The sequence below is a fragment of the Boleophthalmus pectinirostris genome, unplaced genomic scaffold (genome assembly GCF_026225935.1).
Source record: "Boleophthalmus pectinirostris isolate CB_2022bp ecotype Guang Dong unplaced genomic scaffold, ASM2622593v1 HiC_scaffold_8, whole genome shotgun sequence".
Classification (NCBI taxonomy): Eukaryota; Metazoa; Chordata; class Actinopteri; order Gobiiformes; family Gobiidae; genus Boleophthalmus; species Boleophthalmus pectinirostris.
Window position 1 is genome coordinate 5,302,859 of NW_026571515.1, and position 72,089 is coordinate 5,374,947.

The 72,089-nt window shown below is 41.0% G+C and overlaps 1 protein-coding gene across 1 annotated transcript; it reads left to right on the forward strand.

The window, feature by feature from the left end:
• The first annotated feature begins 19,286 nt into the window (after nucleotides 1-19,286).
• Nucleotides 19,287-59,587, forward strand: ptk6b (PTK6 protein tyrosine kinase 6b). Its single transcript, XM_020939737.2, has 8 exons — nucleotides 19,287-19,894; nucleotides 35,995-36,116; nucleotides 43,215-43,378; nucleotides 45,003-45,159; nucleotides 49,511-49,672; nucleotides 52,747-52,928; nucleotides 57,141-57,294; nucleotides 59,166-59,587. Exons 1-8 carry the CDS (start codon nucleotides 19,527-19,529, stop codon nucleotides 59,354-59,356), a joined length of 1,500 nt encoding a protein of 499 aa, XP_020795396.1. The 5' UTR covers nucleotides 19,287-19,526; the 3' UTR covers nucleotides 59,357-59,587.
• Nucleotides 59,588-72,089: the final 12,502 nt, after the last annotated feature.

Genomic DNA, 72,089 nt, shown 5'->3' on the forward strand with positions numbered 1-72,089 from the left:
ATCCAGACGTATCCAGATCATAAAGCGGTTTGAACGGGGTTTAAACCACTTTTACTTACAACTTGAGCACAGTGGCAGCGCCTGTAGCTGTTACTTTTGTACCTTTTGTGTTTTTATAATGTTTGAATTCTAAACGAAATGTGCCATGATACGGGTCAGGAGCGGCCAGTGCAAAACAAAGAGTGCAATAATGTGCAATAATAATAATAATGAAAATGTACAGTGTTTAAAGGGTTAAAAGCCAAACTGCATTCTTAAACTTTGGAGATGAAAATATGAGCTTTTGAGTTTTGAGGTTGGTCGAAAAATGTGCTCACGTGCGTCAAGAAGGAAAAAACTCGTCACACTTTTTAGTTTTTTAAAGGTTCATATTGCGTAAATCCACGTGTCATTCGTTCATTCGTTTTTTCAAAATAAAACTGAAAATGAGAAAACGAAAAAGCAACTGTTTTCTTTGTTATTTGTCTCCAAAACCAAAATGAAAAAAACAGATAATGATTTGTTTTTTCAGTTTTCGATTTTGTGTTTAAATGAAAATTGGAAAAAAACAAACAAAAACTGGACTGGAACTGAGATCAGGACCAGACCGAGACTGAGACCGGGACCTGGTTTAGACCTGGTTTAGTCCTGGTGTAGTTTTTTTTTTAGTCCTGGTTTGGTCCCGGTCTCAGTCCTGGTCTCAGTCCTGGTCTCCTGGTCTGGTCCCGGTCTCGGTCCTGGTCTCAGTCCCGGTCCCAGTCTGGTCCTGGTTTCATTCCTGATCTCGGCCCTGGTCTCAGTCCTGGTCTCAGTCCCGGTCTTATTCCTGGTCTGGTCCCGGTCTCGGTCCTGGTCTCAGTCCCGGTCCCAGTCTGGTCCTGGTTTCATTCCTGGTCTCGGTCCTGGTCTCGGTCCTGGTCTCAGTCCTGGTCTCAGTTCTGGTCTCAGTTCTGGTTTGGTCCCGGTCTGGTCCCAGTCTCAGTTCCGGTCTCATTCCTGGTCTGGTCCCGGTCTCGGTCCTGGTCTCAGTCCCGGTCCCAGTCTGGTCCTGGTTTCATTCCTGGTCTCGGTCCTGGTCTCGGTCCTGGTCTCAGTCCCGGTCTTATTCCTGGTCTGGTCCCGGTCTCGGTCCTGGTCTCAGTTCTGGTCTCAGTTCTGGTTTGGTCCCGGTCTGGTCCCAGTCTCAGTCCCGGTCTCATTCCTGGTCTGGTCCCGGTTTCGGTCCTGATCTGGGCCTGATCCCAACACTACTGGTTTAGTCCTGGTTCGTTTTTTTTTTTTCCCATTATTCATTTAAACACAAAATTGAAAAAAACAAACAAACAAAAAAAAACAAAAAACGAATTGTTATCTGTTTTTTTCATTTTGGTTTTGGAGACAAATAATGAAGAAAATTTGGATTTACGGATTTACACACATTTTTTGGATCTGTTATAAAGTTGTTTCCTCGTCACAAACAAAAACAGACCTGGAGTTTTAACATTAAACACACAAACTCTCCACTGTGTTTTTAAACTCCACACACCTTCAGTAGAATCTTAAGAGCTGCAGTTTCAGCCTCACTGAAACGTCCTTGTTTCTTAGTGCATCCACACTTTCTCAATCGAACAGTAAATCAGTTCAGTGGAGCCTGAAAATAGCTGAGGCACGGATCTGAGCCGGAGAAAAGAAATGATTTGAGAGGAGAGATAAAGAGTCTGTTTTTGTTACGAAAGACAATTCATCTTTGAACAGAAATGGAAGCCTCAGACATAATTTGTCTCTAATTTACAACTCCATCCTCAGACCCAAAACAAAGAAAACAATAGGCGAGTAAAAGCCCGCGTTGCTGCTGGGAAATATTTTGGTCGGAGGCAAGAAACAGGATCGCGGTCAAACACAGTGCGTAACCTCGAGTATTTATCCCCGTAATTTCCTGCTGCATTATCGGATGCACAAATAGAAGCACGGAAGAAGGAAAATGTCTTTTTCATATTCTGAGTGAAAAGAACCACTAACGGTGAATTAAACGACTTTCAAACATCCGCAGAGCAAACGTAGAAGATCCTAACAAACCGTGGACTCCAACAAGTTCAACAACACATCGAGACTCTTGGAGGTTTTCATCTTTTCTGCTGTGAATGGCCCAGGAGTTTCCACCAAGTCATTGTGGATATCACCCAAGTGAATATTTGTCCAGGTAGTTGGCGATTCTGACCAGAAATTTGGTTTGGTCCACCTTTTGTCGGGGTTGAAAAGGGTGATTTGTCGTCCGTCGATGCTTATGACCAATTTCTGGTCAAATGGTCTTGGGTCCTCTGCCGTTAGAGTGGATAAATAACCGGGATCAATACCCTTTACGTGCTTTCTCGCTCCGTCCGTCATGTTGAATTAGTGTTTCTTGCCGCCGACCAAAATAATTCCCAGCATGCAACGCGCGCTTTTGTCAACAATGAAACTCGCCAATAGTGAGAGTCAGGTCAGGTCCAGAGGTGTGAAAGCTCCTTTATGGCCCTGGAAGATTCTGCTAATATGACTCCACACTCATATCAATGATGTCATATCAATAGGCCTAATGAACTAACACAAACTGTAAACAAGTGTGTGTGTTAGTTTCAGAGTAGTTTCAGTGTAGTTAGCTCCTCCCTGCAGACAGATATAAGGAAGTGTCCACCAGCGTCTGACCAGAACTGAAGAAGCAGCTTGGATGAGCTGAACGTTTTCGACCTAAGACGTGTGTAAAATCCCTCAGTCGTCCAGGGAGAATCAGTGAAAAAAGGAGAAATTAAATTTGTCAACTGGACAAAAGTTTATTTGGTCAAATACGTTTCTCAGTTCATCCACGCTGCTTCTTCAGTTCTGGTCAGACTCTGGTTGACACTTCCGTATATCTGCCTGAAGTGAGGAGCTAACTACACTGAAACTACTCTGAAACTAACCAGTGTTGGGAGTGTCACTTTTAAAATGTATTCCCCTACAGATTACAGATTACATACACCAAAATGTAGTTTGTAACGTAATCCATTAAATTACTTCAAGTGAGTAATGTAATCTGAATACTTTGGATTACTTGATTTGCTGTAGAGAAACAAAGACGAGGAAATCTTCACATGAGAAGTTTTGTCTGATAAAAGAAAATAAAAAGTCCAGATTTTACTGAACCAAATTAAAAATATTATTGATAGAAGACGAGGAAACACGGTCCACACAGCAGGATTTAGTCCTGTTAAATCCTGGTTTAGACTTGGTTTAGACCTGGTTTTAGTCCTGGTTTTAGACCTGGTTTTAGTCCTGGTTTAGTTTTAGTCCTGGTTTAGACCTGGTTTAGACCTGGTTTAGACCTGGTTTGGACCTGGTTTGGACCTGGTTTTAGTCCTGGTTTAGTCCTGGTTTAGTCCTGGTTTTAGACCTGGTTTAGACCTGGTTTAGACCTGGTTTAGACCTGGTTTTAGTTTCCTGGTTTTAGTCCTGGTTTTAGTCCCTGGTTTGGACCTGGTTTGGACCTTGGTTTGGACCTGGTTTAATCCTGGTTTAGACCTGGTTTAGTCTTGGTTTTAGTCCCTGGTTTAGACCTGGTTTAGTCCTGGTTTGGACCTGGTTTAGTCCTGGTGTTTAGACCTGGTTTAGTCCTGGTTTTAGTCCTGGTTTAGAGGTTTAGACCTGGTTTAGTCCTGGTTTAGACCTGGTTTAGACCTGGTTTGGACCTGGTTTAGACCTGGTTTTAGACCTGGTTTAGCGTCCGGCAATGAGTGGAATTACCGGAAAAAAAGAAAGGGATTTAGCCCCAAATGTGAAAACAGGAAAATACCGCCGTGTAATCCATTTACTTCAACAAAGTAACTGTAATCCAATTACCACTCACTGAAACAGTAACTGTAACTAAGCAAAAGATGTTCATTAATATATACTTTAACTTCTTGGGTTCTTTTTAAAGACAATGCAGTAAAGTGTGTTTACCTTGTTGACATGTTTCGGCTGCTGCATCTTCAGAACTGTCACCGGTGTTGGTGGTGACGTGTCGTATATCAGCTGTTGTTACTTCCTGTAGGTGTGGTCAGACCTGATGGACCTGGCAGGTCGCTCAGACTGACCCATGTAAAAAGGAACAACCACATTATGGATTGGGACGGGGCTCGGGTCATTGGATCGGAAAACAACAAGTTCAAACGCTGGATCAAGGAGGACAGTGAAATCAGAAAACGAGGCACGGACAGCGTTAACCGTGATGACGGGCGTTCCTCCTTTCACACACCTGGACACCCTCCTCCAGAGACACCGGGCGACGGGAGGCGTGGTCAGTCTGAGCGACCTGCAGGTCCATCAGGTCTGACCACGCCCACAGGAAGTAACAACAGCTGAATATACGACACGTCACCACCAACACGGTGTGACAGTTCTGAAGATGCAGCAGCAGCAGCCGAAACATGTCAACAAGGTCAACACACTTTACTGCATTGTCTTTAAAAAGAACCCAAGAAAGTTAAAGTAACTGTAACTGAATACAGTTACTCATAATTTGTACTCTGATTACATAACTCCAGTACATGTAATCTGTTACTCCCAAACACTGAAACTAACACACACTTGTTTACAGTTTGTGTTTGTCGCTGGGTTTATTGATCTTGCTCTGAGTCTGGGGTCGTATTAGCAGAATCATTCAGGGTCATAATGGAGCTTTAACACCTCTGGTCCTGACCTGACTCACTGTTCTGCCCGATAAAACCAAAGAGTGTGAAACTGAGAAAAATGATTTCAAAGTTTCTGTTTTGTCCAGACAAAAGTATAACTCGCAGGACTCCCAAAATCTGACAAATAATTACTATAATGGAAAAATATTGAGCTCTGTTTTTTTTTTTTAATCATGAGCCAAAAATAAAGAGTCGTGCAAAGACAAAAGGCAGTAACAGTGTCAGTTTCTGCCTTTTGTCTTTGCAATTTCTCCTTTTCCATAAAAATAGCTGTAAACTTTGAAATCAGTTCATGACATCACAAGGTGGAGCAGACTAAAAATAAAAACTTACTCAAACATGTGTGAAGAAAAAAAAAACACAACTCCAGGTCTTTTTATTTTTTTTTTTGAGGAAATAACAACTTTATAACAAGACTTAAAGCTCACAAGAGTCCATTTGGTGTCATATAGGACCTTTAAAGTTGCACTGTGTAACTTTTCTGGTTCGTTTGTTTCCATAGAGCGATTATACCTTTGTCCGGAATGTTCCGCACTATGGCATTAAACGTATTTGTAGCATTTATTCAATTCCGAGTGTTTTAAGGACTGTTGGACTCCGCCAGGGCTGCCCTTTGTCACCGGTTCTGTTCATTGTATTTATGGACAGAATTTCTAGGTGCAGTCAGGGGCCGGAGGGTCCGGTTTGGGGACCACAGGATTTCATCTCTGCTGTTTGCAGATGATGTTGTCCTGTTGGCTTCATTCGAACCAGGACCTGCAATGTGCACTGGGGCAGTTTGCAGCCGAGTGTGAAGCGGCTGGGATGAAGATCAGCTCTTCTAAGTCCGAGGCCATGGTTCTCGACCGGAAAAAGGTGGCTTGCCCTCTCCGGGTGGGTGGGGAGTCTTTGCCTCAAGTGGAGGAGTTCAAGTATCTCGGGGTCTTGTTCACGAGTGAGGGAAGGACGGAACGTGAGATTGACAGGTGGATCGGTGCAGCGTTGGCAGTGATGCGGTCGCTGTATCGGACCGTTGTGGTGAAGAGGAGCTGAGTCGAAAGGCGAAGCTCTCGATTTACCGGTCAGTCTTCGTTCCTACTCTCACCTCTGGTCATGAGCTCTGGGTAGTGACCGAAAGGACGAGATCGCGGATACAAGCGCTAGAAATGAGTTTCCTCCGCAGGGTGGCTGGGCGCTCCCTTAGAGACAGGGTGAGGAGCTCAGTCACACGGGAGGAGCTCGGAGTAGAGCTGCTGCTCCTCCACGTCGAGAGGAGCCAGTTGAGGCTCGGGCATCTGTTCTGGATGCCTCCTGGGCGTCTCCCTCGGGAGGTGTTCCGGGCATGTCCCACCGGGAGGAGGCCCCGGGGAAGACCCAGGACACGCTGGAGGGACTATGTCTCTCGGCTGGCCTGGGAACACCTCGGGATTCCCCCGGAGGAGCTGGAGGACGTGTCTGGGGTGAAGGAAGTCTGGGAGTCCCTGCTTAGACTGCTGCCCCCGCGACCCGGCCCCGGATAAGCGGAAGAAAATGGATGGATGTTTTAAGGACTAAGAAAATGACTTGAAAACACACAATCTTCCTGTTTCTGTTTGTCTCCATGGAGATAGAAAAGTCTAAAGACAAACTGTGGAACATTCCAGGCGTCGCAGTAACATCTCCACGGAAACGAGAAGGTGGCATAAAGTTACATAATGCAACTTTAAGAATCGAAATGATAAAGAATCTGTGTATCATTCGTTCATTTGTTTTTCAATATAAAACCAAAAATAAGAAAACGAAAAAACAACAGTTTTCTTCATTATTTTTCTCCAAAACCAAAATGAAAAAAAACAGATAATGATTCGTTTTTTCTGTTTTCAATTTTGTGTTTAAATGAAAAATGGAAAAAATGGATAACGACCGTTTCCCGTTTACGTGACTTCCGTGACTCCGTGACTCCGATGCCGAACTTTTGGACCGTATACGGACTGAACCAGGACTGATCCAGGTCCGGGACCAGACTGGGACCAGAGCGGGACTGAGACCGGGACCAGGGTGGACTCCGAGCTTTGAGTACGAGCCTCCGCGGGGTTCGAGCCTCAGCTTTGAACTCTGGCCCTGCCATGGGCTCTGAGCCTCCGGTCTGGTCCCGGCCTGATCTCGGTCTCAGTCACGGCCTGGTCCCGGCCTGGTCTCTGTCTCAGTCCCAATCTGGTCCCGGCCTGGTCCCGGCCCGGTACCGCTTTGGTCTCAGTCTCGGTCTGGCCCCGGTCTGGTCCCCGGTCGGTCCCGGTCTGGTCCCGGTCTGGGTCCTCAGTCTGGTCATGGTCTGGTCACGGTCTGGTCCCGGTCTGGTCGGACCTGGATCAGTCCGGGTTCAGTTCGGCATCGCAGTCACGAAAGTCACGTAAACGGGAAACGGTCGTTATCCGTTTTTTTCCATTCTTCATTTAAACACAAAATTGAAAACTGAAAAAACAAATCATTATCTGTTTTTTTTTTTCATTTTGGTTTTGGAGACAAATAATGAAGAAAACAGTTGTTTCATCGTTTTCTTATTTTTGGTTTTATATTGAAAAACGAATGACACACGGATTATAAAGCGTTTCCAAACTGAATGCCAAAACAGAAAAGGTTGCTATACAAGTCGTCAAATCTAAAGTTTGTGGTTCTATCCCGTCCAACCAGCGCTGCACTGCTGTTGTGTCCTTGGGCAAGACGATATATACACAAATATTTTTCACCTTCTATACATTAAAACTGCTTTAAACTTTTACAATCCTTAAAAGAACAAAGTGTCTCTAATTTAACGTTTATTTAAGGACAAATTCTTCAACCTGTCTTTGTCGTTTTTATTTATTACTCTTCAGTTTGACGCGGACGGGGCCAGGTTACTGTTAAATAATATTATCAATGTTGTTCTGAAGTTATGCAAAATTTGAATATTGAGTGTTTGATGTTTATAATAAAACTGCTGCAAAAATATGATTAAAAACGAAAATGGAAAAAGCTTTGTAAAGAGTGTCAATGGGAGTGCTATTTCTGCATTTTTGTGATTAATTTTACAGTTATTTAATATTTATCTGATACTTAAAGGGGAAGTTAACACTAGATCAACCTTTTATGTTTCTGAACTGAGTAGGTGAGATTAAGGGCGCTTTCACACTAAACCAAAAGCGCTTAGTTCGGTTCGTTTGCGTTGGTGTGAAAGCGTCAATCGGACTCGGACCCGAACCAAATCAAGCGACCGAGACCTCAAAAAAGAGGTGGTCTCGGTTCGCTTGAATCCACCAAATGCCAAATTTTGGTGCGGTTCCTCTGGTGTGAACGCGAACCCGGGTCCAAACCACAGACGGCAGGTCCAAACTAACTACTCGAAATGCATCATGACTGAAATGACGCGCTGTACGACTCCAGCGCAGTAACAGATTGTTCTTTAGACGCAGCAGCGATTCATGTCAGAATTATTTTGCCAGCAATGGCCAATACAGAGAATGTAACACACGATGATCAGAGAAAGAACCAGTGTGCGAACGTGGGTGAGAACCTCTGTTCAGGACCTGCACAGAGACGTCCTGGTGTTCCCCATGTTCACGTAGCAACCAGCATTTGTTTTTTTAGGCTTATAATTAACCAAAGTAATTTTATGGCAATAGTCTATTCAATTGAGTCAACTTTAAAAATGTCCTGCTTTTAGCCTAGAATGAGAAATACAGTTGGACTAGATCCAAACCAGAGTCCTGAACCAGCGGGAGCAGCTCCGGTTCAGGCCGGGCTCAGAAGACGAGGAGCGGGGAGTGATGTCAGGAGCCTCGGCCTGAGAAGAACTTTTCCCAGGGAAGAACCAAATGCGCGGAGCATGGACGCTCAGATCAAAATATAACCAACCAAACTGGACTCACGCTTCTGTCCGGATGCTGCGTCACCTCGGAATCATCCGCGGTTCTTGAGTGCAGAGGACCGGAGCAGCCCGTCCGGACCTGTAGTCCACAGAGCATTCTTGCTTTTCCCGCACGGAACCAGCGCGCAGACGACAGCACGGAACCGCTCGGACCTAGACCATCAAGCACTGGCCTTGCTCGCCCCCGTCTGGAACCAGCACAAGGAGAACGGAGCCTCTGGATCATCTGACCAACGCGCTCAGAGGACCAGACCAAGGTCCAAACCCCAGCCCCGTCCTGAGAGTTTATGGTTTTCCTCTTTATCACTGTTGGCTGCTCCTGTTTCCTGAACTCAGAGCTTTTGCTCCGGGCTGATGTGCGGTGTGAAACTATGTCCGTTTGCAGCTTTCAGGTCAAAAACTATGATTTCAAGTACTACGTGACGTCACACAGGACTGCCCTGATTACAGCCAAGTGTTTCCGATACAAACTCTTGGCTGTAGCGGTGGAGTTTGAAGTGTGAACACCTGTTAAAACTAATCACACTGTTCCTTATACTTCCTTTTCATGTATTCAAGTTATTTTCACTTTTGTATTTGTTTTTACTATTTGCAGAGTAGAGGAAAGGCACTGAGTTGACTTTGCCAGTGTTTGCCGAACTGTACAAACAACCTGGTCCAGGAGTCTCCAACCTTTTTCCTCAGGTGAGCTCCTCTTTTTTTTTTCTCCTCTTCACAAGAAATTGAGTAAATTTAAGAGCCACGGCCTCAGGTGGGGTACAGTTAGATGTTTGTACGTTTATTCAGTGCACAACTTTATTCATCAGAATTATACATTTAAAATGGTAATAGTTTTTTAATCTGTCCAATTTTAGTTATTCAGCACAATACCTCTAATTCAGAAATCCCTTGGTGAGCTACTTGGAAGGGGGTGGAGATCTATCTGTAGCTCCGGAGCTACAGGTTGGAGACTCCTGGTCTAGTCTAATCCAGGTCAAGTACAATTTAATAACTAAAACACAACGGACTCCAGGCACTGCAAAGAAGTAGAAAAAGTTAAAAATCACATGAGGAAAAATGTAGTTAAAAGGCCTTTTATTTAAATGGCCAAAGCCGACATGTTTAACTGGTCTTCATCAGGGTTTAGTTAAAACAGAGCATGGGCGTGTTTTTCCCAAGAGCGCCCTCTACCTGCTCCCACTGATTGGAACAACTGCAGCAAACAGCCACAGTCTGTCAAACTGCGCCATCGATTGGCAGCCTCGCTTCCATCAGTCTGCCCCAGGGCAGTTGTGGCTACAATAATATTTTACCATCACTGGGTCTGTGAATGAATAATGAACTGTAAAGCACTTTGGGTGTCTTGAAAGGTGCTATATAAATTATTATAAATATATAAATTACATAAATTATTATTATTATAAATCATGATTAATTCATTGTTAGGTTTATCTAAACATTGTAAACAAGAAGAAAGACAAGAGATTAATTCAGTTTTACTCGCGAGGAGAACGGGCAGAGAGTGGGCATCAAAACCAACAGTCTCCACACGTTCTGATGACTCAAGGCCGTTCTCCTCTTTTATTTCATTAGGAGGCCCTAGTTACAGAATGATAATTCTCAAGGGGAAGGGGAAACAGCAAAGACATAATAAGAAACTGGTGCAGCTATGCATAGTACAAACACATAAAACATGATTAACAAACAGGAGGTGCCTTAGGTCAGACACCATCATAACTCTTGCATGTGTGACAGTGGGAGTTGGCTTCATGTGAGGAATCATCTCGAGGTTCACTAGAGCGATAGGACACTGCACACAGTTGTCAAACACACAGAGGTTATTCATTTCATACAAGTGATTGGTACATTATAAATCAAAGAATTGTAGTACATAAATGGTTAACTCATAGGCCTAGAATATCACACAAGTATTTAGCAAATATGGGATAATAAAATTATTCTGACATTCATTAATAAAAAAAATCTCATGATATGATGGTAAAAACTATAATAGTTATAAAAAGCAGTCGACCGCTCCTTTACCGTAACTTTTATCAGCGCTGTTTCTGTTACCGTAGACTTATCATAACACGGCCTGTTTATTTTTACAGTATCAAATATAGAAACACGGTAAACACGAGTTTAAACCGTGTATTGTGTCGTGTGTGAGGACAGGCATGTCGCTCAACCTGTACTCCGTCTGAACCAACCATTGTGTTTGAATTTATATCAGTACTACAGTTAACTTAAAGTACATATGACTTGATGGGATTGTACTTGTGGATAATATTTCTCATAGTTTTACATCAGTTCAGTTGCAGTTTGTGAAGAAAACAGAAAAGTTTTGGCTCTCGTTAATATTACAGTTGCTTTATAACAGTTGTGGAGTTACTAAGGATGTAAAAATATCTAAATCACAAGGTATGATACAATTACAATACTCATTTCACGATACGATATTTACGCTGAGATGCTAATAGAACTGAAGAAATGCTACTTTTTCCTTTTAAAAGGTCTTGACTTGGGGCTGTATTAGAGTCATAATGTCCAAGTCCAAAGAATTAAGATCGAAAAGTTCACCTGTGCTCATGAGCTCTGGGTAATGACCGTGAGGACGAGATCGCAGTGTGTCTGGGCGTCTCCCTTAGAGACAGAGTGAGGAGCTCGGAGTAGAGCCGCTGCTCCTCCACGTGCAGTGTTGGGAGTAACAGATTATATGTACCGGAGTTATGTAATCAGAGTACAAATAATGAGTAACTCTTTTCAGTTACAGTTACTGTTTCAGTGAGTGGTAATTGGATTACAGTTACTTTGTTGAAATAAATGGATTACACGGCGGGATTTTCCTGTTTTCACATTTTGGGCTAAATCCTGTTTGTTTTTGTTGTTGTTGTTTTTTCGGTAATTCCACTCATTGCTGGAAACTAAACCAGGTCTAAACCAGGTCTAAACCAGGACTAAACCAGGACTAAACCAGGTCTAAACCAGGACTAAACCAGGTCTAAACCAGGTCTAAACCAGGTCTAAACCAGGACTAAACCAGGTCTAAACAGGACTAAACCAGACTAAACCAGACTAAAACAGGACTAAAACAGGACTAAACCAGGTCTAAACCAGGTCTAAACAGGACTAAACCAGGACTAAACCAGGACTAAACCAGGACTAAAACAGGACTAAACCAGGACTAAAACCAGGTCTAAACCAGGACTAAACCAGGTCTAAACCAGGACTAAACCAGGTCTAAAACAGGACTAAACCAGGTCTAAAACAGGACTAAACCAGGACTAAACCAGGACTAAACCAGGACTAAACCAGGTCTAAAACAGGTCTAAAACAGGTCTAAAACCAGACTAAACCAGGACTAAACAGGACTAAAAAGGACTAAACCAGGTCTAACTAAACCAGGACTAAACCAGGACTAAACTGGACTAAAACTGGACTAAAACAGGATTTAACAGGACTAAATCATGCCGTGTGGACCGTGTTTCCTCGTCTTCTATCAATAATATTTTTAATTTGGTTCAGTAAAGTCTGGGCTTTTTATTTTCTTTTATCAGACAAAACTTCTCATGTGAAGATTTCCTCGTCTTTGCTTCTCTACAGCAAATCAAGTAATCCAAAGTATTCAGATTACATTACTCACTCTAAGTAATTTAATGGATTCCGTTACAAACTTTGGTGTATGTAATCTGTAATCTGTAGGGGAATACATTTTAAAAGTAACACTCCCAACACTGTCCACGTGGAGAGGAGCAGCTGAGGCTCGGGCATCTGTTCTGGACGCCCTCAGGAGGTGTTTCGGGCATGTCCCACCGGGAGGAGGCCCCGAGGAAGACCCAGAACACACTGGAGGAACTATGTCTCTGGGCTGGCCTGGAAATGCCTTGGGTCCCCCCGAAGGAGCTGGAGGAAGTGTCTGGGATGAAGGAAGTAGGAAGTTTAGGAGTCCTTGCTTAGACTGCTGCCCCCGCGACTCAGCCCCGGATAAAGCGGAAGAAAATAGATGTAAGTTCTTTATGACAGCTATTTCTTCATGTTTTCTGCATTGAAATGGAACAAAAGATCACAGTCTGTGCAGTTTCCTCCATTTTGTAGCTGCTGCTGCAATAAAACAACACAGTTAAGCAAAGAAGTGTATAATTCGATATACTGTGATGGCCTGCGATATTATTGTGACTAGGCCTGTAACCATCACAGATTTTGCTGGACGATTAATTGACCAAGAATTTATTGCGATAAACGATAATATTGACATTTTGAGACCAATTTCAACTATTATAATGACCATGGAATAAAAATGCAAATACAAACTTTCAAAGATCAATAAACTTGACTTTCTAAAGAACATTTAACACAGGAACTGTAAGACAAACAAAAACAACAGGCCTAAAAAATAAAACAGACTAAACACAGGACTAACCTAATGTGTCTGGTTTACAGCGAGGACTTGTTCACAAAAATGCCCTTGAATAAACCACTGTTGAACCAAATACGACCAAAGCAATAAATAAAATGGATTATTAAGTCTCTGTATCAAAATTGCCCTTAAAAGTGATTTTAGTCGTTGACTTAAATTGGAATATTGTGTCTCGTCTCTCTGTGGTCATTTTGGTCATTTAAATGTTCGTATGAACCCTCGACACAGGATCATATTTCCCTATGAGGAAATCTTTGTCCTGTCTGGTGTCGTGTCGGTGTTTTGTGGGATTTCAGTGGATTTCGGGTTCTCCCGGGGGCGAGTTGTGTCGCTCAGGTATAGATTTATGTTGGCTGTTGGGGTTTGAGACATTTCTTCTCGTCGTTTGCGCTCGCAGCATTTGACGCACGTGGCTGTTGAGACGTGTCCCGCTCACCAGTGTTGATTTGGCATCGTGACTTGTTTTGTCACTTGGCGATGAACTGTTTTGTCACTCTGACAGCGGCGCTTGTGTTGCCAGCGCACCGCACAGACAGCGGCGCATCCACAGCGCTGATAACACAGCGCACGTTGGTTCAAGCGTCATTACACTTGTTAAATGAGACGAGTCAGAGCGATAGAAGCTTCTGGGTCCGGTCAAGCAGAAGTAAACAACAAGGCCAAAAATTCAAGTTAATGCATCTGATATAAAAATGTATTGAACAGATACATATGTACTCTAGTTTATGAAACTGTTGACCTTTTTTCTGTACCATTTTTGGTTCTAAAGTTCCATACGTTTTAAACAGACCATGTATGAAACATGGAACAAAAATTATTTCCCAAATTTCAAAGACCTGAAAATCATGTCAATAAATGGATGTATTTCATCATATCTTGTGTTATTCCATCTTTGAACTGTTGATGAAGGTACATGATTTAAAAAAAAAAAATGTATTTAAAATGATAAAAATTTGCTTGGAAGGACTGACATATTTTATAGAAATAGTTTCCTTTCATTTTGAAGTAATATTAAAGTATTCAGAAGAAAAAAGCGACAAATGATGTAAAATCCTGCACCTTCTACTTGTTTGCACAATTTTCCCTCCGTTTACTTTTCCCTCCGTTACCATGAACTTTCTTAATAAAAAATCTCATGAGTCAAAAAGTCAGAGGTTTTTCAACCTAATCTTGTACCATATGGTAGAAAACTATATGAAGCAAATATTCAAACCAGTTTGTTAAGGATATGTAAGTGAGAACCAAGAGTTATCACTGTTTGGATTTATTGACCAAAAAGTGCTGCATATTTCATTCCCTCCGTTACCGACATGAATTTTTAAATTTTTTGTCAACAACTTGCAAGAATATCACAGGTTTAACTTGACCCTGTTGGAGTGTAACTCTTTCCTACATTCTGATACTTTACTTATTTCAATAGTTCCTCTAGTTTCTGAATAAGAGACATTTGAATGTCAAAAATCTGCCCCTGTTTCCCTCCGTTACCACTTGACTGGACCCTTCTAACATTCAGTCTCTTTGAGAGCGAGAGAGAGCGAGGAAAACAAAGGAGCTGCAAATAGAATTTATCGCGGCTGGAAAAGTTATCGAGCTGGTTAAAAGTTATCGTACCATTAATTGATTTATTGATTATCATTAAAGGCCTAATTGTGAGGACTTTAACGATCAGTGTTGGGAGTAATGCATTATAAAAGTAACAAGTTACTGTAATGTGTTGCTTTTTTCTGTAATGCAGTGATGTGTCATTACAGGGAAAAAAAATTATACTTGACTGTGTACAAATGTGAGTAAAACGTGTCACAATGCTTTTTTAACCTGGATTGAAGTGGTGGGTTTTTCGTTTTTCTTCATACAAATTCCTTAAAACCACGATATCAGCAGCAGTGAAATGCCTTTGTTACAGGACGACAACAACAACAACTGTGTGTGATTTTTCACTTTGGTTGTTCTGCTTGGTTGAATGTTTTTCTCACAAACGAGGAAGTGACTGCGCTCTTATCGGAATAAATGGGGAATTAGTTCAGAGTGAAATGTCATTTAAAGGTCCCGTATTGCCCAACGTTGACTTTCATTCACACGTTTGAGTAACTCTTTATTATTTAGTCTGTCTACGTCTGCAAAACTCAAAATGCTCTGTTCAACCTTGTGATCCAATCCAGTCCAATAATAAGATGATCAAATAAACTACTAAAACAATACTAGTCTTAAAATAATAAAACCAGTAATAAATAATACGTGAAAAGTAAAGGAACAGAGAAGTTGGAAACGTAAGTAAAAGTAATTTATTGTTTTATCATTATTCGTTTCACGTTGTAGTTCTTCTTCTTCACTTGCCGCTTGATCGGTCCGTCGGAAAATAGAGTCCCGCGGTCACTTCCGTTGTGGCTTTTTAATGTGTTGTGGCTTTTTTGGTGTGTTGTGGCTTTTTAATGTGTTGTGGCTTTTTAATGTGTTGTGGCTTTTTTGGTGTGTTGTGGCTTTTTGATGTGTTGTGGCTTTTTAATGTGTTGTGGCTTTTTAATGTGTTGTGGCTTTTTGATGTGTTGTGGCTTTTTTGATGTGTTGTGGCTTTTTAATGTGTTGTGGCTTTTTGATGTGTTGTGGCTTTTTGGTGTGTTGCGGCTTTTTAATGTGTTGTGGCTTTATGATGTGTTGTGGATTTTTGATGTGTTGTGGCTTTTTGGTGTGTTGCGGCTTTTTGGTGTGTTGCGGCTTTTTAATGTGTTGCGGCTTTATGATGTGTTGTGGCTTTTTGGTGTGTTGTGGCTTTTGCGTTTGTGTTGTGGCTTTTTAATATGTTGTGGCTTTTTAATGTGTTGTGGCTTTTGCGTTTGTGTTGTGGCTTTTTAATGTGTTGTGGGTTTTTAATGTGTTGTGGCTTTTGCGTTTGTGTTTTGGCGTTTGTATTTGTTGTGGCGTTTGCATTAAAATCGAGTCCCGTGGTCATTTCCGTTGTGGAGTCAATGTAAATAGAGTAAACGCTGCTAGAAAAGTAAAGTAAAGTTTCTCAAGTCCATTGTTGTTTATCTATATTGACTCTGTGTGACTGTGTTTAGGGCCTTTCCGTAAGTTTCATAAAAGTCTTATCACGTCAACAAACCAGCGCAAACCATAAAGATCAAAGGTTACGAAACCAGGTATCTGAAAATAACTCTTGGCTTTTACTTCAGCTGCTTGATCTTACACGCAGAGTCCATTTACTGTAATAGTTAAAGCTTCACTATGTCACTTTTCTGGTGTAGGGTCCACTCGCTTTTCCACACAGTCTTTGTTTTGCCTTGAATTTACATTTACTTGAGTAACTTTGGAAAGAAATTAAACTTTTAAGAGTAATTTTTGATCACAGAGCACTACACACACTTTATTGTTCACTGGTTTTACCATATTTAACAGACTGTGCAGAAATTTGGGGCAATAACTATAAAACTGCAATAGAACCATTGATAAAACTTCAAAAAAAAAAGCAATAAGAATTATTTATAATGTCAAATTTCATGACCACACTAATCCACTGTTTATTCATGCCAAATTACTCAAACTGAATGATTTGATTCTGTACCAAACTGCACAAGTCATGTATAAAGCTAAAAATAAGCACTTACCAAAAAACTTCAACTTCAACTACTTTTTTGTGAAAGGGAAACAAACTATAACTTAAGAGGCGTTTTGAATTTTAAATTGCCTCGTGCTCGAACGACAAGAAAAAGTTTTTGTGTCTCTGTTTGTGGTGTGAAATTATGGAACAACTTGAAAATAGAATTAAAACTTTGTTCGAATATACATGTATTCAAAAGGGCAATTAAAAAATTAATTATTTCAAAATACTGTGCGGAAGAAATGAGTGCTTAGGGTATATGTGTGCATGTATATGTATGTGTATGTATATATGTATATATATATATATATATATAGGTATGCATGGGTATGTGATGTGTATGTAGGTATGTATATATTATATCTGTGTATATGATGTGTACTATATCTGTGTACATAATATACATATATTTGTTGTTGTCTGTTAGATTGTAATGCAATGGAGGTACTGTGCAATTATTGCTTATAATGTACAGGAAATGAGAAGTCTGTATTTGTTCTTCGTTAATTTGGGACTGTAGAAAAAAGGGGTGGGGTTAAATAAATATTTACTTCCTCCCACTCCTTTTTCGGACACAAGGAAAATTCTGCGTAACATTTATTTTGCCTGTTATTATAGAATAGAAATAGTTACTTTTTGTGTTATATCTATGTATTTACGTTTTTGTCTTTTTTATTATTTAGTTTTGTTTTGTTTTTTTTAATTTATGTTCTATGTATTACTGTCCGAAATAAATAAACATAATAATAATAATAATAATAATTGTAAATTCACATCAGCGTACACGAATTGGTCTGAAGTGTCTTGCCCAATGACACAATAATAGCACAGACTGGAGGGAGGATCAAACCAGAAGTAGCCTTTTGTAGAGGTAAAAAAAAAAGAAAAAAGACTGAACTACTCAAATAAATAAATACAAACCAGGGACAGCAACTTTAATTGTGTAGATTAAATGTACATGTTCTAACCTTGTTTCCTCGTGACAAACAGACCCGTTTGTGTTTGTGTTTTGTTTCTTTCACACATGTTTAACACATAAACCTTGTGTATTTAGGTTGTGATTGTGTCTTAAACTGAAAACACTCTGTTCCACCTTGTGATGTTATGTGGTAATACAGGAAGTGCTTCACTTTGTTTTCACTGTGAAAAAGCTTGGCCAAAATTTAACATATAAACACTTAAATCTATCAGAAAATGACTTAAAAGTGGTGAAATGATCTGTCCATGCAGCAAGATCGTTTAAAATAAACGACCTCTAGAAGAGAATGAAGTATCTCAGAACTAATAGGCGAGTTTCATTGTTGACAAAAGCGTGCGTTGCATGCTGGGAATTATTTTGGTCAGTGGCAAGAAACACTAATTCAACATGACGGACGGAGCGAGAAAGCACGTAAAGGGTATTGATCCCGGTTATTTATCCACTCTAACGGCAGAGGACCCAAGACCATTTGACCAGAAATTGGTCATAAGCATCGATGGACGACAAATCACCCTTTTCAACCCCGACAAAAGGTGGAACCAAACCAAATTTCTGGTCAGAATCGCCAACTACCTGGACAAATATTCACTTGGGCGATATCCACAATGACTTGGTGGAAACTCCTGGGCCATTCACAGCAGAAAAGATGAAAACCTCCAAGAGTCTCGATGTGTTGTTGAACTTGTTGGAGTCCACGGTTTGTTAGGATCTTCTACGTTTGCTCTGCGGATGTTTGAAAGTCGTTTAATTCACCGTTAGCGGTTCTTTTCACTCAGAATACGAAAAAGACATTTTCCTTCTTCCGTGCTTCTATTTGTGCATCTGATAATGCAGCAAGAATTTACCATTATCGGGGATAAATACGCGAGGTTACGCACTGTGTTTGACGCTATCGTGTTTCTTGCCTCCGACCAAAATATTTCCCAGCAGCAACGCGGGCTTTTAATAACAATGACGTCAGCTGAAACTCGCCTATGAGAAGATAAATCAAAGACGATAATTTGTTGTACTTTAACTTCTTGGGTTCTTTTTTCAGAACTGTCACTGGTGCAGACTTGTCACCTTTTGGCTTCAATCGCCTTTTTCTTGGTCAATTGGGGCATTTACGTGAATCGCATAGAACCGGAAAGTTGTTTTTTTTGCCGCTCTACGTGAGCGTGCGTCGCATCTGTTGTTGTACTTGTGAGTTTACCATCAGCACATCGGGCTCCTGGGGCAGATCTGTGTCGTGTGAAAGAATGTGCTTTTGGTGCTAATTAGTGCTTTAAAATTAACTTTTGAAATCCTCACATTTGCCGTGGTCAGCCTGCAGCTCAGTTAGCCAAAAACTAAACAAAACAAAACAAAATGTTGCATTATAGTGAGGACCCCAAACTCAAGTTCACCTGGGGCCCCCAAATTTTTAACTCCGCCTCTGATAAAAGCTGTTAAAAAGAGTTGACAACTTCAAAACTACCACTTCATGACATCACAAGGTGGACTTTGGAGCTTTGGAGATGTATGCAGACTAACAATAAAGCATTCAGGATTTACTCAGACACGTGTGAATGCAACAAAACACGACTCCATATCTGTTTTTAATGACGTAACCCTTTTATAACGTGTCTTAAAGCTTAAAGAGTCAATTGTGCGTGATGTAGGAGCTTTAATAAACGTATTTGCAGTGTGGGATCAGCAGGAATGCAGAAAGAAAAGGTCTAAATAGCTGCTTCATCAAAACACAATGGTCTGAGGGTGGGACGCGGCGTAATCCGGCACGATCTGAACGGGCAGTAAAGCCGTTTATGGTTCCTTCCTCTAATCAGCCTCCACGGTCACGTATGCTCCCGCCTCTCGCGCGCTCTTTACGCTTCAGCCTCAAGAACTGGCGCATTCCCGTCATTCCTCGCGCTCAGCTGCTCGTTACGCCGCTCTCTACCCCGTCGGACAGGTGAAGCGAGCGCGCACAGCTCCGGGAAGGCACCGGTTTTTACGCGCGGCAGCTTTTACGCACGGCAGGTTTTACGCACGGCAGGTTTTACGCACGAAGCTTTACGCGCGGGTTTCCCATGGGCGACTGCATGCAACGCTTCTGCCCCTGTCTGGTCTCGCTATGGAAACGGATCCAGGGGGAGAAGCCCGCGGATGGAGCTGCGCCGCGCGGAGGAGGCGACGCCGGGGAGAAAGGCGAAGGGACACCGCCGCCGCCCCCGGGGGACAGGCCCTCCGAGCCCGGGTGCATGTACGTGGCTCTGTGGGCTTTCGAGGCGCGCAGCGTGGAGGAGATGTCGTTCCGGGAGGGGGACTTGTTCAACGTGGTGAGCCGTGACGGGGACTGGTGGAAGGCGCGGAGGATCGATACCAACGGTCGCGTGCTCGGTACCGGGATCGTACCGAGTAATTATCTGGAGCGGGCGGAGTCCATGAAAACGCAATCGTAAGTTTCATTTAAAAACTTTATTTTTGTTCACGTGAGGCTCGAGTTAAGATCAGACAAGTGCAAATATGAAGTTATAACCCTGCAGAGTTCTTCTTTCAAACCGTTGCACCTTGTGACGTCATATGGTCAGTGTTGGGGAGTAACAGATTACATGTACCGGAGTAACGTGATCAGAGTACAAAATTAACGTAATTTTTAAATTAATTAATTAATTAATTAATTTGGTAATTCCACTCATTGCTGGAAACTAAACCAGGTCTAAACTAGATCTAAACCAGGTCTAAACTAGATCTAAACCAGGTCAAAACTAGATCTAAACCAGGTCTAAACTAGATCTAAACCAGGACTAAACTAGATCTAAACCAGGTCTAAACAGGTCTAAACTAAACCAGGTCAAAACTAGATCTAAACCAGGTCTAAAACAGGACTAAACTAGATCTAAACCAGGACTAAACTAGATCTAAACCAGGACTAAACTAGATCTAAACCAAGGTCTAAACCAGGTCTAAACTAGATCTAAACCAGGACTAAACCAGGTCTAAAACCAGGTGTAAACCAGGATTAAAACAGGACTAAATCATGCTGTGTGGACGTGTTTCCTCGTCTTCTATCAATAATATTTTTAATACGGTTAAGTAAAGTCTGGGCTTTTTATTTTCTTTTAGCAAACAAAACATTTTATCAAGTAATCCAAAGTATTCAGATTACATTACTCACTTGAAGTAATTTAATGGATTATGTTACAAACTACATTTTGGGGTATGTAATCTGTAATCTGTAGGGGATTACATTTTAAAAGTAACACTCCCAACACTGGTGATGGTTATACAGAACAGAGCTGCTCGATTATGGAAAATATCATCATCACGATTGTTTTGGTCAATACTGAAATCACGATTTACACAATGCGTTTATTTAGCATTTCCCTCTTAAAAAAACACTTATTTATTTAACACTTGTTATTTAAAAAAAAAAAAAAAAAATGAATGTATGATTTATTGATGCTTTCTCAAAATGTAACAGACAAATTACATAAAGACGTATAATATTCAAGGCTGGTTTACAATGTAAATAGTTCTCAATTTAAACAACTTAAAAAAACAAAAAACAAAAAACGGGAAAAAGAAAAAAAACAAAACACTTTGTTATTGATAATTTACGCAAAACTTTCAAATTCAAAATAAATACAGGCTACAAATATGAACCTTAGAGCAGTTTTGTGATAGTCAGACTGGCGCCACCTAGTGCCTCCGCTCAATTTCATTTTCTTCCAGCAACTAGGTCAGGAACAAGAACCCCGGAGGTTGTAGATCACGAACCGGCCAATCAGCGAAGAGACAGACATTCTGTGTTGGCAACGATTCCAACGACGATGTTTAGATTAAAACATTCACGACGACCAAACTGTCCTGGTTACAGACAATGGGTTATATATGAGTTATAATGGGTTATATATGAGTTATAATGGGTTATATATGAGTTATAATGGGTTATATATGAGTTATAATGGGTTATATATGAGTTATAATGGGTTATATATGAGTTATAATGGGTTATATATGAGTTATAATGGGTTATATATGAGTTATAATGGGTTATATATGAGTTATAATGGGTTATATATGAGTTATAATGGTTATATATGAGTTATAATGGGTTATATATGAGTTATAATGGGTTATATATGAGTTATAATGGGTTATATATGAGTTATATTGGGTTATAACTGGGTCTGGTCAAGCAGTAACGGAGGGAAACAGGGTCAGATTTTTTGACATTCAAATGTCTCTTATTCAGAAACTAGAGGAACTATTGAAATAAGTAAAGTATCAGAATGTAGGAAAGAGTTACACTCCAACAGGGTCAAGTTAAACCTGTGATATTCTTTCAAGTTGTTGACAAAAAAACTCATGTCGGTAACGGAGGGAATGAAATATGCAGCACTTTTTGGGCAATAAATCCAAACAGTGATAACTCTTGGTTCTCACTTACATATCCTTAACAAACTGGTTTGAATATTTGCTTCATATAGTTTTCTACCATATGGTACAAGATTAGGTTGAAAAAAATGTACTTTTTGAGAAATGAGATTTTTTATTAAGAAAGTTCATGGTAACGGAGGGAAAAGTAACGGAGGGAAAATTGTGCAAACAAGTAGAAGGTGCAGGATTTTGCATAATTTGTCACTTTTTTCTTCCAAATACTTTAATATTACTTCAAAATGAAAGGAAACTATTTCTATAAAATATGTCAGTCCTTCCAAGCAAATTTTTATCAGTTTAAAAAAAAAAAAAAATCATGTACCTTCATCAACAGTTCAAAGATGGAATAACACAAGATATGATGAAATACATCCATTTATTTACATGATTTTTGGGTCTTTGAAATTTGGGAAATAATTTTTGTTCCATGTTTCATACATGGTCTGTTTAAAACGTATGGAACTTTAGAACCAAAAATGGTACAGAAAAAAGGTCAACAGTTTCATAAACTAGAGACATATGTATCTGTTCAATACATTTTTATATCAGATGAATTAACTTGAATTTTTGGCCTTGTTGTTTACTTCTGCTTGACCAGGCCCAACTAGGAAATCCATCCACAACACGGTGACGTTAAACTTACCGGTAAATACTGTAAACATACCAAGGTGTTGCCTGTAAACATGAACATTAATTGATGCTGGAAGCTGCATTAAACTGTAATGTGTAACATTTCATTGGCTGTGACGTCGTAACCAGGACAGTTTGGTCGTGTTTGGTGTAAACTGGGACATTTCAGCGTCCAGAGGAACTTTTGGTCACATGTCATGTGAGAAATGCAGCTGAGATGAAGGTTCAGACTGACTGATGCTCACTGTGGCTGTAGCCGTGAATGTTTTAATCTAAACATGCAGAGAACCTGATATTTACTAATTAGCCCTGGGATAATGTTACGTCTGATGTTGCCAACTGGCTCCACTCTGTTTCTACTAAGATATCGGTGCAGTTTCCTGTTCAGAGGAGGTATTTCTACACAATATTACACAGCAGCATTTGGTTCGCTGTTTCAGCTTCTTGTTGTGTCATTTCTCTGTTTTTACTCTGCTGCAAACTTAAACATGCACAGTCTTGATCTCGATCGATGTTTCTTCTGCTCGATAAATAATGTCTGTGAAGTGATGATGTATTTTTGACAGTAAAGTCGTGCCTGAATTCGTATTTGTACTGATGAAAGTGTAATCGTAAATTTTCATTTCGTGGTTGTAATTCTTGACGTCGTAACTTTTCAGTTCATATTCTGATGGATAAAATACACACAATATATTTTAATGTACGACTGGACTCATTTGAGAGTTTACAAATTATTTTATGCGAAACTACAGCCAAATATGCACGGATTTCTATTCTATGTGCACAAATATTTTTGAAACCTTTCTTACTCCATACAGAACAAAGAGAATGTTTGGTGAATTTTATCAAAGGGAAAGACTTTATTGTCCTTCTTCCTACGGGATTTGATGCATTACATACGTTACGACCAAATAGCAGCGATTGGTTAAGTAAAAAAAGTACCCGCCTACCGTCGAGCGAACGAATCCTAATGCTGCGAGGTCAAATGGTTTCCACGAAGTGAAACCGGCTGATGAATCAGGCTAGTATAAGTGTAGCCCTTTGTTCCGGCTTCAAATCCTCGATCTCGGGAATCGTTGCCAACACAGAATGTCTGTCTTCGTCTACGTCCATCTCGACGCTTTGTTTACTGTTGTGCTGTTCCACAAAAGGGACACAGACAGACGCAAAGAGTTTGACATCATAACTTCACCGCTCTTCACTACAATTTCCGGGAGTTTTGCAAACCGTCTAGTGTATTCTGATTCCTGACAAAGGCTGCGTTCAGACTGCAGCCTGAAGTGACCCAAGTCCGATTTTTTGGCCCCTATGTTCCTGTATCTGATCTTTTAATGTCAGTCTGAACAACACAGATCCAATTTTTTCAAATGTGACCCAGGACACTTGGATATGTGCTCCTGAAACTGATACATATCTGATCTTTTGACATGCGACTTCAGTCTGAACGGCCAAAGCGCATTCATCCACCTACACGTTATCAACAAGACACAAACGTCACTATTCTGCGCTGAAGTAGGCGAAAATTGAAACTCCGTGTCACTGAAGTGAAGCACATCACCACTCACCACTCTTGGCTCCGTCTCCACATCCACACGTTCCTTTCAACGGACGTCGCTGCCGCTGCCCCACAAAACACCACGGCCAAAAACCTCGTCCTTCTCCTTCTCAATCTCCTCCTTAAAACAAGTAAGTTGTTCATGTTCTGGCTCCGGTACGAGAGGAACTTTAAAATCTCCAGGTGCTCGATGCTGCGTCCATGTTTGGACAACTTCTGTAAACACAGAGACGCTCGCTGCGGTTGACGTCGTCGTGTCTCCAGTGTCACATGTGGGACACTTTTGGGCCATTTAATGTTCACACTGGAGTCACATACAAGTCGCATTTAATTGGAAATGTGAACGACCTCGAAAAAACATCGGATTTCACAAAAAAATCCGAATTGAGCGTTAATCCTTGCAGTCTGAACGTAGCCTTAGTCGCTGGAGAGAAATGAAACTGAGCGGAGGCACTAGGTGGTCTCTGTTGAACAATAAAAAGGTAAAAAGTAGCTTGAAAACTACCGCTTCATGACATCACAAGGTGGGACAGAGCATTTTGAGCTTTCGAAATGTAGACAGTCGAAAAATAAAGAGTTACTCAGACGTGTGAATGAAACAAAACACAACTCCAGCTCTGTTTTTGATGAGGTAACAACATTACAACACGACATAAACCTCACAAGAGTCAGTTTTGCGTAAGAAAGTTGCACTCTGTAGCTTTTCTCGTGGAGGGTACGTCACTTTTGTTTCCATGGAGATTTTATTGCTTTGTCTGGAATGTTACACAGTGATATTGAATAAAGATACACCAATATATGTGCAGTGTTGGGAGTAACAGATTACATGTACCGGAGTTACATAATCAGACTGCAAATGATGAGTAACTGTATTCAGTTACAGTTACTGTTTCAGTGAGTGGTAATTGGATTACAGTTACTTTGTTGAAATAAATGGATTACACAGAGGGATTTTCCTCTTTTTCACATTTTGGGCTAAATCCTCCTTTTTTTTTTTTTTTTCAGTAATTCCACTCATTGCTGGAAACTAAAAACCGTCTAAAAACTAAACCAGACTAAACCTAAACCAGGTCTAAAACCAGGACTAAACTAGATCTAAACTAAACCAGGAGGTCTAAACCAGGTCTAAACCAGGACTAAAACCAGGACTAAACCAGGACTAAACCAGGACTAAAACCAGGACTAAACCAGACTAAACCAGGACTAAAACCAGGACTAAACTAGATCTAAACTAGATCTAAACCAGGTCTAAACCAGGTCTAAACCAGGACTAAAACCAGGACTAAACCAGGTCTAAACCAGGTCTAAACCAGGACTAAACCAGGTCTAAACCAGGACTAAACCAGGTCTAAACCAGGACTAAACCAGGTCTAAACCAGGACTAAACCAGGTCTAAACCAGGTCTAAACTAGATCTAAACTAGGTCTAAACCCGGACTAAAACAGGATTTAACAGGTCTAAATCCTGCTGTGTGGACGTGTTTCCTCGTCTTCTTCTATCAATAATATTTTTAATACGGTTCAGTAAAGTCTGGACTTGTTATTTTCTTAAATAAATGTGAAAATATCCTCGTCTTTGTTTCTCTACAGCAAATCAAGTAATCCAAAGTATTCAGATTACATTACTCACCTTAAGTAATTTAATGGATTGCGTTACAAACTACATTTTGGGGTGTGTAATCTGTAATCTGTAGGGGATTACATTTTAAAAGTAACACTCCCAACACTGTAAATGTGTGAGTTTATCTGTGTTCAATCTCCAGCACAGAGGGATGTTTTGTTTTGGTCGATCGACTGCGTAAAAAATGCAACAAAGCTTTTTTTCAATACTTAATTATTATTATTTGTGTGTTTATTTATTCAGAGTCTGTTTGCCTCCTGGGTGTTAATAGTTCAAATCACTTTGAAATGACAGAAACATGTCATAAATAAATAACACATTACAGTTTTGAAGTGTTCACCGAGATCACACACGCCCCTATCTGAGAAGGACAGTTTTACACAAGTGTCATACACACTCAGTGTTGGGAGTAACAGATTACATGTACCAGACTGATGTAATCAGAGTACAAATTATGAGTAACTGTATTCAGTTAAAACCAGGTCTAAACTAGGTCTAAACCAAGACTAAAACCGGGACGAAAACAAGACTAAAACCAAGACTAAAACCAGAACTAAAACAGGACTAAAACCAGGGTCTAAACTAGGTCTAAACCAAGACTAAAACCGGGACTAAAACGAAAAAACAAGACTAAAACCAGGACAAAAAGACTAAAACCAGGACTAAAACAGGACTAAACCAGGACTAAAAACCAGGACTAAACCAGGACTAAACCAGGTCTAAAACCAGGACTAAAACCAGGTCTAAACTAGGACTAAACCAGGTCTAAAACCTAAACCAGGACTAAAACAGACTAAAACNTTGGATATGTGCTCCTGAAACTGATACATATCTGATCTTTTGACATGCGACTTCAGTCTGAACGGTCAAAGCGCATTCATCCACCTACACGTTATCAACAAGACACAAACGTCACTATTCTGCGCTGAAGTAGGAGAAAAATTGAAACTCCATGTCACTGAAGTGAAGCACATCACCATCACCACTCTTGGCTCCGTCTCCACATCCACACGTTCTTTCAACGGACGTCGCTGCCGCTGCCCACAAAACACCACGACCAAAAACCTCGTCCTTCTCCTTCTCAATCTCCTCCTTAAAACAAGTAAGTTGTTCATGTTCTGGCTCCGGTACGAGAGGGAACTTTAAAATCTCCAGGTGCTCGATGCTGCGTCCATGTTTGGACAACTTGTGTAAACACAGAGACGCTCGCTGCGGTTGACGTCGTCGTGTCTCCAGTGTCACATGTGGGACACTTTTGGGCCGTTTAACGTTCACACTGGAGTCACATACAAGTCGCATTTAATTGGAAATGTGAACGACCTCGAAAAAACATCGGATTTCACAAAAAAATCCGAATTGAGCGTTAATCCTTGCAGTCTGAATGTAGCCTTAGTCGCTGGAGAGAAATGAAACTGAGCGGAGGCACTAGGTGGTCTCTGTTGAACAATAAAAAGGTAAAAAGTAGCTTGAAAACTACCGCTTCATGACATCACAAGGTGGGACAGAGCATTTTGAGCTTTCGAAATGTAGACAGTCGAAAAATAAAGAGTTACTCAGACGTGTGAATGAAACAAAACACAACTCCAGCTCTGTTTTTGATGAGGTAACAACATTACAACACGACATAAACCTCACAAGAGTCAGTTTTGCGTAAGAAAGTTGCTGTACTCTTTTCTCGTGGAGGGTACGTCACTTTTGTTTCCATGGAGATTTTATTGCTTTGTCTGGAATGTTACACAGTGATATTGAATAAAGATACACCAATATATGTGCAGTGTTGGGAGTAACAGATTACATGTACCGGAGTTACATAATCAGACTGCAAATGATGAGTAACTGTATTCAGTTACAGTTACTGTTTCAGTGAGTGGTAATTGGATTACAGTTACTTTGTTGAAATAAATGGATTACACAGAGGGATTTTCCTCTTTTCACATTTTGGGCTAAATCCTCCTTTTTCTTTTTTTTTTTTTCAGTAATTCCACTCATTGCTGGAAACTAAACCACGTCTAAACTAGATCTAAACCAAGTCTAAACCAGGACTAAACCAGGTCTAAACCAGGTCTAAACCAGGTCTAAACCAGAAAACCAGGTCTAAACCAGGACTAAACCAGGACTAAACCAGGACTAAAACCAGGACTAAAACCAGGACTAAACCAGGACTAAACCAGGACTAAAACAGGAGTAAACCAGGACTAAAACCAGGACTAAACTAGATCTAAACTAGATCTAAACCAGGTCTAAACCAGGACTAAAACCAGGACTAAACCAGGTCTAAACCAGGTCTAAAACCAGGACTAAAAACCAGGTCTAAACCAGTCTAAACCAGGACTAAACCAGACTAAAACCAGACTAAACCAGGACTAAACCAGGACTAAAACAGGAGTAAACCAGGACTAAACTAGATCTAAACTAGATCTAAAACCAGGTCTAAACCAGGTCTAAACCAGGACTAAAACCAGGACTAAACCAGGTCTAAACCAGGTCTAAACCAGGACTAAACCAGGTCTAAACCAGGACTAAACCAGGTCTAAACCAGGTCTAAACCAGGACTAAAACCAGGTCTAAACTAGATCTAAACTAGGTCTAAACCCGGACTAAAACAGGATTTAACAGGTCTAAATCCTGCTGTGTGGACGTGTTTCCTCCTCTTCTTCTATCAATATTTTTAATACGGTTCAGTAAAGTCTGGACTTGTTATTTTCTTAAATAAATGTGAAAATATCCTCGTCTTTGTTTCTCTACAGCAAATCAAGTAATCCAAAGTATTCAGATTACATTACTCACCTTAAGTAATTTAATGGATTATGTTACAAACTACATTTTGGGGTGTGTAATCTGTAATCTGTAGGGGATTACATTTTAAAAGTAACACTCCCAACACTGTAAATGTGTGAGTTTATCTGTGTTCAATCTCCAGCACAGAGGGATGTTTTGTTTTGGTCGATCGACTGCGTAAAAAATGCAACAAAGCTTTTTTTCAATACTTAATTATTATTATTTGTGTGTTTATTTATTCAGAGTCTGTTTGCCTCCTGGGTGTTAATAGTTCAAATCACTTTGAAATGACAGAAACATGTCATAAATAAATAACACATTACAGTTTTGAAGTGAGTCGCCCAACAGTGTTCACCGAGATCACACACGCCCCTATTGAGAAGGACAGTTTTACACAAGTGTCATACACACTCAGTGTTGGGAGTAACAGATTACATGTACCAGACTGATGTAATCAGAGTACAAATTATGAGTAACTGTATTCAGTTACCAGAACTAAAACCAGGTCTAAACTAGGTCTAAACCAAGACTAAAACTAAAACAAGACTAAAACCAGGACTAAAACAGGACTAAAACCAGGGGTAAACTAGGTCTAAACCAAGACTAAAACCGGGACGAAAACAAGTCTAAAACCAGGACTAAAACCAAGACTAAAACCAAGACTAAAACCAGGACTAAAACAGGACTAAAACCAGATCTAAACTAGGACTAACCCAGGTCTAAAACCAGGACTAAACCAGGACTAAAACCAGGACTAAACTAGAACTAAAACCAGGTCTAAAACCAGGACTAAACCAGGACTAAAACCAGGACTAAACTAGGACTAAACCAGGACTAAAACCAGGTCTAAAACTAGGACTAAACCAGGTCTAAAACCAGGACTAAAACCAGGACTAAAACCAGGTCTAAACTAGGACTAAAACCAGGTCTAAAACCAGGACTAAACCAGGTCTAAACCAGGACTAAACAATATGACACTTAACAGTAGGTTGGACATAATTGAAGGCAGCAGTGATCTTATATAAAAATAATTTCTCTATCAATAATATTTTTAATATGTTTAAGGAAAGTCTGGACTTTTTATTTTCTTTTTAGTAGATAAAACATCTTATGTTCAGATCCTCGTCTTTGTTTCTCTACACACAAACCTGCTCATGGAGATTTGGGCTCAACAGACAATTTGAAGAACAAGAATTTTCAGGATGTGTTCGCTACATTCATGTAGTTTTAAAAAGCACGACAATATCAAGTAATCCAAAGTATTCAGATTACATTACTCACTTGAAGTATATTAATGGATTATGTTACAAACTACATTTTGGGGTGTGTAATCTGTAATCTGTAGGGGAATACATTTTTAAAGTCACCTTCCCAACACTGCACACACTTTAGGTGGATCACGTGATTTCCTCCTTGATTTCTGTCTCTTCTTGACCTCTGACCCCGTGTCTGCTGATGCGGCGGTCTGCGTTCCCGTCGTCCACACCGTCGATGGGAACAGCTTCGTTTTATGGTTTATCGGGAACTGAAGAGGCCGAGCTCACGTCGCAGGGCTGGAACTTGATCGTGTCAGACGTGGATCAAAGGTCAATAGAACACGGCACAAAGAAATAAAAACAAGGAAATAAATCTCCAAACTGAAAACAAATCGATCTACTAAAAACTGATGATAAGATATGGAGCGTGTTTACACCTGAGATGTAAAAAAAAAATTAAGAGAAAAACAATAACTAAATCTCAAAAGGCTCACCTAATTTCTTGCACTACTTTAAAAAAAAATCCTGTTAAATGGTTATGATTTCAAATAAGTAGTATGTAGTATGTCACTTTATAAAGGCGACACTTATCCAAGTAAGAGTCAGATCTGTGGAGATGCAAGCCGCTCACATTAAGGACACATGCACTGCAAAAACTGATTTTCTAGCATTGTTAAACTGACTTACATTAAGCAGATTCATCTTAAACGATACATTTTAAGATGTTTTTACTTGATAAGACGAGATTTATTTATGTGTTTCAAGATATTCCATCGTGTTGCTCATCTGCTGTTCAGTCTCATCTCTTGAGATCAATTTGAGCTTCTCATATGGTGCGGCGTCGGCAGTGATGCGGTCGCTGTATCGGACTGTTGTGAGTGAAGGAGGAGCTGCTTCTGAGAGCTCCTCGGACTCAGGAGGTGTTCTGGGCATGTCCCACCAGGAGGAGGCCCCGGGGAAGACCCAGGACACGCTGGAGGGACTATGTCTCTGGGCTGGCCTGGGAACACCTCGGGGTTCCCCCAGAGGAGCTGGAGGACGTGTCTGGGGAGAGGGAAGTCTGGGAGTCCCTGCTTAGACTACTGCCCCCGCGACTCGGCCCTGGATAAGCGGAAGAAAATGGATGGATATTTGTATCGTTCTGTGATCGTTTGTTTCTGGGTTCTGCTTCTTTCAGGAGCAAGAGATCAGCTAAAAAGAGACGAGACGTCACTAAGACGAAGGAGGCTGAGCTGAGATCATCAGCTGAGCAAACAGAGGATCTCATAATTGTTTGTCTTGGTTATTTTGAAGGAGAATTAAAGAGAATAACATGAGAAGAATCTGAGACTTTTATTATTATATGTTTATGTATTTAATGACACAGGGACAGTGCACAGATGTTTGTACCAGTTTGTACCAGTGCTCATTTCCACCTGTGGTCACTGGGCAGGTTCATTGATTGGTTGTATTTAACTGACCTTATCCTTCAGCTGTCAGCTCTTCTGGAGACCTGTGCAGCATGTTTTGGGTTGACCCAGTGATCTGTGAGACATAACTGAGACAGCGCTTCCAAGTCATGATCAAACTGAGACATATTTGAAAACAGCACAATATATCTCACTTTTCTCTTCACTGAGATCGAGAACAGAGACGCTGTGAGAGAATTTAGACAACTCCTACAGTGCTCACCCTGAGACTTATTTCTCAGGAGAGACATTTGAGAAGAATAAGAAAACCACTTTGGTCTCGATTTGTGCTCATTTATATCTAGGGGATGAAAATGTGACATAAATGAGATCTCATCTTCAGTTTTGCTTTGCTATGGGTATCATCTAGATCAAGGGTCTTCAATTTTTTTGCTCCTGTGAGCTACTTTTTATTAAACAAAAATACTAGTTTTAGCGGTTGCCAGAAATGTTGTAAATATAAGAGCCATGATAAGCTGAAAATGAGGTACAGTTAGATGTCTATAAAACATAACCCACAAAATTAGACAGCAAAATTATACATTTACAAAGGAAATAGGCATTTAATTAATTACTGGAAGTTACTGGAAGGGAGTGGAGAGCTGCTGGTATCTCCCGAGCTACAGGTTGAAGACCCCAGATCTAGATATATTCTAAGCACTTTTTATATTAAGCTAAAAACATGTTTTTCAGTGCAATTAACACAACCAAATGAAAACAAAACAAAAACAAAAACTGTCTGTTTGCCCGACGAAGACCTAGTGCCGAAACGTTGCACGGTTTGTCCTAATAAATCTCACAATTTGCAAGGAAGACAGTGTGTGGGATTTTTCTCCATGTTCTTGGGCTGCTCCCTCTCCTCCAACGCACCATCTCTAGTAATTAATGTGTGAAATTCTCATTCTTTTATATAGTAGATTTTTGGGTGCAAAAAAAGTTAAATAATGTGGCTTTAAATAATCATAAATAATTAAAATAATCATTAATTATCGTGTCAATAATTGCAGGTACATTAACCATGAACCTGGTCAAATTTGCATTCAATTAAAGATACATAAGCGTTAAATTCTAGGTGTTTTTATTGCTCGATATCCTGTACATTGGAAAACATGCATTTTCACAGTAAGTGGGGTCACCTCTCCACAGATCTGACTTATAATTTGACCTGTAGTTGAAATGTGCTTGGAGGATGTGTTTAACATATGCAATGCTCCAAATCCCGTAGGTCGAAGGACAATAACGTCTTTCCCCTTCACCAAACATTCTCTTTGTTCCGGCTTTAAATCCTCGATCTCGGGAATCGTTGCCAACACAGAATGTCTGTCTTCGTCTACATCAGGCATGTCCAAACTACGGCCCATGGGCTAAATGCGGCCCTCAGACACATTTTTCTCGGCCCTCAGGCTTCCAGGTGAATTGGTCCAAATTACTTTGCATCAAATAAAAATGAACTTCTTACTGCAAGTTTTTTTTTATTATTTTTTTATTTACCTTGATAAAGCGAATCGAAATATTGAGCCCCAGTCTACGGCCCTCGATCGGCCCTCTGCTTCGACTGTGTTTAAATATGTGGCTCTTGATTAAAAAAAGTTTGGACACCCCTGATCTACGTCCATCTCGACGCTTTGTTTACTGTTGTGCTGTTCCACAAAAGGGACGCAGACAGACGCCACGAGTTTGACGTCATGACTTCACAGCTCTTCTCTGATTGGTCGGTGCGCTCTACAAATCTTGCAAACCGTCTAGTGCAGGGGTGTCCAAACTTTTTTCATCAAGGGCCACATATCTAAACACAGACGAAGCAGGGGGCCGATCGAGGGCCGTAGACTGACGCTCAGTACAGGGAATAATCCAAATTTGTGCATGTTTAACACAAACATCAGACTTTATTCATAATAAGATCCTTAAAACCACAAACTAAATATTAAATATTGGCTTTATCAAGGTAGATTTAAAAAAAACTTGCAATAAAAAGTTTATTTTTCATTGATGCAAGGTCATTTGAGCCAATTCACCTGGAAGTGAGAGGGCCAAGAAAAATTTGTCTGAGGGTCGCATTTGGCCCACGGGCCGTAGTTTGGACATGCCTGGTCTAGTGTATTCTGATTTCTGACCTAGTCGCTGGAGAGAAATGAAACTGAGCGGAGGCAGTAAGTTGCCAAGCGTTTAATATCAAACTGTGAAAAGTTTTATTACACAAAATGGACACTTGTGAGTTTTAAATCATGTTATAATGCTGCTACCTCCTCAAAAACAGACCTGGAGTTGTGTTTTGTTTCATTCACACTCCATTTATTATTCATCTGTCTCCATCTCCAAAGCTCCAAAATGCTCTGCTCCACTTTGTGATGTCTTAAAGTGGTAGTTTTCAAGTGAACAGCTACGTTTTAATTTTAGTTCAGTAAGGCAAGGCAAGTTTATTTGTATAGCACAATTCGTACACAAAGTAATTCAAAGTGCTTTACAGAATAAGAAATACATTAAAATAATAAAAACAAATCAAAACATAAATAATCATGAAGATTAAAATTAAAAAAGAGAGACATAAATTGGAGAGAAGAGTGCGGAATGAAAACCTTTCAGTTATTTGCACAGTTAAACAGAAATGTTTTGAGTCTGGATTTAAACAGCGTCACAGAAGAGTCTGTCTCACATGTTCAGACTGTTCCAGGTTTTAGCTGCATGAACCTGAAACTCTGACTCCCTTGTTTAGTCGTGACTCTGGCACCAGCAGGAGTTGGTCCCTGAGCTCCTCAGAGTGTGAATGTTCATATGACACTAACATGTCACAGATGGACTTTGGTGCTCGGCCATGAGACACTTGTAAACAGAGCTGCTTTAAAGTCTCTGAGCCACAGGAGCCAGTGCAGAGACCTGAGACCAGGACTTATGTGCTTTGTACTTCCTAGTTCGAGTCAGGACCCGAGCTGCAGCGTTCTGGATGTTGTGGATGTTCTGGATGTTCTGGATGTTCTGCAGCGTCTCACAGCTCTCAGTGAGCAGAACATCACAGTATCTAACCTACTGAGACAAACGTATGATAAGTTTCTCCAAGTCTGATTTAGACAGTAAACCTTTGATTTTTGCTATGTTTTTAGATAAAAGGTCAGATGTTATTGATTTTATGTGACTGTTAAAGTTCAAGTGAGTCCATTATTACCCTGAGATTTCTTCTGATTTGAAGTTTTAGAGCGAGAGACTGGAGTGACTGCTGAACTGTCCCTTTGTTTCTGTGGACCAAACACTATGACTTCAGTCTTGTCAGAGTTTAGCAGTTTAGAGTTTAGCAGTAGAGATCAGCAATTCCAGGGCTGAAATGATCCAAATGATTCTAGTGAGGGTGTGTGGAGTTTAAAAAACACAGTGGAGCACTTCCTGTATTACCACATGATGACCTCACAAGGTGGAACAGTGTGTTTTGTGTGTGAGAGAAGAGGGTCTGTGTGTTAAACGTGTGTGAATGAAACAAAAACACAACTCCAGGTCTGTTTGTGACGAGGAAACGTTACACCGTGAATAAAAAAAATGGTGTAATACTGTTTTGTGGAAAGTTCCAACAAAAGCATTTCAACATTTCCAGTTAAGCAGGTGCCGGAAAAGTGACGTGGAGATGCTTTAAAGAGCAGACACTTGGCACAATGCATGTCTTTGTTTCCTGTGTGTTTGTAGAGCAGATGGATTGATAAGTGCCTTTCCACTTCCCTCTTTTTGGTTCTATCTTTAACACGGAGAAGTGCTGTGGTCGAGCCGCTGTCCGCAGGTGTCACAGCCACTCCACAGCTAAAAAATAATGTTTGAATATAGTTCTGTACTAGTACCAGGGAGAGATCGCTAGATTACTCAAACATGCATGGATGACATAAAAAAAGCACTTCAAACACGCTTTTCACTCTCCTCTTTAAGCTGTTTTAACGACTCCAACTCGTGGGGTTTAATTAAAACGAAGTGGGAGTGGCGGCATTTCCATTTTTTATCAAACGTTCCTGTACTTGAACTTTTTTTCTTTCCTGATTTTTTCAACATTCCGCCATTCCGACACACAAGGGAATTGTTAAGTTCCGGCAGCGCTCTTTTTGGGACGATATTTTCACGGACTGGCGGTGTAGGAGTGTGGTTTAGTCCTGGTTAAAACCTGGTTTTAGTCCTGATTTTAGTCCTGATTTAGTCCTTGGTTTTTGATTTTGTGGCACGTGATTGTGTGTATAGTTCTGTACCAGTACCAGGGAAAGATCACTAGATTACTCAAACATCCACATCCAAATCCACTTTATTTCTACAGCACATTTTACAAACAAAGCAGTTTCCAAAGTGCTGCACAGAGATCAGAAAACGAAGGCAACAAAACTGAAATTATATTGCCAAAATTTGGTAACACCAGGCCTAAAACCAGTAAAATCAAATTAAAACAAAACCGTAAAATCATAAAATAGCAGTAAATAAGTCAAGTTAATTTAATTAAAATAAAATAAACAACATGGATGACATATAAAACCACTTCAAATGTGATTTTCACTCTCCTCTTTAAGCTGTTTTAGTTCTGATATTTCCAATCTGTACTCAACAAAAACGTAAAAAACAACTATTAACTTGAAAAAAAAAAAAAAAAAACACTTCATGACATCACAAGGTGGATCAGAGCATTTTGAGCTTTGGCGATGTAGAAAACACGTGTGAACGAAACAAAACACAACTCCAGGTCTGTTTTTGGAGATGTAACAACATTATAACAGCTTAAAGTTTTGTGTAATTTAAGACTTTTAATACTAAATAGCAGAAAAAAATCTTGATATTTCTCGTTTTACGCTGTGTCTCGTTTGTGTTTTTGCAGATGGTACTTCGGGACGTTGAACCGTTTCGAGGCTCACGGGCACCTCATGAACGAGGAGAATGAGAACGGCTGTTTCCTCATCAGAAAGAGCGACCGGGAGTCTGTGGGATACGTTCTCTCAGGTAACAGCGCGGGAAATAAACACCGGGACTTTTCACGTGTACTTGCTCACACAGGTCTACTTCACTTTAGACTTGACAACTTACAGCTAATTATTCACCACAGTGAGTCTATAAGCACTTTTCAAAGCTCACGAGGCAAGTTTATTTGTACCTGGGTCCAGTCAAGCAGTAACGGAGGGAAACGGGCAGATTTTTGACATTCAAATGTCTCTTATTCAGAAACTAGAGGAACTATTGAAATAAGTAAAGTATCAGAATGTAGGAAAGAGTTACACTCCAACAGGGTCAAGTTAAACCTGTGATATTCTTTCAAGTTGTTGACAAAAAATTTTAAAAACTCAAGTCGGCAACGGAGGGAATGAAATATGCAGCACTTTTTGGGCAATAAATCCAAACAGTGATAACTCTTGGTTCTCACTTACATATCCTTAACAAACTGGTTTGAATATTTGCTTCATATAGTTTTCTACCATATGGTACAAGATTAGGTTGAAAAACCTCTTACTTTTTGACTCATGAGATTTTTTATTAAGAAAGGTCATGGTAACGGAGGGAAAAGTAACGGAGGGAAAATTGTGCAAACAAGTAGAAGGTGCAGGATTTTACATCATTTGTCGCTTTTTTCTTCTGAAAACTTTAATATTACTTCAAAATGAAAGGAAACTATTTCTATAAAATATGTCAGTCCTTCCAAGCAAATTTTTATCATTTAAAATTTTTTTTTTTTTTAAAATCATGTACCTTCATCAACAGTTCAAAGATCAAATAACACAAGATATGATGAAATACATCCATTTATTTACATGATTTTTGGGTCTTTGAAATTTGGGAAATAATTTTTGTTCCATGTTTCATACATGGTCTGTTTAAAACGGATGGAACTTTAGAACCAAAAATGGTACAGAAAAAAGGTCAACAGTTTCATAAACTAGAGTACATATGTATCTGTTCAATACATTTTTATATCAGATGCATTAACTTTTTAACTTTTTTTTTTGGCCTTGCTTCTGCTTGACCGGGGCCCAACTCCTAAAAATTTGGTTTCATTTACTCTTTGAATCTGTATCCCATCTGTTTCTAATGTTATGTTGTCTTTTTTCTTTTTATCATTAAATAAAATGAAATTTGTTTTTTTAACATTCAGAATCAATCCATTTAAATCAAACCAATATTTTACTTTTCTTAGCTCTTTGTTAACTTTACTTGTGACGTAGTGCAGGGAGCAAAGGGAGGGGAGACTCGGAGCATCAAAACCGAAAGTGAAACCTATAAAACATGTTAATACGTCGTTTTTAGGTGAATATATCATTTTGAAAACTAAAAATAAAAGGGAACGTGGAGATCTAAATGTAAACGAGTTAATGCCCGGCAGAAGTAAAATATCTTCTCATTAAACCGTCCGACTCGAGAAAGAGAAACTGTCAGATTGTCGTGCGTCCTGTGAGAGAGAAAATGACAGATAATTGACGATAAAAAAAGGGAAGAGAAAAGAGGAAGAAGGCGTCACAGCTGTGAAAGGCTGTGTACACATGAACATCCGCTCACATGGACTCGTTTGTAATGTGAGAAACTGATTCGATAAACAAAACGGGGATTATTTTATGTCACACGTTGATTGTTCTTAAAAATGGGCTGTTGTGGAACTCGTTAATTCAATAGAAAACGTTGCGTGAGGCGTCTGTATGCGTGTCATTCGTTCATTAGTTTTTCCAAAAATAAGAACATGAAAAAACTTTTTTTTTTTTTAGTTTAGTCCTGGTTCAGTGTTTTAGTCCTGGTTTAGTTCGATTTAGTCCTGGTTCAGTCCTGGTTCAGTCCTGTTTTACACCTGGTTTTAGTCCTAGTTTTAGTGCTTATTTTAGACCTGGTTTAGACCTGGTTTAGATATGATTCAGTGTTTTAGTCCTGGTTTAGTCTTGGTTCAGTCCTGGTTCAGTCCTAGTTTAGACCTGGTTTAGTTCTGGTTCAGTCCTGTTTTAGTCCTGGTTCAGTCCTGGTTTAGTCCTGGTTTACTTTTAGTTCTGGTTCAGTCCTGGTTTAGTCCTGGTTCAGTCCTGGTTCAGTCCTGGTTTAGTCTTGGTTCAGTCCTGGTTTAGTCCTAGTTTAGACCTGGTTTAGTCCTGGTTCAGTGTTTTAGTCCTGGTTTAGTTCTGATTTAATCCTGGTTCAGTCCTGTTTTAGTCCTGTTTTAGTCTTGGTTCAGTCCTGGTTTAGTCCTGGTTTAGTCCTGGTTCAGTTCAGCATCACAGATTTTTTTTTTTTCCATTATTCTTTTAAATTTTTTTCAGTTTTTGATTTTGTGTTTATCTTTTTCTGTTTTTTGTGTGTTTTTTTTTTTCATTTTGATTTCGGATCCAAATAATGAAGAAAACTATTGTTTTTTCTTTTTCTTATTTTTGGTTTTATATTGAAAAATTAATGAACGAATGACACACAGATGTGCGCAGTGAACCGGGTGTACACTGCGATTTTTGGTCCTTTTTCAGTCAATTTTTCACTCGTTTTGCGAGATTAATTGCGAGCAGACCTTGTCACTCGTCAGGTGAAAACAAATTCCGACGTTTAGTTGAATCCCAACAGTGACGTATGAACAAACTCGCGTTCAAGTCCTTGATTTACAAATGTGTTGCGTTCAGTTCAAAGTTCACTGAAACATAAACGTGTTCTCGGGAGCTTCCAGTAGCTCTCCACCCCCTTCCAAGAAGCTCGCCAAGGAGTTTCTGAATTATATGTTTTGTGCTGAATAACAAAAATTGGATTGAATAAAAAGTTATTACCGTTGTAAATGTGTCATTTTGATGCCAAACGTTGTGCAAGTTGTAAACGTATAAACATCAAACTGTGCTCCGTTTGACGTCGTGGATCTTTAAATTCAGTTTCTTGTGACTTCAAAATGCCGAGCTCTTTGGCGTTTTTATTTTGTAAAAGCAGCTCACCGGAGGAAAAATTTTGGAGACTCCTGGTGCGTATGTGAAGCACTGAGTGCGTACACATGCACATCAGTATCTCGGTTATTCGCCATATCCCGGTTGTGTCAGTATTCGTGTTACTGCGTTTACATGCGCACTGAGAAACCGGGACACTCATATCTGCGTGTACATGATCAAATGGAGTATCCCGGTTTCTTGACATAATCTTACAAATGCGCAAACGCAAAAATGAACTTAAATCAATTTCATAAACCAGGAAAAATACAAACTGTGAGCTCCTTTAGCATAAGAAGCTAAGGAGCTACGAGATCTCCCACAATCCACTGCACACATCAAACCAACAGATTCTTCATTAAAATCTTCTGCATAAATAAACTCAACTTTACAACATATAAACCAGAACCCACTGTAGATCCACATCAGCCCGTTTGATCAGATCATTCAGCTCTGATCACATTTGTTTATGTTTTACAGAAACGAAACTTAAGACCGCATCGCTAATTAGCATAAACTGTTAGCGGTGATAAAAACAGCTCACTCCTTGTGGTTCAGCTTCTTTTGGACTAAAAGACACGACTCTGTGGATTATGTGTGTTCTTTTTGTTAGAGAAGAGGTGCTGATGATGGTAAGTGTGTTCTGTGTGTGTGTTGTACAGGAGATAGTTCATGTTTTAGTTTTTCAGCGTCACACGAGTGCAGGTCGTACGAGTGCAGATTGTACGTGTGCAGGTTTAGCGCAGCTCTTAATTTTACAGTCATTTCACTCGTTTGGTCACTTTATTTATGTTGGTCAATTTATTTATGTCATTACTGTTGTGTTGAGAGGCTGGAAAGTGTCTTTTGGACGCATGCGCACTCAACTTTATGTTGCAGTAACCGGGATACTGCGTTTACATGCCACATCCCGGTTACTATCGGAATAAACCAGCTACAGTAACCCGGTTTCTAATAACCGGGTTACTGCCATAACCGGGTTACTGCGTTTACATGCACCATCAAGACCCGGGATACTCAAAAAACCCGATCATAACCGGGTTATTGATGTGCATGAATACACACTCAATGATGTATGGACAAACTCGCGTTCAAGTCCTTGATTTACAAATGTGTTGCGTTCAGTTCAAAGTTCACTGAAAAATGATCGTGTTCTCGGGAGCTTCCAGTAGCTCTCCACCCCCTTCCAAGTAGCTCGCCAAGGAGTTTCTGAATTATATGTTTTGTGCTGAATAACAAACATTGAATTGAATAAAAAGTTATTACCGTTGTAAATGTGTCATTTTGATGCCAAACGTTGTGCAAGTTGTAAACGTATAAACATCAAACTGTGCTTCGTTTGACGTCGTGGATCTTAAATTTATTCAGTTTCTTGTGACTTCTAAGATGACGAGCTTTTTGGCGTTTTCATTTTGTAAAAGCAGCTCAATGGAGGAAAAAGTTTGGAGACTCCTGGTGCATATGTGAAGTAATGAAGAGGTGTCAGACCGTGCACCAGAAAAGTTCCGCAGTGCTCCTTTAAACTCTCATGTGGTCATTGAGATCTGACAGTAACTTGTGATAAAAAGCACTCACACACTCACACCCCCTCACACTCTTTGGGACTTTGGACCAGTTTAATCACACTCAAATTTACCGTCAGTCGTAAACCAGACTTTCCAGGACTCTATCGTGATTGTCCCTCATCGACCGCTGTTTTTATTGGTGCTGCATTTCAAATAAAGCAATTCTAGCGTTCACAAATCACAGGCAGAAGTTTGGATGCGTCTTCTCATTCAGAGTTTCCGTTCCGTAAAAAAATAAATCAGAAAGTGTGTCCAAATGTTGGTCTGGTTGTGTAGCTTCAAACACTTTCCCCGGATCATAAAGTCTGTTTTACTTTTCTCTTTGCAGTTTGTTTTTACGATGGTCACTTTCACTTGTGAATTATGAAGGTGCATTGTGCAACTTTTGTTAGAGAAGGGTTGTCAAACTCAAATTCACAGAAAAAAATTAAAAACTGGATCTAAGGCTACGTCCACGCAACAACGCTCCCTGATTTTTTCTTTTACAGGCTGAAAAAAAAAAATCGCATCCACACGAGTCAAATCAATAAATGTTCACATCCAGACGACAACGCAGCGCCGAGTGAAAATGATGTGATATAATAATGCATATTTCATCATTGTTTTTTTAAACTTTAAGGTAATTTAGCCTATTTTAGCTGAATGTTGGGCGGCGGGGGCGAGTCCGTGGGCTACACCTGTTCCATTTCGGGATCGCTCTTGTGGTCCGCTGAGGCCAGGACACTCACGATGACGGGGTCGTGACGTCATCGTTTTCCAAAAACTGTGTTTTTTTTGTCCACACGACAACACAATCCAGCGTTCTCAGATTTCTTCACTCTGGAATCTGTTCTCACAAAACACCGTTTTCGCTCACATGAAACGCCGGCTCCATGTGAAGTTTTGACCAAAAAACGTTGTTGTGTGGACAGGCCCTAAGTCGTGGGCCAAACTAAATATTTATTGAATTTCTCTCATGTACGTACAAAACGCAAGTTTCGAGGGAGACTGGCCGAACATAAATATGCCATCAGGACCAACAACGTACTTTACCCAATGGCAAAACACTACAAAGCTGCTGGTCATAGCTGGTCCCAACTCTCTCAGGGGTGTGGTCATAGAGGTAATCTCTGACGATCCACAGGGAGGAGACCGACTGAAACGACTTTTTCAACGAGAGACGTTCTGGATCCACACGTTGAGGGCCACGGTTCACCCTGGGCTGAATAAAGAGGTGGATTTTTCACTCTTCTTACGACTGTAGCTCCCCCTCCTGTCTATTTGAACTATTTGAACTATTTGAATTGTGTCCATATTATTGGGACCCATTAAGCCTCGTCATGTAGCTCTTATTTGCTGTCCTAACATGCCAATGACTTGATTATACTGTTGCCAATTGTCAAAAGGGGTCTGTTTTTGTTTTTTTCTAGGTATTTTTGAGCTATAAAACCACCTGTAATTGAATAAATGTTAAGTGGAGTTGTTTAATGTATCACTGCGGAACATTCCAAGGCAGAATAACATATCCATAGAAACAAGCAGGTGACGGACCCCCAACCAAAATGTTACACAGTGCACCTTTAACTCCAAAGCAAAATGTCAACAGTTGTTTTAAAAAGCCTAAAGAAAACCTCAGAGCGATCGATTTCAGCTGCTACATTTGAGGACTTTTCTCCCCCATTCAGAATATTTATTTTATTTTCAATTTTTTTTCACTTTGGCAATGGTTTTCCTTTTCCATTATGAAATTTCCAATGATTAACTGATCTAACTCCAAATATTAAAGTTGTTCCTTTTTAGATCTGATATCAGTATTTGGTACTGGTCACGGTCCATTGGTCCACGGTCTTTTTCATGTTTTTAAGATGGTAAAAATTTGGTACAGTGATTTTAAAATACTAAATATTGTTTGAAATATTGTAAAGACAAAAAAAAAAAAAAAAAAAACAATGTACAGAGCAATGGGTTTCATCTGCTACATTTGAGGACTTTCCCCCTCATTCAGAATATTTATTTAGTTTTAAATAGTTTTTCAGTATGGAAATAGTCCTTAATTTTCATCTCTCTGGAATTTCCGGAATTAACTGATTAACTGATCTCACGTTAATTATTAAAGTTCCTCATGTTTAGATCTGATGTCAGTATTTGATAACTGTCACGGTCCATTGGTCCACGGTCTTTTTCATGTTTTTAAGACAGTAAAAATTAGGTATAGTGATTTTTAAAATACAAAATATTGTTTGAAATATTGGAAAAACAACAAAAAATCTATCTACAGAGGTGGGTACAATATATAACTCAAGTAAGTCTACGTTCAGTCTGCAGCCTGAAGTGACTCAAATCTGATTTTTTCACCCCTATGCTCCTGTATCTGATCTTTTAATGACAGTCTGAACCACACAGATCAGATTTTTTTCAAACGCGACCCATGAAAATAAATTTTTGGGTCCGATTGACCCGCCCCAAGACAGCGGGAAGGAAAAAAAAAAGTTTCTTCGGGTGTATGTGACCCCGAGGAGAGCGTGAGGGTTAAAAACACAGTGGAGCACTTCCTGAACTCACATTTTCGAGACAGTAGAAGCCAGGTATGTTTACGGCTCTTTTAACACTTCTCTTTTGTGTTTCTGCAGTCAGATCGAGCACACGGGTGAAGCATTTTCGGGTGATGAAGAACAGCAGCGATCAGTTCCACATTGAGACGTCTCCACAGTTCCCCACCCTCATCGACCTGGTGGAACACTACAGCAAGTGCAGCCTGAGCACCGCCGGGACACTGGGCAAACCGTGCAGACGGGTACGACTATTTACAGTAGTGATGTGCTGTCAGTTCTAGGGATTGGTCGACTCAAAACTGTAAGCTCTATTCAGGCTTACGTCACAAACCAGGAAGATGTTTGGGCTGACTGCACGGTTTAATGCGTCTATTGACAAAGTTGATCTTTTCTAGTCTTTTGAACCATATCACTTTTGTTTCTGGTTCTGATATTATCATATTTTAGTTTTGGGATTCAGACATCGTAATTGTGTGGTTGTTGGATCCTAACAGCGGAAAACGGATCGAGAATTTTGTTTGCGAACTCCATAAATGCAAAAGGGAATCAGTTGTGTGTGACTCAAACCTCCGTTCAAACTGTTTCTCTTCCCAACGGAATTGAAAAATAGTGAAAGGTGAAGGTGATGGGCAGGACTGATCCACGGGAAGAACCAAAAAGGTAATCATCCCGAGTTTGCAGAAAACATTTTGTATGTGGAGCGCCAACAAAGCAAAACCCCGATCCCTCACTCAACCTCGGTTACGAATTTAAAAAGTCAACGCCAAAGTGAAAGGCACCGACTGTTCACCAAGAAACACCTTCCACTGCAAAGAGACCAAGACGTGATGTTGCTGTAAAACCACAAGAACAAGAAAGTGCAGCTCAGTCTGTTTGTCTTCTGCTCCTCTCTCGCTTAACAAACAGGATCCCGCTTTGATGGCTCCACATACAAAAATGTTCTCTGCAAACTCAGGATGATTTAATCAGTCAAAGGTTTCATTTTTGGTTCTTCCTGTGGATCAATCCTGCCCATCACCTTCACCTTTCACTATTTTTTAATTCCGTTGGGAAGAGAAACAGTTTGAACTGAGGTTTGCAGTCACACACATCTGATTCACTTTTGCATTTATGGAGTTCGCAAACAAATTTCTCGAGCCGTTTTCCGCCGTTAGGATCCAACAACCACACAATTACAATGTCCGAATCCCAAAACTAAAATACGACAATATCAGAACCAGAAACAAAAGTGACATGGTTCAAAAGACTTGAAAATGTCGACTTTGACAATAGACGCATCAGTATGGATTTCACAATGACCGGAAGTCCGAGTATTATTTAAACACAAATCTGTATCAAAATCACCACTTTTGAAGCTTTGTTAGAGCTCAAACTCTGTGAAATACTTTTACTTAAGCAGATTTTTTTCATGTGATACTGTTAGGTTTAAGACCATCTAAACACTGTAAAAACAGGAAGAAAGACAAGAGATTAATCAGGTTTTACTCGCGAGGAGAACGGACAGAGAGTGCTTTTCAGTTACAGTCTCCACCCGCTCTGATGCACTCAGAGCCGTCTCCTCTTTTTATTTCCTCAGGGTGGTCCCTAGTTACAGTGGGTGTCTCCGCTCTCAGGGAGGGGGGTGAAAACAGCAGAGACACCAGACATACAAATATGACAAATATGTGTTATCAACAGCAGGCGCATATGTTTCGTTTAGCTTTCAGACACAGCTTTCTCCGTGCAGCCTTGAAAGTCGTCTGCTCCCATGCTCCAAGAGCCGAATCGCCTCGTTGCTCACACGTGACTGCATACATACTTTTACCTGAGTATTTCTTTGTGTGTATGTGTGCGTCTGTGTTTATACGTGTGTGTGTTTGTGCGCAGAAAAAGCCGAAGCCCACAGATTTGGACTTGAACGAGTGGGAGCTTCCCAAACACGAGTTCACGCTGGAGGAGGAGCTGGGCAGCGGCTACTTCTCTCAGGTCTACAGGGGGCGCTGGAAGAGCCGCATCAGCGTCGCCGTCAAGATCATCAAGAACGGTACGGTACTGACGCCGTACAGGGACGTCACGCTTGGGGGGTTCTGCGCGTATGCGTACGGAGGAATGTTCAGCAGTGACGCGAGACTCACGCGCAAAGTTTTAAGATCTGAAAACTCAAGAAAAAACACAGAATGGGTTTAAACTGCACATTTTCAGGAGCTTGTGATCAGTCTGAGCGTTCATGGTTCTGTTTAGGAGTCTGATTTTCAACTAAACGGTGATAGTGGACTTGTTTAAACACACAAATGTTGCAGCTCCACGTAAATCAGCTCTTTCTGGTCAGATTGTGTTAAAATAAAATATTAAAGTATCGGTACTCTTCTTTTCTCTCATGTGCGTCAAGATCATCAAGAGATTATCTGTCTCTAAACCTGCTGATTCCAACGAAGACTGTCCAAACTATCGAACAACAGATACTAAAATACTAAAACTAAAACTAGTATCGAAACTAGATATTTATTTGAGCCTAGTGCCTCCGCTCAATTTCATTTCTCTCCAGCAACTAGGTCAGGAATCAGAAAATACTAGACCAGGGGTGTCAAACATACGGCCCGGGGGCTGGATCCGGCCCTCCAAGACCTTTAATGTGGCTGATTTTCTGCTAAAATATTTAAATTATGTTTTCTATTAAAATATTGTTAATTTTCTGCGGTGTTTATCACAGCAGCGTCTCCAGCGTCTCTGTACGTGGCCCCTCCCACCAGAGCAGCACAAATGAAGACTTGTCTCTTTCCAAACGCTCTTAAAGGACGATCGTTTTGACTGTTGACCGTGACACCCTCATCAGAAAAATGTCCAACATGAGAAAAGTGGAGCCAAGTGCAGGATTTTCCAAGAAAAACTGACTCATTCCTATTTACATACAAGTTCATGTTAAAACTTTGTGTTGAAATTACAGTTTTCTTAAAGTTTCAGGTTGTTCATAATATTATAATATTTGGTAAAAGAAAGAGTTCATCAATTAAAAAAGATTTCTGTGACAGATTTGTGTTTCTCTGCAAAAAATATTTGAACTTATTTCTATTTTTGGGGTTTATATGCCTTTTTTTTTTTTTTTTTTCTGGCCCCTTTGGGATCAAAGTCAGTTGGATACAGCCCCCGAACAAAAATTAGTTTGACACTCCTGCACTAGACAGTTTTCAAGAACCCCGGGAGTACGAGTTCGGGCACCAGCCAATCAGCAAAAAGCCAGACATTCAGTGTTGTCAACGATTCCCGAGATCGAGGATTTAAAGCCGGAACAAAGAGAATGTTTGGTGAATTTTATCAAGAGGAAAGACGTTATTGTCCTTCTTCCTACGGGATTTGGGAAATGCTTAATATACCAGTGATTCCCGTTAGAGGCGCATTACATACGTCATGACCAAATAGCAGTGATTCGTTAAATAAAAAAGTACTCGCCTACTGTCGACTAATCCTAAGGCTGCGAGGTCAGACAGTTTCCACGAAGTGAAACCAGCTGATGAATTAGGCTACCACTTTTGAGTCCTGTGTCCCCGTCCCTGCAGATTTATTCAAAACAAGTGAATTGTCCCGGTTTTATACAAGAAATGCTCCAAGTGTCCCAATTTTTGACCAATTTGACCAGGACTAAACTAAGATTAAACCAGGACTAAAACAGGACTATCACAATTCTTGACTAATCTGATCCTCGCCAACAGTAAAGAGGAGCATAAATTATCATTTGTTTTGCCAAAATACAGAATAATGTTTGTAATAGACCATAATAAAAAAAATATTTAGCGACTGAAGTCCCTCAGATTATGACTGATACGAGAATCCACAATGTTACACGCTTTTTTCACAATTTTATTTATACAAACAATCTTAAACCGGGTGTGTCCAGGTTTAGAATTCTGAAATCCTGGTTACCCTTAACAAATATAGATGGATTATTTGTTTGGCAACACAGTGAGTGCAGAAATGATGTTGCAACATTAACTAGTGATGTTGTCAGCATTAAAATAGTTTATCATCAAGTGATAAAATAAGTTAATGAACATTAGTGAGTGGGATACGTCTTAATGACTCATCTGGGTTTGGTCAAGTGGTAACGGAGGGAAACAGGGGCAGATTTTTGACATTCAAATGTCTCTTATTCAGAAACTAGAGGAACTATTGAAATAAGTAAAGTATCAGAATGTAGGAAAGAGTTACACTCCAACAGGGTCAAGTTAAACCTGTGAGATTCTTTCAAGTTGTTGACAAAAAATTAAAAAACTCATGTCGGTAACGGAGGGAATGAAATATGCAGCACTTTTTGGGCAATAAATCCAAACAGTGATAACTCTTGGTTCTCACTTACATATCCTTAACAAACTGGTTTGAATATTTGCTTCATATAGTTTTCTACCATATGGTACAAGATTAGGTTGAAAAACCTCTTACTTTTTGACTCATGAGATTTTTTATTAAGAAAGGTCATGGAAACGGAGGGAAAAGTAACGGAGGGAACATTGTGCAAACAAGTAGAAGGTGCAGGATTTTACATCATTTGTCACTTTTTTCTTCCGAATACTTTAATATTACTTCAAAATGAAAGGAAACTATTTCTATAAAATATGTCAGTCCTTCCAAGCAACTTTTTATCATTTTAAATACATTTTTTCAGAAAAATCATGTACCTTCATCAACAGTTCAAAGATGGAATAACACAAGATATGATGAAATACATCCATTTATTTACATGATTTTCAGGTCTTTGAAATTTGGGAAATAATTTTTGTTCCATGTTTCATACATGGTCTGTTTAAAACATATGGAACTTTAGAACCAAAAATGGTACAGAGAAAAGATAAACAGTTTCATAAACTAGAGTACATATGTATCTGTTCAATACATTTTTATATCAGATGAATTAACTTGAATTTTTGGCCTTGTTGTTTACTTCTGCTTGACTGGGCCCTTCTGTGTTTTATCTCAGTTGTGTGCAGCACTTTAGTCGACGACACTAATCCCAACAGCTGAGGATTTAGCTTTAATAATCAATATCAACAGAGCTATCAAAACAGTAACGCCAAGAACAAACTGTGAAGTCTGATATTTCAGTTTGTTAAAGGTTCAGCTGGTCCTGTTTAAAAAAAAAAAAAAAGGAGCTACATTCACAACAGAAGTAACACCAGCGGTTTTGAGTCTGTGAGATTTCAACACTTTTGTTATTCATGATGAAATTGTGCTTGGGTTTGGAATTTCAAGAGAATCATCAGTTACACAACGATTTTGTACACAATAGGGAATCCCCGCGCCTACGCAGAAGTCTGCCGGGTCACCGTGGTTACGGTTTAAAACACTATGGAACCTGCAGATAAGTCAGTATTTGCACATGGATTTATCTTTACTCCACTTTCTGTACGCAACTTCTGACCTTTTCAAAAACTATTGTTTAAAATACTAAAATACAAAGTCATCAAATACACAAGGACACAGATGAGTTTGTAAATGAAGGACAGAGACGTCACATTAAAAGTTAAAGTTATTTTAATTTTGAAAAATTTAATAAAAATGTATTAAAAGGCTAAAGGAGCAAGTTAAATTCAAAATGACTGAACTAAACCAGGTCTAAACCAGAACTAAACCAAGACTAAACCAGGACTAACTCAGGTCTAAACTAGGACTAAACCAGGTCTAAAACCAGGACTAAACCATGATTAAACCAGGACTAAACTAGGACTAAAACCGGGACTAAACCAGGACTAAACCAAGTCTAAACCAGGTCTAAATCAGGTCTAAACCAAGTCTAAACCAAGTCTAAACCAGGTCTAAATCAGGTTTAAACCAAGTCTAAACCAAGTCTAAACCAGGACTAAACCAGGGCTAAAACCAGGTCTAAACCAGAACTAAACCAGAACTAAACCAGGACTAAACCAGGACTAACTCAGGTCTAAACCAGGACTAACCCAGGTCTAAACTAGGACTAAACCAGGTCTAAAACCAGGACTAAACCAGGTCTAAACCATGATTAAACCAGGACTAAACTAGGACTAAAACCGGGACTAAACCGGGACTAAACCAAGTCTAAACCAGGTCTAAATCAGGTCTCAACCAAGTCTAAACCAATTCTAAACCAGGTCTAAACCAAGTCTAAACCAAGTCTAAACCAGGACTAAACCAGGACTAAAACCGGGACTAAACCAGGTCTAAACCAGAACTAAACCAGGACTTAACCAGAAGTAAACTAGGACTAAAACCAGGATTAAACCAGGTCTAAACCATGTCTAAACCAGGACTAAATCAGGTCTAAACTAGGACTAAAACCAGGTCTAACCGAGCACAGAGCAGAGCCTCCATTTAGCATCACAGCCTCATGGATTGTTGAGATGTTTTCTTTATCTCCGTCTCTTACTCTCCAGACTCGGAGCTGAACCATAATGAGTTTATTCGGGAGGTGGAGATCCTGAAGAGGCTGCGTCACCGTCACCTGATCTCCCTGTTCGCCGTGTGCACCGAGTCTCCGCCGTTTTACATCGTGACGGAGCTGATGGAGAAAGGAAGTCTGCTCAAGTTCCTCAGAGGTCAGTCTTTTTTTGTTTTTTAATACAACACACTTTTCCACCTTCAGGGCTCTCATAGCATTTTTACATCAAGGAACCACTCACCCATTCACACACTCACCCATTCACACACTCACCCATTCACACACTCACCCATTCACACACTCACCCATTCATCTGTGGGAGGTGGAATCACGTCGCCAACATGTGGGTCAGTGGATCTGTCAGTAATGTTTATATCAAGAGCTGGATTTGAACCGCGATCACTTGTCCAGCTGAGCTTCTGTCGTCCCCATTAGGATGTCACTCTGTATTATGTGAATAAATATGCATGTTTTTAGCTAAATCAGTTAAATAATCACCTCCCACCTCAACCTGCCAACTAACCTCACATCGAACCTACCACCTCATACAAGTGCAAGTATATTCAAGTGTGTCTCATTCTCAGTTTATGTCAGTGCTTCTCAATTATTTTCTGTCATGCCCCCCCTAGGACGAATAAAACATCTCGCGCCCCCCCCCCGCGTGACTATAGATAGTATCATTTGTCTATAACATTGTTATAAGTACACCTGTGCGTAACACTGCCACCTTATATGACAACAACGCTCGCTGGTTTACTGAAGTAGCAGTCACAAGCAGGATGATTGTCGGCAATATTCGGCACGTTTTCGCTGAAAAAACTCAAGCGGCTTATCAGAGTGATTGGGGTGTAATGTATTTAAGTGACACCTTAATTTATTGGGCTTCATGCTATCGGCTGCCAACATTTTTAGACGCAGTAACACACCGGTCTTTCCTCGTCTCCCACCGTAGTCACAGTGAAGTCAAGCGCTACATACGCTTCGTCATATTTCCTCGTCTTAGCTTTCGGGAGATTTTTGTTTGTCTCTTTATCTCCGTCTCTCTCCGCCTGTCTTCTCATCCCTGTTAAATATTTTTTCATGGTGTCACTTGAGGGTCTGCTCCACTTCGTGTCTACACTTCATACTCAAACTCTGTGCTGTGTGCAAAGCGAGCATGCTCAGTGCAAACAAAACTCCTACACCACCGAGCGAATGCTCCCTGCGCACACTCTGCCAATGAGAGCGCTCTGCCCCCTAATGTAGTGGAAGTGCAATTGCACTTTATTCTAAAGGCCCGTTCAGACCAAAGCGTCAAAGCGTCCACTTTCTATGTAAAGCTATGTGGACGCGCGACTAGAGCGTCCTGCGTTTTTGCGGCGCGTTTTCGGCGTCAGCGCGGCGCGAATCTGGCGTCAGCGCAGCGCGTCTTCAGCGTTTTGGCGTCAGCGGCCAAGACGCGCGTCCAAGGCGTCAGCGTCAAGAAGTTGAAAATGCTGAACTTTTCGCGTCAGACGCGCCGCGTCAACCAATCAGGGACGAGTATCCAGAGACGCAGCGACTTATTATCAGGAAGAAAAACCCAGAACCAGAACCACAAACATGAACAGAGAATAAATATATACGACACAATCACCGAGCCGATCGCGAGGACTACACCAGGACCAGACCAGGACCAAACCAGGACTAGACCGAGACTAGACCGAGACTAGACCGAGACTAAACAAGGACTAGACCGGGACTAGACCGTGATTAGACCGGGACTAGACTGGGACTAGACCGGGACCAGACCGGGACCAGACCGGGACTAGACCGTGATTAGACCAGGACTAGACCGGGACTAGACCGTGATTAGACCAGGACCAGACCGGTATTAGACCAGGACTAGACCGGGACTGATCCAGTGTCATTAGTGGAGTATAAATATATATACGCCCCAGTCGTCGACCCGATCTCCTCCGCTGATGTTTTATGTCATAAAAACACTCTCTCAGTCTGGTCTGACATTGTTTCGGGAAAAGACCGGGACCGGGCTCTTGTTTCCAGGGCAACGGACGCGCGTCAAGTATTTTTGTCCCGTTCGTCCACGGCGTCAAAGACGCGCGTCGGGGGGCGTCTAAACTCAAATGCAAAGGCTCAAATAGAGGCGTCAAGGCGTTTTTGACGCTTTGGTGTGAACGGCCCTTTAGTCAGTAAAAAAAATCTAAAATAAAAAATAAAAAAAGCATGTTCTCCGAGGTCAAACGCGCCCCCCTTGACGGAGCCTCGCGCCCCCCCGGGGGGTCGCGCCCCACTATTTGAGAAGCACTGGTTTATGTACAGGCCTCATGTGAAAGTTCAGAACTTCCAGAATTCCCTCCCTGAGCTGCAGAGGCTTCAATAGCACTGATTCGTGCAGGTGCTGGGGTCTAGTTAGTGACCATTCAGGTCAAAGAGAGGCATTTTAGGTTTATACACACTGAATTTCAGTGTTGAAACTGGCAGCCCAAGTGAGAGAGTGACGTGAGGCTCACGCCTGGTGTTCACTGACTGCAGGTGCGGTGCGGATTGGGACACGCTCAGGTCCCACAAGGCTTAGAAAATCATTAAAATAAGTATCAACCTGCCACACTGACCTCGGTGTGGGTCTGGTTGCGGGTGCAGGTGTGGGTGTGCACAGGCCTGCGGAAAGAATCCAGTTTGTCTTTGCACCGCAGTTTTCTCTGATGTCGAGCTGACAAAATCTCATGAGCAAAACAGGAAAACAGACACGCAGAACGGCGAGGAGAAAATTCAGTTTGTCGACTGGAAGACTGGACAAAAGTTAGTTTGGCTGAAGACGTTTCGCAGCTCATCCAAGCTGCTTCTTCAGTTCAGAACTAAAGAAGCCGCTTGGATGAGCTGCGAAACTAAACTTTTGTCCAATCGACAAACTGAATTTTCTCCTCACCATGGATTCTACCTGCACGACTGAGGGATTCTTCACACAGACACGCAAAATGCATCTTAATCTATTGTGTGAACTCCTGGCCAGAATGTGAATCCTGGCTAATACGTTGTCTTGGGAGCTCAGTTTCCACACTCACTGGGACATACGTGTCATAGTAAAACCGAACCTGAAACGCACCTGCAGTCAGAGTACACCAGGGTCATTTTGCCTCCTCATAACGACAACACAAAGAACTCCGCTTTTATATATAACGTTTTTCAAATTAAGAATGCATCAGAATTACAGCTGTTCTCAGTAAAAGCCTCCTGTACCGTCCTGTTTAGGTCCAGAGGGGCAGCACCAGGACATGGTGTCTCTGGTGGACATGGGGACACAGGTGGCTGATGGGATGTCGTACCTGGAGGAGAACAACTGTATCCACAGAGACCTGGCCGCTCGGAACGTCCTGGTGGGAGACGGATACATCTGTAAAGTGGCAGACTTTGGACTCGGGAGACTTATCAAGGTACAAACACAGACTGACATGACCTAGAACATTCAGCTCCAGTCAAACGAAGGAGTTATAGGATCATGTAGAGCGGGTTAAGACCAAAATGACGAGGCTTTCAGCAGCAGTTGCAGAGAGAGGTAATGGAGTCTGAAGTGCCCCCATGTTCACTTCCTCTTTTGGAACGCGGCCGCTAGTGGGTTAGCTATGTCCATTTATAAATACAGTCTATGGGTACAACCAAGCCCTGGGGTTCAAACATTAGCAGCTATAGGCAGATCCAGTAGCTGTGTGTGTGGCAGGGTTCTAAACATGGCCGCCCATAGATGCATCATGAATTTCGGACTTCCGGTCATTACGCAATCAATACTGGGAAGGATTTTCTGAAAAAGTGAGCATCAGACCTCCATGTTTGTTTTCCCAGTGGGATGTGTCTATTGACAAAGTCGATCTTTTCAAGTCTTTTGAACCATATCACTTTTGTTTCTGGTTCTGATATTGTCATATTTTAGTTTTGGGATTCGGACATCGTAATTGTTGTGGTTGCTGGATCCTAAAAGGGGAAAATGGCTCGAGAAATTTGTTTGTGAACTCCATAAATGTAAAAAGGAATCAGATGTGTGTGACTGCAAACCTCTGTTCAAACTGTTTCTCTTCCCAACGGAATTGAAAAATAGGGAAAGGTGAATGCAATGGGCAGGATTGATCCACGGGAAGGACCAAAAATGAAAACTTTGGCTGCCTAAATCATCCCGAGTTTGCAGAGAACATTTTGTATGTGGAGCGACAACAAAGGGGGATCCTGTTTGTTAATCGAGAGGTGCAGAAGACAAACAGACTGAGCTGCACTTTCTTGTTCTTGTGGTTTTACAGCAACATCACGTCTCGGTCTCTTTGCAGTGGAAGGTGTTTCTTTGTGAACAGTTTGTGCCTTTCACTTTGGCGTTGACTTTTTAAATTCGTAACCGAGGTTGAGTGAGGGATCGGGATTTTGCTTTGATGTTGCTCCATATACAAAATGTTCTCTGCAAATTCGGGATGATTTAGACAGTCAAATGTTTCCTTTTTGGTTCTTCCTGTGGATCAATCCTGCCCATCGCACCTTCACCTTTCACTATTTTTTAATTCCGTTGGGAAGAGAAACAGTTTGAACAGAGGTTTGAGTCACACACATCTGATTCACTTTTGAATTTATGGAGTTCACAAACAAATTTCTCGAGCCGTTTTCCGCTGTCAGGATCCAACAACCACACAATTAACGATGTCCGAATCCCAAAACTAAAATATGACAATATCAGAACCAGAAACAAAAGTGATATGGTTCAAAAGACTTGAAAAGATCGACTTTGTCAACAGGGGAAAATAAACATGGTAGTTTGATGCTCACTTTTTCGGAAAATCCTTCCCAGTATGTATTTCGCAGTGACCAAAAGTCCGAGATTCTTGATGCGTCTGTTCAAGACAAAGGGCCGAGCTCAGTGGTGCATGTCTCCAGATTGGCCTTTAGCCCGGCGAGGTTCATCCTGTGGCTCCCCGTCTATTGAACAAGCGTGCTAGTGCTCTTTTATGTGATCGCTTTGACCAGTAAGAGCGAGAGGAGCTAGAGCGGCGCCTTTTAACGATTAAAAGCCGTTTTTAAGACAAAAGATTTTGAGCTGAGAAAAAGTTTGTGATCTAAAAATAGGTAAAAATCGCCACAAAATCAGACATTTTTGAAAGGTGTCCTGTCAGCTGAACACGAGCAGTTTGTGATGACTTTGTGCTCTGTGGGAAAAATCCTTTCTGGGCGGGAGGGATTTTTTTCTCTGGAGTTCCAGTGAGTGTCCAGTACGCCAACGCAAGACGGATACAAGCAGCAATCCAGTGCCCTGTCCAGATATTTTAACAGATCCATGCTGACACACTGAAACAGGAAGAGACATTTAGAGCAAAATGAGCTGAAGTTAAAGATTAAAAAGCTGTTGTTAAGACTGAACGACTGAAGGACTTTGACCTGAGAAAGTGTTTATGATCTGAAATAAATGTAATAATAATCATAATAATACACTGCTTTTATAGCGTTTTTACGATAACACAAAGACGCTTCACAAAGTAAGACAGTCATGAGGAGCTGTGGGCTGTGAGGAAAAGGTGTGTTTGGAGTAGGGATGGGCATGATTAGACGATTAATCGATAATTGATCATTAAGAATTTCATCGATTATGTTCATTTTTAAACAACAAACTGAATGTAGGTTGCTGTGCGTAGAGTAGGGTGACAAACTTCCGTGTCCAGGGACAAACAGGGGTCTGTACCTGTAGCTCTTTGCGCTCAGAAGGAGCGAGACACAAACAGTCGGTCAGTCTGCAACGTGCCGAAGCGCAAATCTGTATTTAATGATGACTTGTACAAGAAATTCCACGCTTTCCGTTCTGGTCGGGACAAGTGGGAGGCCATGTGCACAAAGCAGGAACATATGTTTAGGTGTCGAGTGGGAAAAAGTTCACCAGGACATCGAAAACATGAAAACGTTTTGCCAGGTGAGAGTCGCTCAATGTCGATGACGAGGCCCCGCCCCCCTCCCCCCGTACGGTGTCCTGGTTTTGACAAATGCAAATATGATCAACACTAACCTGTATTCACCTGAGTCGTGTCTTTTAATCAGACAGAAGTTGAACCGCATCAGCGACACAAGAACAGTTTTTTTCTTCGCTTAGTTTATGCAAATTAGCCATGAGGTTTTGAGTTTTGTTTCTGTGAGAGTTGCACAAAGCTGAATTAAACACATTATAATGTCAAACGGGCTGATGTGGCTCTAGAGTCGTTACGGTTTATATGGCGTAAAGTTGAATTTATTTATGCAGATTAGTAGTGCAGATAGTAATAATAATGATGATCATTTTAATATAAAAACGTTAATGATTAATCGATAATCGATCGTTAATTCTCCCAACAATCGATTAAGAAAATTTAATCGAATGCCCATCCCTAATTTGAAGCAGTTTTTTGAAGGTGTTTAGTGAGTTTCTGATGTGAAGGGGAGAGAGTTCCAGAGGGTGGGGGCGGCCAGGGCAAAGGTTAGGTCCCCCAAGGTCCCGTGCTTTGGAAATGTGGAAAAGGAGATGGAAATGTGACACATACTGCAATACTACAATACTGCAATACTACAATACTGCAATACTACACTATCATCAATTAAATGAAGTTTGAGGTGGTTTTTTCATCGTTTCGTCGTTGTTGTTTTTTCCAGGACTTTCATTCAACATTAGCACTCATCAAGTTCTAATTTTTGATACCGGTCACTCATGTGTCCATGCTTGTTTACTGCTTGATTTTTGAAACTTTTCACGCCCCAGACACAGTTTTAATGAGTCCTTCTTTTTTAACTTTTTAAACCTCACAAGTTCAAACGACATTTCAGTGAGTCTCCACGCATGTCATTGAACTGTTAACTAAGAACCAGCTCGTGTTGGATCTGCTAAAACTAACTGCTGCCTCTTCCCTTCAGTCGGAGTGTTGAGCAGACGGGGTTTTGGACGGTGTTCTAGTCGAGATCGCACTAATCGAGACCAAGACCAGTCCAAGACCACAGGGTCCCGAGACCAGGGCAAGACCAAGACCTCTGAGAGTCGAGACCAAGACAAAACCAAGACTTTTAAAGGTCATGACCGAGACGAGACCAAGAACATGGCTGCTCGAGACCAAATCAAGACCATCTTTATAATTTTCTACATTTATTTGTATTTTACAGTTATTTTGACACATATATATCAATGTTTTATAAATCTATCGCCATTTTATCACTTGCCAAGTGTTAGAGCTTGAAACCGAGACATGACCAAGTCCAAGCATCTTTAAGACCGAGACAAGACCAAGACAAGACCGAGTCCAAGCACCTTCAAGACTGAGATACAACTGAGTCCAAATGCGGTCATGTCCGTGACAAGACCAAGACCACAAAAAACAGTCTCGAGGCCGGTCTCAAGACCTCAATCTCGATAACTACGACTGTATGGACTTCACATGTTTCTCACTGAAGGAGCCGCAGACTCAAATGCAAATCCACTCACATGAAAATCTAAACAACCACTCTGTCCCACATGAGTTTACTGAGATTGAGGACAGCTTTAGTTTTGTAGCCAGATATTTGCATAGATCCATGGGTACAAAAGGCCCATAGGCGTTTTATGTCTGTTAGTTGAATTACCATATCACAAACTAAAACTATGACCTGTTTTTCTTTCTTTTCAGGAGCCCTTTTACCTTTCTGAGGATAAAAAGATTCCGTACAAGTGGAGCGCTCCTGAAGCCATCACCCACGGAAAGTTCTCCAGCAAATCGGACGTGTGGTCTTATGGAATTTTACTTTATGAAATCATCACATTTGGAGCAATCCCGTACCCAGGTCTGTGCGCTTGTCTTAAACATCTAAACAAAAGCTTAACTCTTAAAACTGCACTGTGTAAGAGTTTGTACATGCTCATGCTCAGTACAGCACAGGGTTTGAGAAATCAGGATACAGTGGTCCCTCATTTATCGCGGGTGTTACATTCTAAAAATAACCCGCGATAGGTGAAATCCAAGAAGTATCAACTTTATATTTTACATTTATTATATCTGTGTTAAGTCTGTAAAACCCCTCACCACACACTTTATACACTTTTCTCACACAGGACAGTTACAATACTTTTTACATCCTTCTTAAAACTTATCGCTGCTGTCGTCCTTTTGTTATTTTCCTCCTTCTTTATGTAACGAACCGAAGATTAATTTATTTTGTAATGGAGCAGTGCAGCGCAGAGTCCTGCACGGGTCCATTTTTGGAGACCCGCACCCGCACAGTACAGGACCACAACCGCCCATTAACCCAAGATTATATCAAACTTTTGCGCTGCCAACACCACGGACTGAACCAAGACTAAACCAGAACTAACCCAGGACTGATTCCAGAACTGAAGAGGAGGACTAATCCAGGACTGAACTACAACTAAAACAGGTCTAAACCAGGACTAAACCAGGACTAAATCAGGACTCACTGTTGGGATGGACTCGGAGGTGACCACGCGAATGTGAGCGCGGCCATCGCCCGATCGCGCTTTGCAGACACCCTGCTCCACGGGCTCTGGGTTCTGTCTCTTAAGTCCAATATTAGTCCTGGTTTAGACTTGGTTTAGACCTGATTTAGTCCTGGTGTAGTAAGTAAGTAAGTAAATCTTTATTTATAGAGCACCTTTCATCACAAAGTGCTTTTCAGAGCAAAAACAACATAAAAACAACATAAACAAGAACAGAGGAATTACAGACACAGTCAACTAAAAGCCTGTCTAAATATAGTGTCTTGAGCTGCTTTTTAAAAGAGTCTATAGAGTCTGTCTCACGTAGGACTAGGAGCAGGGCATTCCATAGTTTGGGAGCCACAGCCTGAAGGCAAACGTCACCCCGAGTTTTAAATCGAGTCTTTGGGATCATCAAGAGACCCTGACCAGAGGACCGGAGGGTGCGGCCTGAGGAGTAGGGGCGCAGTAGTCCTGACCCGCTCGTGTGTAATTACTACCTGCCCGCATACCCGCCCGTAAAATTCCAGAATGTTAAAACCCGCCCGTTTCAGCAACTATTTGTGGGTATCCGACCCTGTGCTAGACTCTGTTACACTCTGTCTCGTAACTTACATACAGCACCTCAGAATCACACTGATACAGATCCAACATTTATGTAAATTTGTCTAACTGAACGCATTCTGTACTGTACACGAGACACAGAGGAGACAACGGTCTAATGTCCCTCAGCCAATCAGGACTTAGGAGGAGGAACACAATGTGCGTTCATACACTATAAAAAAAAAAAAAAGGCATACAAAATTGCACTGAAAAAAATCCACAAAACAGCGAAACTGCGAAAGGTGAACTGCGATATAGCGAGGGGTGTGTCTACCGTCGAGCGAATCGAATCCTAATGCTGCGAGGTCAGACGGTTTTCACTAAGTGAAACCGGCTGATGAATCAGACTAGGTTTGCTCTCTTCGGGGCACAGAATGTTCCAGTGTCAGTGACAATGTCAATATTTTCACGGATATTTCCACAAATGTTAGAAGAAGAAAGCAGAGTATTTGACAGTTTAGAGCAGCGGCCCCCAAACCCTGGTCCTCAATTTCATTTTGAGACGCTGCTCTAAACTGTCAAATACTCTGCTTTCTTCTTCTAACATTTTACGTGTTATACTTTTACTATTGTGAGGTTTCAGTAGGGTTCAACGTAACATTTTTGTTTTCTTTTTTAGGTTTGCAGACGCAGGAGGTTTTCGATCAGGTGACCAGTGGATACAGAATGCCCCGTCCCAACAAGTGTCCGGAATTTCTGTACGCAATCATGCTAGAATGTTGGAACGCCGAGCCCGAGAGCAGACCCACATTCAGGTCCCTAAAGCAGCGCCTGGACAGCAAAATCACCGGCTACGAGTGGGACAAATGAACTATTCCTACCAATGGACACACTGTGAAATTCAAAGGGAAGGACTTGAAAATCACTGTAGTTAACCAACTAACTGTTGTAAATAGAAAATACTGTGAATGTTGGGCCTAACTTGTATTTTCACCAGGTTTTAAAGGCTCACTGTGTAACTTTTGTGTGGAAGGGTGCGCCAACTGCATGTCTGTTGAGATTTAAGTCGTGTTATAATGCTGCTACCGCCTCAAAAACAAACCTGGACTTTGTTTCATTCACACATGTTTGAGTAACACTTTATTATTACCGTATTTTTGACACTATAAGTTGCACTTTTTGGGGGAAATTTAGCAACTCGGCCTCGACCTCCGGAGGTAAACAGAGCGCCGCTTCCTCTTCTGTGTCGCTGTCGTCAGACTCAGAATCAGTTCCAGTTACAATTATTCGGGTCTTTCTGAATCCCGACAGGATGGTTTCGGTGTCACTGAAGTCCAGACTTTGTTCATCCATCCAGGGACTCCAGGAAAGTTTCATGGTGCATCCTCCCAGTTCCCGTGAAGCTGTGTTCTTTTGCCAGTCCCTCACAAGTTTCTTCCTCACTCTAAACTTTCTGCTGCTCGATTACCGTTTTCGGCTGCAGATTTCACGACTTGCATTAGGACAGAGGCTCTTTCTGCAGGAGACACGCACAGTAGAACCAAGAAGACTCGATGCTTCACTGTGAAAATTTTAATATATAGGTGAGTGTAAGTCGCAGGAAACACCCAAACCATGACAAAAGTGCGACTTATAGTCCAAAAAATACAGTACATTTCTTTGTAGAATGTTTTAAAGTGGTTTTCATTTTCTATTTCCATGGAATCATGCAGGACTCCAGAAAGCAATATTGTTATTGTTGTTTTTCTCTGTTCAGCACTAGGAAATTAAATGTACAAATAAGAAAATAAAACTTGGACACTTGCCATGTTCACCCACACTGCAAAAAAGCTTGGCCAAATTTTAAGATTTAAACTTAAATCTATCAGAAAACGACTTAAAAGTATTGTATTTTTCGGACTATAAGTTGCACCAAACTATAAGTCGAACTTTCTGGGGAAAATTTCTTTTATAAAATCAGAGACCAGGAACCGACATTTCCTGTTGAAAGTCAAGTTCTTGTAAAAACAATAGAAGCGAGAACAACAGACTGTTAACGTCACATATTTCATAGTTCTTCAGATAAATTATAACATAAATAACAGAACAGAACAAGTTTACCAAACTCTCCATCTCACTCCAAATCACTAAATCCATTCAATTGTTCATCCTCGGTGTCACTTCTGAACAACTCGGCCTCGACCTCCGGAGGTAAACAGAGCGTCGCTTCCTCTTCTGTGTTGCTGTCGTCAGACTCAGCATCAGTTCCAGTTAGAATTATTCAGGTCTTTCTGAATCCCGACAGGATGGTTTCGGTGTCACTGAAGTCCAGGCTTTGTCCATCCATCCAGTGACTCCAGGAAAGTTTCATGGTGCATCCTCCCGGTGTCACAAGTTTCTCTCTCACTCCAAAGTTTCTTTCTGCTGCTCGATTTCCATTTTCAGCTGAATATTTCACAACTTGCAGCAGGACAGAGGCTCTTTCTGCAGGAGACATGCGCAGTAGAGCCAAGTGACAGCGGTGCAGGAGGAACAGGAGCAGCAGATACTCACACACAAGACTAGAGCCTCTCCACGCTTCAGTGTCAACATTTTACTATATAAGGCGTGGCGAATACCGTATTTTCCGGGCTATTAGACGCACTCTTACGCCTCCAACCCCATCAAAAAATGACTGCGCGCCACAATCCAGAGCGCCCTATACACGAATCCACTCGGGTGTCCCAGTACGACTTCAGTAAACTACAAAGCCGCAAACACACACGGAGCAGACAGTGACCGCACAGCGAAACACACCCACAGACACACTCATCACTCCACGCCGACGAGGAACGGAACGGAGGAACGAACCGAAAAAGCGAGCGCGACGTGCCGCTTCTAGACACGACTGAACAACAACTGAGTCACTGCGAACACGCCGACAATCCGTTGGTCCCAGACACACCCTCCCTACACGCCACAACTGAACAAAGCCCAGAGTCACCGTGAACGAACAAACAAACAAAACCACTCACCCATCACACTGTTGTGTTTCCTTTAAAGTCCCACGCGGTTTATTTGTAAAAAAAAGTTTGAAAATAGACCATTTAATGACAGTGTGTTTTATAATCCAGAGCTCCTAGTAAGTGCAGAAAATACGGTACATTTCTTTGTAGAACGTTTTAAAGTGGTTTTCATTTTCTATTTCCATGGAATCATGCAGAACTACAGAAAGCATTGTTGTTATTGTTGTTGTTGTTTTTATTGTTTTTCTCCGTTCAGCACTAGAAAATTAAATGTAAAATAAGAAAATAAAACTTAAACACTTGCCATGTTCACCCACACTGCAAAAAAGCTTGGTCAAAATTTAAGATTTAAACTTAAATCTATCAGAAAACGACTTAAACGTGGTGATACTGTCTGTCCATGCAGCAAAATGTATTTACTCGACATGTTATCTTAAAATAAACAATCTCTAGACTAGAATTAATCAGTCTCAGAACTAGTAAGTAGATCATAAACGTGAAAACAGGATTAATAACCTGATAGAAGTTTTAAAATTTTGGTCAGATCAGAGAAATTTGCAGTGCAGGTCTGTCAGTAAATATGTGTTCACGAAGAAGTAAAGTGTATTGGAAAGATACAAATATGTCTCAGGTTTAGAACACAGATCCGTCTATTGTTAAACGTGTAATTTTCTGTTCAACAAACTTAAATAAAAATACCAAAGCCTGTTTCCTCTATTCTATTCTATTCTCTATTCTATATCCTGTCGCAACTTTTGGTGGTTTTTGGTTTCTGGCAAAAAAAAAAAAAAGGGAAGCTGCACAATTTTCTTTTCTTTCAGTGTTTTTTGCTCAAATTGAAGCACGTCGATCCACCTTGTGTCAATACAGAAAGTGCTCCACTGTGTTTTTAAACTCCACACACCTTCACGAGAATCATTTGGATCATTTCAGCCCTGGAAGAGAGAAGAAACGTAATTGATCCCAGGGGAAAATAAAGTTTTGTTGCTACGTTTCCACTGTTCCTCTCAGTTCCTTTGTGTCCGAGTCAAAGGTCTGGGGTCAGTTTCTCAGGAGGACTGGTCAGGTTTGGTCAGCAGATCTTGTGTCAGGGCAGTTTGAGGAGAGGAAGAGCCAAAAGAGTCTCTCCTCTGTGTCCTGCAGTGGCACAGCAGCCTCCAGGGGGCGCCAAGTGAACACAACATGAAAGACTCCACTCTGTTGTTTCGAATGGTGACAAATTGCCAATCTCTACTGAATTAAAGGTAAAAGGAGCTGTTAACTTAACTGAAAACGACCACTTGATGACATCACATGGTGGAACAGATCATTTAGATCAGGGGTCGTGGGTCAAACTAAATATTTATTGAAAAATTTAAACACCATCTGCATGTTTTCTCTTCTTTCCAGATATGTAATGTTAAACCTTTTCTTATTAAAATAAATGTTTAATAATAGTTTTGCTTAAACACTGAATCCAGAACAAACAGAATATTAAATAATAACAATATTTTAAATAAATAATGTCTCTATAGCTCATCTGTAGGTTTTGAACTCCTTTTTAATGTTTTTTTTACCTGGTCCCCGAAGGTTTGACCAGGTTTTGTGTTCACTCTGTGTGTCTGTGTCTGTGTCTGTCCACCCGCGATAATTCTGCCATTTATGGACCAATTGTCACCAAATTTGGTACGTGGGTCAAGCCCCCGTCCCCGATGCTGCAAAAAAAAAAAAAAAAAACATTTGGTGACGATCCGAGGTCATTTGAGGTCACACTGGTCAATTGAAAAGACACACCATTATAAAGGATTATAATTTCTGAACCATCTGTGGGCTTTTTTTTTAGATTTTCAGTCAAAAATAACTTGCTTGAATGAAAATCCAATCTTTCAACTATGAACAGTCAAAAATTATAAAGAAAACGTTCATCTAAGCTCAGTTTGTAAACTGTGATTTACTCTGCTGCACATGGGTCTAAAGCAACATATAAAATGTTCACTGTAAACTCGGGATGATTTAGTCAGACAAATGTTTCCTTTCTGGTTCTTCCTGTGGATCAATCCTGCCCATCACCTTCACCTTTCAATATTTTTCAATTCCGTTGGGAAGAGAAACAGTTTGAACAGAGGTTTGAGTCACACACATCTGATTCACTTTTGCATTTATGGAGTTTGCAAACAAATTTCTCGAGCCGTTTTCCGCTGTTAGGATCCAACAACCACACAACGATGTTCGAATCCCAAAACTAAAAATCCCAAAAGTGATAAGGTTCAAAAGACTTGAAAAGATCGACTTTGTCAATAGACTCATCCCACTGGGAAAACAAACATGTCGGTTCGATGTTCACTTTTTCGGAAAATCTTTCCCAGTATGAATTGTGCACAATGACCGGACGTCCGAGATTGTTGATGCGTGTATGTAAGTAAAATTTTCAAAGTTAAAAAGTTGATGTTTCTTTAAAATTTCACAGTGGTTCTGATGCTGAAAAACATATTTTCAGTCACGTTTTGCCTGAATCATTCAACCCAAATCAAGAATCTGTCAATTCAAAAAGAGCTTCCCCCAAAACATTCTAGTGCTGCTAAAATAAAAATATAACCACTGATCCACTGTGCCCAGTGTTGGGAGTAACAGATTACATGTACCTGTGTTATGTAATCAGAGTACACATTATGAGTAACTGTATTCAGTTACAGTTACTGTTTCAGTGAGTGGTAATTGGATTACAGTTACTTTGTTTAAATAAATGGATTACAGGGCCGTATTTTCCTGTTTTCACACTTTGGGTTAAACCAGGACTAAACTAGGACTAAAACCAGGTCTAAACTAGGTCTAAAACCAGGACTAAACTAGGACTAAAACCAGGTCTAAACTAGGTCTAAACCAGGACTAAACTAGGACTAAAACCAGGTCTAAACTAGGACTAAACTAGGTCTAAAACCAGGTCTAAACTAGGACTAAAACCAGGTCTAAACTAGGACTAAACCAGGACTAAACTAGGTCTAAACCAGGTCTAAACTAGGACTAAACCAGGTCTAAACTAGGACTAAAACCAGGTCTAAACCAGGACTAAACTAGGTCTAAAACCAGGACTAAACTAGGACTAAACCAGGACTAAACTAGGACTAAAACCAGGTCTAAACTAGGACTAAACTAGGACTAAAACCAGGTCTAAACTAGGACTAAACTAGGTCTAAAACCAGGTCTAAACCAGGACTAAACCAGGACTAAAACCAGGTCTAAAACCAGGTCTAAACTAGGACTAAACTAGGACTAAAACCAGGTCTAAACTAGGACTAAAACCAGGTCTAAACTAGGACTAAACTAGGTCTAAAACAGGTAGGACTAAACCAGGACTAAACTAGGACTAAACTAGGACTAAACCAGGTCTAAACTAGGACTAAACCAGGACTAAACCAGGTCTAAAACTAGGACTAAAACCAGGTCTAAACTAGGACTAAAACCAGGTCTAAAACCAGGTCTAAACTAGGTCTAAAACCAGGTCTAAACTAGGACTAAACTAGGTCTAAAACCAGGACTAAACCAGGACTAAAACCAGGTCTAAACTAGGACTAAACCAGGTCAAACTAGGTCTAAAACCAGGTCTAAAACTAGGACTAAACCAGGTCTAAACCAGGACTAAACAGGTCTAAAACTAAAACCAGGTCACTAAACTAGGACTAAAACCAGGTCTAAACCAGGACTAAACTAGGTCTAAAACCAGGTCTAAACTAGGACTAAACCAGGTCTAAAACCAGGTCTAAACTAGGACTAAACAGGTTAAAACCAGGTCTAAACCAGGACTAAACTAGGTCTAAAACCCAACACTGACTGTGCCCCGGTCTCCCCTACAAGTCTAATCTTTGTCTTCATCCTTTATCTTGCATCTTCGTCTTCATCTTGATTCTTTTCAGGTTACGAGGAAGCGCCCAACAGTCTCTAAACAAACATTCCTGTCACAGTTGGCTGTATTTACCCGTCGGACAGGTGCAGCCAGGGACGGCACAGGCTCCGAGACACACGGAGGAGAGAGGAGAGAGGACAGTCTCCGGCTCTCAGGCTCCACATGGGGGACGGCGCTGCGCCCGGACAGTGCCCCTGCCTGTCCTCCCTGTGGGCTCGACTCAGAGGGGGCGAGGAGACGACGGAGGACAGGCCCATCGACGTGGTGATGAGCCCGATCCCGGCGTCCCTGTACCGCCCGCCGCAGACCGACGCCCTCTACGTGGCCGTTCGGGATTTCGTGGCGGGGCAGGAGGACGAGATTTCCTTTCAGAAGGGGGACAGGTTCAAGGTGCTGGGCCGAGGCGGGGAGTGGTGGACGGTGCAGAAGGTGGACGGGAACGGACAAACCCGGAGCGCTGGGAACGTCCCCTATGACTACCTGGAGAGGGTGGAATCTCTGGAGACGCAACCGTAAGTTACATTTATAAACTGAATGTACGATAGGACGTTCAGATCATTCCGATATTTTACTTTTTTTGTGCAAATCTTACCAAATGTGACCAAAATTTCGTACCAGTGGTGGGTCGTTTTAGTTCTTGTTCAGTCCTGCCCTAAAAAAAAAAATCTGAATAATTCCAAATGGTCTTTCAGAGTTTTTCCGATTCTTGTGCCTGCTTCCAGACGTGTTTTTTTTTCATATTAAAGTGTTGGACCAATCACATTTCAGCTGTCACTTGTTGCCGGGCAGAGTCAAAATCAAAGAAGTCTGAGGCCTGCACAATCCGTTCTGCAGGAATTCGAACACAAAATAAATGTCCATGAAACTGTTGCTTAAACCAATCAGATTTTGGCAATTTGTAGCTGAACCAGAAGGACTAAACTAAGACTAAACCAGGACTACACCAGGTCTAAATCAGGACTAAACCAGGATTAAACACGACATCCCGTTCGTGGAGCAGGGTCCTTTTCGCCTGCAGTCACGAGCGTCTACGTGAGTTCATTTCCGGGCCCGCCTCGACGTCCTGTTTTAGTTTTGGTTTAGTCCTGATTTGGACCTGTTTTAGTCCTGGTTATTCCTGGTTTAGACCTGTTTTAGTCCTGTCTTAGTTCTGGTTTAGTCCTGTTTAGTCCTGGTTTAGTCCTGTTTTAGTCCTGTTTCAGTCCTGGTTTAGACCTGTTTTAGTCCTGGTTTAGTCCTGGTTTAGTCCTGGTTTACCTGGTTAGTCCTGGTTTAGTTCCTGGTTTAGTTTTCCTGGTTAGTCCTGGTTTAGTCCTGGTTTAGTCCTGGTTTAGTCCTGGTTTTAGAGTCCTGGTTTAGTCCTGGTTTCAGTCCTGTTTTAGTCCTTAGTCCTGGTTTAGTCCTGGTTCAGTCCTGGTTTAGTCCTGGTTCAGTCCTGGTTTAGTCCTGGTTCAGTTAGTCCTGTTTTAGTCCTGGTTCAGTCCTGGTTTAGTCTGGTTTAGTCCTGGTTTAGTCCTGGTTTAGTCCTGGTTTAGTCCTGGTTTCAGTCCTGGTTTTAGTCCTGGTTCAGTCCTGTTTTAGTTCCTGGTTTCTGTTTAGTCCTGTTCAGTCCTGTAGTTTAGTCCTGGTTTTAGTCCTGGTTCAGTCCTGGTTCAGTCCTGGTTTAGTCCTGGTTCAGTCCTGTTTTAGTCCTGGTTCCTGGTTTAGTCCAGTCCTGGTTTAGTCCTGGTTTAGTCCTGGTTCAGTCTCAGTCCTGTTTAGTTTTAGTCCTGGTTCAGTCCTGGTTTCCAGTCCTGGTTTCAGTCCTGGTTTAGTCCTGGTTTCAGTCCCTGGTTTAGTCCTGGTTTAGTCCTGGTTCAGTCCTGGTTTAGACCTGGGTTTAGTCCTGGTTTAGTCCTGGTTTAGTCCTGGTTTCAGTCCTGGTCCCTCATGTCACAGATCACTATAGAACAGTTCTGGAGACATCAGTGTTTCCCGCAGCACTTTATAGTTCTTCTTTATCCCGTCGACTACTTGAATACGATATTATCACGACATGCATCTCACAGGACTATATTTATTGCGATATTTTGGAAAAGCTGATATAATTGCAGATTGGACGCTTTTTTGGCTTTTAAAATACCCTGAAAAGACTTTGGTGTGAATTATTTCCGTCATAATCCCAAGAATTCAAGTCAAAAACATATTTCTCCATGTTGCCTGCAGTGAAATGAATCATGGGATATGTAGTTCCCGTTGTTTATAAGCTGTTGCTTCTATAAAACCTACATTTAAGCAAAGGAACTTGTAATTGAATATATTGTGACAGTCCATTTTATATTATTGCGAGACTTTTGACGATACGACATCACGATTTTTCGGTTATTGAGTGCGTATACATGCACATCGAGTAACCCGGTTATGACGGGTTTTTTGAGTATACTTTTCTTGATGGTGCAGCCCAGTAAACCCGTTTTCAGTAACCGGTTATGGCAGTACCTTTTATTAGAAACCGGGTTACTGTAGCTGGGTTATTCCGATAGTAACCGAGATACTTGTGGCATGTAAACGCAGTATCCGGTTACTGCAACATAAAGTTGAGTACATGCGTCAAAAACACTTTCCAGCCTTTCAACACAACAGTAGTCACATAAATTAAAATTGACCAACATAAATAAAGTGACCAAACGAGTGAAATGACTGTAAAATTAAGAGCTGCGCTAAACCTGCACAGTACAATCTGCACTCTGATGCTGAAAAACTAAACATGAACTATCTCCTATACACTATATGCACGGAACACAGTTCATCATCAGCACCTTTCTTCACAGAAATAACACACATAAATCCACAGAGTCGTGTCATTTAGTCCAAAAGAAACTGATCGCATCAGCGGCGCAAGGAGCGAGTTGTTTTTATCGCCGCTAACAGTTTATGCTAATTAGCCTAGTCTAAACTTTCGTTTTGTAAAAACGTAACAAATGTGATCACAGCTGAATATCTGATCAACGGGCTGATGTGTCTATAGTGTTTATGGTTTATATGTTTGTAAAGTTGAGTTTATTTATGCAGAAGATTTTAATGAAGAATCTGCATTGGATGTGGGAGATCTCGTAGCTCCTTAGCTTCTTATGCTAAGGAGCTCACGGTTTGTAATTTTCCTGGTTTAGAAATTGATTAAGTTAATTTTTGTGCCTGCGCATTTGTAAGATTATGTAGAAACCGGGATACTCATTTGATCATGTACACGGGATATGAGTGTCCTGGTTTCAGTGCGCATGTAAACGCAGTAACACGAATACTGACATAACCGGTATGGCTATAACCGGGTTATTGATGTGCATGTGTACGCACTCAGTGTTACATCTCGAGTGAATTGTGTAACTTTTCTGGTGGAGAGTCCATCAAATACTTTTCTTTGTGGAGCCCAAACAAGACCAAGTTACAGGTCAAATCTGTTTTCACTTCTATTTTCTAAGTAGTTTTGATCTTTAAAACCACCTGGAATTGAATAAACGTGAGGTACATTAGGGCGAGTTGTTGTGCAGTTGTAGGGAGTATTATTATATAATGTTATAATTATTCATGAGCTCATTATGTTTTTGGCAGCTCAGCTCAGGTCACACTGGTTCCTGACGGGAAACGCAGACACTAATATGACAGGAATGTTTCCAGGAAGTCTGCGCCTGACACTGTGAATAGAAACCGGTATTCAGGATTCAGACCAAACTGGACTCGGACTTTAGGCTCGGGTTCATCAGACTGGATTCAAAAAGGCTCTATTCACACTCACAAACCAGAAGACGTTTGGAAACATGTGATGACAAATTCTGGTGGGCTCTGTCTGCGGCAGTAAGTTATGAAATAATCTCGGAAAAATGAGAAAATGGGACGGTTTTTATTTCATCTCCGTGTCATTGTAGAGTTCTGTTATGTTCGGCTGATCGACAATTCCAACCTCATCTCAGTTTTCATCATTTCCCCAGTGACGCACAACTCCGAGCGCACTGGGTCCATGCGATTAGAAGAGATTAGATGATTCCAAACAGCACATACGTCTGCAGTCTTCATTTTACCGCTTCGGTCGGTTTAATCCAAGCCCCGAGGTGTCAAAATGTCCGCCCGTTCAAGTCAATGGGCCGAGCTCAACGGTGCATGTCTCCGGATTCGCCTTCCGGTGGCTCTGGGTGGATTGAACATGCACGCTCATGCTCTTTTCTCCCGCGGGTTTATGTGAACGCGAGCGAGCGCACGCACGGAGCACGGGCTTGTGTATCACGTGATCGTTTTGACCAATCAGAGTCAGAGGAGCAGAGCGGAGCCGGAGCAAACGATTATAAAGAGTTTTTTTTAAACAACTGAAGGATTTTGAGCTGAGAAAAAGTTTATGATCTAAAAATAGGTAAAAATCGCCACAAAATCTGACATTTTTGAAAGCTGTAGGTCCCTGTCATCCGAACATGAGCAGTTTGTGATTAAATTGAGCTCTAAGAGAAAAATCCTTTATCAGCTCAGGGGATTTTTTCCGCTGAAGAACCAGTGAGTGTCACTATGTCAACTGGAGGCAGCTACAAACAGCAACACCCTCCAGTATTTTCCGCACTATTAGGCGCTCTGGATTATAAAACGCACTGTCATTGAATGGTCTATTTCAGACTTTTTTCACATGTAAACCATGTGGGTGAAGTGTCTTGCCTAAGGACACAACGATGGGGTTTTTGCAACTGGCGCCCCACTGTGGCACCTGGAATTCACAGTGTCTCCCATCCAAGTACTAATCAGGCCCGGCCATTCTTAGCTTCTGAGATCTGACAAGATCAGGCTCTGACAAGCCGGGATGGCCAAAACTAACTCCGTTGATGAAATGATGATTCCTTTCAAGGGAAGGTTCAGTGGAATCAGGCAATATATGCGTGGGAAACCCCATTCCTGGGGCTTTAAGATGTGGGCAAGAACAGGAATCTCCGGCATACTCTGTGACTTCGATGTGAACCAAGGTAGTGTGCGGGGTAAGGGGTAATCCTGCTGGGTCTAGCACCAAACCATGGCCTAATCTTCCAAACTTTGTCTTGCTTCTGTTCATCCGTAACACTCAGGTTGTCCACAAAGTGGATGGATGAAAGCAAAGCACTGGAAACGGTTACAAGGCATCACATCAGCTATGGGGTCACATCGTGTACTTAGTGCTGTTCTGTATAAAAAAAAGTTTTTTTTTTTGTTTTGTTTTTTTTTTTTCAATTAAATTCATTCATTTTAAAATATGTTTTCATTTTATTGAGTGAGCAATAACTAATACAAAGTTGGCTTTTATTAAATGTGAAGTTTGTAATATTTGTAACCACTAAAGCCCAATGTTGCAATTTTGCAACATTTCCACAGATTCCTCAAAAAAAAGAAAAAAAGAAAAAACTAATTATTTTCTGTATTAGAGGTTTAGTACAAACATGTTAAAGAAGGTTAAAAATGTTTTCATCCAGGAAATGAATGCTTGGGTCTCAGAGGGTTAAAGGAAACACGATGGGTGAGTGGTTTTGTTTGTTTGTTCGTTCACGGTGACTCTGGGCTTTGTTCAGTTGTGGCGTGTAGGGAGGGTGTGTCTGGGACACGCTGGATTGTCGGCGTGTTCGCAGTGACTCAGTTGTTCAGTCGTGTCTAGAAGCGGCACATTGCACTCGCTTTTTCGGTTCGTTCCTCCGTTCCGTTCCTCGTCGGCGTGGAGTGATGAGTGTGTCTGTGGGTGTGTTTCGCTGTGCGGTCGCTGTCTGCTCCGTGTGTGTTTGTGTGTTCTGCGGGTGGTGCGTCTTTGTAGTTTACTGAAGTCGTGCTGGGACACCTGAGTGGATTTGTGTATGGGGGGGCTCTGGATTGTGGCCGTGCTGTCGTTTTTTGATGGGGTTAGAGGCTTAAGAGCGCGACCAATAGTGCAGAAAATACGGTATTTTAATAAATCCATAGTTTTTTATCACAGTCGGTCGGCGAGTCCAGTGTCAGGAACTACACCGGACGTTTCATTGCATGTTTCCAAAGGTCTTCCTGGTTTGTGACGTAACGTGAATAGAGCTTATTGAGGTTGAGGGCACGTCATAGTAGTCTGTGGTAGAATTGATTGTGTACATGTTTAAATACAGATGTGTGACCGGGTTTATGGTTAATATCTTTAATATCTATAACTGGACCTGTCCGTACGGAACTAAAACTGTCACAAAGTTCAGTTACTTCGCTGTCATGCACAAATAAGATAAGATGAAATATTTTCTTCACCAAACACCAATCTGAAATTTAAAAGTCTGATCCCAGCTCTGGCCTTGCATACTTCACTTTGTTCTTGTTCGTTTGGTTCACAGGCAGTGTTGGGGAGTAACAGATTACATGTACCGGAGTTATGTAATCAGAGTACAAATTATGAGTAACTGTATTCAGTTACAGTTACTGTTTCAGTGAGTGGTAATTGGATTACAGTTACTTTGTTGAAATAAACTGGATTACACGGCGGGATTTTCCTGTTTTCACATCCCATCCCTTTTTTTTTTTTTTTTTTTTTTCGGTAATTCCACTCATTGATGGAAACTAAACCAGGTCTAAACCAGGACTAAACCAGGACTAAAACCCAGGACTAAAAAACCAGGAAACCAGGACTAAAACAAGGACTAAAACCAGGACTAAAACCAGGACTAAAATAGGACTAAACAAGGACTAAACCAAGGACTAAAAACCAGGACAAGGACTAAAACCAGGACTAAAACCAGGACTAAAACTAGGA

What these genes read in the sequence shown, in the direction of transcription:
- ptk6b (XM_020939737.2), top strand. Translation starts at nt 19,527, where the DNA reads ATGGGCGACTGCATGCAACGCTTCTGCCCCTGTCTGGTCTCGCTATGG. An exon ending in TGTGGGATACGTTCTCTCAG is followed by an intron (nt 36,117 to 43,214) that starts GTAACAGCGCGG and finishes GTGTTTCTGCAG; the next exon opens with TCAGATCGAGCACACGGGTG. An exon ending in GACTCGGGAGACTTATCAAG is followed by an intron (nt 52,929 to 57,140) that starts GTACAAACACAG and finishes CTTTCTTTTCAG; the next exon opens with GAGCCCTTTTACCTTTCTGA.